Source organism: Rutidosis leptorrhynchoides, chromosome 3, assembly GCF_046630445.1.
Source record: "Rutidosis leptorrhynchoides isolate AG116_Rl617_1_P2 chromosome 3, CSIRO_AGI_Rlap_v1, whole genome shotgun sequence".
NCBI lineage: Eukaryota > Viridiplantae > Streptophyta > Magnoliopsida > Asterales > Asteraceae > Rutidosis > Rutidosis leptorrhynchoides.
Window position 1 is genome coordinate 45,977,491 of NC_092335.1, and position 72,089 is coordinate 46,049,579.

The 72,089-nt window shown below is 34.9% G+C and overlaps 5 protein-coding genes and 1 pseudogene across 5 annotated transcripts; 3 read left to right on the top strand and 3 right to left on the bottom strand.

Annotated features, from left to right (window-relative positions):
- The first annotated feature begins 15,990 nt into the window (after positions 1-15,990).
- Positions 15,991-23,235, top strand: LOC139896050 (anaphase-promoting complex subunit 4-like; annotated as a pseudogene).
- Positions 23,236-33,185: 9,950 nt separating this feature from the next.
- On the top strand, positions 33,186-37,391 carry LOC139896051 (UDP-glycosyltransferase 86A1). Its single transcript, XM_071878630.1, has 2 exons — positions 33,186-33,762; positions 36,412-37,391. The coding sequence occupies exons 1-2, from the start codon at positions 33,201-33,203 to the stop codon at positions 37,320-37,322; spliced, it is 1,473 nt and encodes a 490-aa protein (XP_071734731.1). The 5' UTR covers positions 33,186-33,200; the 3' UTR covers positions 37,323-37,391.
- A 5,193-nt stretch (positions 37,392-42,584) lies between these two features.
- Positions 42,585-44,584, top strand: LOC139896052 (uncharacterized). Its single transcript, XM_071878631.1, has one exon. The coding sequence runs from the start codon at positions 42,614-42,616 to the stop codon at positions 44,456-44,458; it is 1,845 nt and encodes a 614-aa protein (XP_071734732.1). The 5' UTR covers positions 42,585-42,613; the 3' UTR covers positions 44,459-44,584.
- An 889-nt stretch (positions 44,585-45,473) lies between these two features.
- On the bottom strand, positions 45,474-48,664 carry LOC139899941 (OVARIAN TUMOR DOMAIN-containing deubiquitinating enzyme 9-like). Its single transcript, XM_071882765.1, has 10 exons — positions 48,232-48,664; positions 47,878-48,038; positions 47,690-47,763; positions 47,357-47,411; positions 47,097-47,171; positions 46,928-47,001; positions 46,803-46,851; positions 46,616-46,700; positions 46,239-46,295; positions 45,474-45,757 (listed from the first exon to the last, which is right to left on the bottom strand). Exons 1-10 carry the CDS (start codon positions 48,662-48,664, stop codon positions 45,642-45,644), a joined length of 1,179 nt encoding a protein of 392 aa, XP_071738866.1. The 3' UTR covers positions 45,474-45,641.
- Positions 48,665-60,630: 11,966 nt separating this feature from the next.
- On the bottom strand, positions 60,631-63,496 carry LOC139896054 (serine/threonine-protein kinase PCRK1-like). Its single transcript, XM_071878632.1, has 5 exons — positions 63,363-63,496; positions 62,327-62,724; positions 61,947-62,207; positions 61,720-61,842; positions 60,631-61,477 (listed from the first exon to the last, which is right to left on the bottom strand). The coding sequence occupies exons 2-5, from the start codon at positions 62,702-62,704 to the stop codon at positions 60,965-60,967; spliced, it is 1,275 nt and encodes a 424-aa protein (XP_071734733.1). The 5' UTR covers positions 62,705-62,724; positions 63,363-63,496; the 3' UTR covers positions 60,631-60,964.
- Positions 63,497-66,145: 2,649 nt separating this feature from the next.
- Positions 66,146-69,889, bottom strand: LOC139899942 (uncharacterized). The gene is made up of 2 exons (XM_071882766.1): positions 68,932-69,889; positions 66,146-68,292 (listed from the first exon to the last, which is right to left on the bottom strand). The coding sequence occupies exons 1-2, from the start codon at positions 69,887-69,889 to the stop codon at positions 66,146-66,148; spliced, it is 3,105 nt and encodes a 1,034-aa protein (XP_071738867.1).
- Between the last annotated feature and the right edge of the window lie 2,200 nt (positions 69,890-72,089).

The window sequence follows — 72,089 nt, forward strand, 5'->3', positions numbered from 1 at the left end:
TTCCACTTTGAGTTTAACCATAATTTTTGGATATAGTTTCATGTTCATAATAAAAATAATTTTCTCAGAATAACAACTTTTAAATCAAAGTTTATCATACTTTTTAATTAACTAATCCAAAACAGCCCGCGGTGTTACTACGACGGCGTAAATCCGGTTTTACGGTGTTTTTCGTGTTTCCAGGTTTTAAATCATTAAGTTAGCATATCATATAGATATAGAACATGTGTTTAGTTGATTTTAAAAGTCAAGTTAGAAGGATTAACTTTTGTTTGCGAACAAGTTTAGAATTAACTAAACTATGTTCTAGTGATTACAAGTTTAAACTTTCGAATAAGATAGCTTTATATGTATGAATCGAATGATGTTATGAACATCATTACTACCTTAAGTTCCTTGGATAAACCTACTGGAAAAGAGAAAAATGGATCTAGCTTCAACGGATCCTTGGATGGCTCGAAGTTCTTGAAGCAGAATCATGACACGAAAACAAGTTCAAGTAAGATCATCACTTGAAATAAGATTGTTATAGTTATAGAAATTGAACCAAAGTTTGAATATGATTATTACCTTGTATTAGAATGATAACCTACTGTAAGAAACAAAGATTTCTTGAGGTTGGATGATCACCTTACAAGATTGGAAGTGAGCTAGCAAACTTGAAAGTATTCTTGATTTTATGTAACTAGAACTTGTAAAATATATGAAGAACACTTAGAACTTGAAGATAGAACTTGAGAGAGATCAATTAGATGAAGAAAATTGAAGAATGAAAGTGTTTGTAGGTGTTTTTGGTCGTTGGTGTATGGATTAGATATAAAGGATATGTAATTTTGTTTTCATGTAAATAAGTCATGAATGATTACTCATATTTTTGTAATTTTATGAGATATTTCATGCTAGTTGCCAAATGATGGTTCCCACATGTGTTAGGTGACTCACATGGGCTGCTAAGAGCTGATGATTGGAGTGTATATACCAATAGTACATACATCTAAAAGCTGTGTATTGTACGAGTACGAATACGGGTGCATACGAGTAGAATTGTTGATGAAACTGAACGAGGATGTAATTGTAAGCATTTTTGTTAAGTAGAAGTATTTTGATAAGTGTCTTGAAGTCTTTCAAAAGTGTATGAATACATATTAAAACACTACATGAATATACATTTTAACTGAGTCGTTAAGTCATCGTTAGTCGTTACATGTAAATGTTGTTTTGAAACCTTTAGGTTAACGATCTTGTTGAATGTTGTTAACCCGTTGTTTATTATAACAAATGAGATGTTAAATTATTATATTATCATGATATTATGATATATAATATATCTTAGTATGATGTATATACATTTAAATGTCGTTACAACGATAATCATTACATATATGTCTCGTTTCGAAATCATTAAGTTAGTAGTCTTATTTTTACATATGTATTTCATTGTTAATACACTTAATAATATATTTACTTATCATTTAACATAATTAACCAAGTGTATCAATATCTTAATATGATTCATATGTACCTAGTAAGACGTTGTTATAACGATAATCGTTATATATATCGTTTTCGAGTTTCTTAAATTAATAGTCTCATTTTTATGTATATAACTCATTGTTAAAATACCTAATGAGATACATACTTATAATAAAAACATGTTAACTATATATATAACCATATATATGTCATCGTATAGTTTTTACAAGTTTTAACGTTCGTGAATCACCGGTCAACTTGGGTGGTCAATTGTCTATATGAAACATATTTCAATTAATCAAGTCTTAACAAGTTTGATTGCTTAACATGTTGGAAACATTTAATCATGTAAATATCAATCTCAATTAATATATATAAACATGGAAAAGTTCGGGTCACTACAGTACCTACCCGTTAAATAAATTTCGTCCCGAAATTTTAAGCTGTTGAAGGTGTTGACGAATCTTCTGGAAATAGATGCGGGTATTTCTTCTTCTTCTGATCTTCACGCTCCCAGGTGAACTCGGGTCCTCTACGAGCATTCCATCGAACCTTAATAATTGGTATCTTGTTTTGCTTAAGTCTTTTAACCTCACGATCCATTATTTCGACGGGTTCTTCGATGAATTGAAGTTTTTCGTTGATTTGGATTTCATCTAACGGAATAGTGAGATCTTCTTTAGCAAAACATTTCTTCAAATTCGAGACGTGGAAAGTGTTATGTACAGCCGCGAGTTGTTGAGGTAAATTAAGTCGGTAAGCTACTGGTCCGACACGATCAATAATCTTGAATGGTCCAATATACCTTGGATTTAATTTCCCTCGTTTACCAAATCGAACAACGCCTTTACAAGGTGCAACTTTAAGCATGACCATCTCTCCAATTTCAAATTCTATATCTTTTCTTTTAATGTCAGCGTAGCTCTTTTGTCGACTTTGGGCGGTTTTCAACCGTTGTTGAATTTGGATGATCTTCTCGGTAGTTTCTTGTATAATCTCCGGACCCGTAATCTGTCTATCCCCCACTTCACTCCAACAAATCGGAGACCTGCACTTTCTACCATAAAGTGCTTCAAACGGCGCCATCTCAATGCTTGAATGGTAGCTGTTGTTGTAGAAAAATTCTGCTAACGGTAGATGTCGATCCCAACTATTTCCGAAATCAATAACACATGCTCGTAGCATGTCTTCAAGCGTTTGTATCGTCCTTTCGCTCTGGCCATCAGTTTGTGGATGATAGGCAGTACTCATGTCTAGACGAGTTCCTAATGCTTGCTGTAATGTCTGCCAGAATCTTGAAATAAATCTGCCATCCCTATCAGAGATAATAGAGATTGGTATTCCATGTCTGGAGACGACTTCCTTCAAATACAGTCGTGCTAACTTCTCCATCTTGTCATCTTCTCTTATTGGCAGGAAGTGTGCTGATTTGGTGAGACGATCAACTATTACCCAAATAGTATCAAAACCACTTGCAGTCCTTGGCAATTTAGTGATGAAATCCATGGTAATGTTTTCCCATTTCCATTCCGGGATTTCGGGTTGTTGAAGTAGACCTGATGGTTTCTGATGCTCAGCTTTGACCTTAGAACACGTCAAACATTCTCCTACGTATTTAGCAACATCGGCTTTCATACCCGGCCACCAAAAATGTTTCTTGAGATCCTTGTACATCTTCCCCGTTCCAGGATGTATTGAGTATCTGGTTTTATGAGCTTCTCTAAGTACCATTTCTCTCATATCTCCAAATTTTGGTACCCAAATCCTTTCAGCCCTATACCGGGTTCCGTCTTCCTGAATATTAAGATGCTTCTCCGATCCTTTGGGTATTTCATCCTTTAAATTTCCCTCTTTTAAAACTCCTTGTTGCGCCTCCTTTATTTGAGTAGTAAGGTTATTATGAATCATTATATTCATAGATTTTACTCGAATGGGTTCTCTGTCCTTCCTGCTCAAGGCATCGGCTACCACATTTGCCTTCCCAGGGTGGTAACGAATCTCAAAGTCGTAATCATTCAACAATTCAATCCACCTACGCTGCCTCATATTCAGTTGTTTCTGATTAAATATGTGTTGAAGACTTTTGTGGTCGGTATATATAATACTTTTGACCCCATATAAGTAGTGCCTCCAAGTCTTTAATGCAAAAACAACCGCTCCTAATTCCAAATCATGCGTCGTATAATTTTGTTCGTGAATCTTCAATTGTCTAGACGCATAAGCAATCACCTTCGTTCGTTGCATTAATACACAACCGAGACCTTGCTTTGATGCGTCACAATAAATCACAAAATCATCATTCCCTTCAGGCAATGACAATATAGGTGCCGTAGTTAGCTTTTTCTTCAATAACTGAAACGCTTTCTCTTGTTCATCATTCCATTCAAATTTCTTCCCTTTATGCGTTAATGCAGTCAAGGGTTTTGCTATTCTGGAAAAGTCTTGGATGAACCTTCTGTAGTAACCAGCTAGTCCTAAAAACTGGCGTATGTGTTTTGGAGTTTTCGGGGTTTCCCACTTTTCAACAGTTTCTATCTTTGTCGGATCCACCTTAATACCTTCTTTGTTCACTATGTGACCGAGGAATTGAACTTCTTCCAACCAAAATGCACACTTTGAAAACTTAGCGTACAATTCTTCCTTCCTCAATACTTCTAACACCTTTCTCAAATGTTCACCGTGTTCTTGGTCATTCTTTGAGTAAATAAGTATGTCATCAATGAAAACAATGACAAACTTGTCAAGGTATGGTCCACACACTCGGTTCATAAGGTCCATGAACACAGCTGGTGCATTAGTTAAACCAAACGGCATGACCATAAACTCGTAATGACCGTAACGTGTTCTGAAAGCAGTCTTTGGAATATCATCTTCTTTCACCCGCATTTGATGATACCCGGAACGTAAGTCAATCTTTGAATAAACAGACGAGCCTTGTAGTTGATCAAATAAGTCGTCAATTCTCGGTAGTGGGTAGCGGTTCTTGATGGTAAGTTTGTTCAACTCTCGGTAGTCGATACACAACCTGAATGTACCATCTTTCTTCTTGACAAACAAAACAGGAGCTCCCCACGATGATGTGCTTGGTCGAATGAAACCACGCTCTAAAAGTTCTTGTAATTGGCTTTGCAGTTCTTTCATCTCGCTGGGTGCGAGTCTGTAAAGAGCACGAGCTATTGGTGCAGCTCCTGGTACAAGATCTATTTGAAATTCAACAGATCGATGTGGGGGTAATCCCGGTAATTCTTTCGGAAATACATCGGGAAATTCTTTTGCAATGGGAACATCATTGATGCTCTTTTCTTCAGTTTGTACTTTCTCGACGTGTGCTAGAACAGCATAGCAACCTTTTCTTATTAGTTTTTGTGCCTTCAAATTACTAATAAGATGTAGCTTCGTGTTGCCCTTTTCTCCGTACACCATTAAGGGTTTTCCTTTTTCTCGTATAATGCGAATTGCATTTTTGTAACAGACGATCTCTGCTTTCACTTCTTTCAACCAGTCCATACCGATTATCACATCAAAACTCCCTAACTCTACTGGTATCAAATCAATCTTAAATGTTTCGCTAACCAGTTTAATTTCTCGATTCCGACATATATTATCTGCTGAAATTAATTTACCATTTGCTAATTCGAGTAAAAATTTACTATCCAAAGGCGTCAATGGACAACTTAATTTAGCACAAAAATCTCTACTCATATAGCTTCTATCCGCACCCGAATCAAATAAAACGTAAGCAGATTTATTGTCAATAAGAAACGTACCCGTAACAAGCTCCGGGTCTTCCTGTACCTCTGCCGCATTAATATTGAAAACTCTTCCGCGGCCTTGTCCATTCGTGTTCTCCTGGTTCGGGCAATTTCTAATAATATGGCCCGGTTTTCCACATTTATAACAAACTACATTGGCATAACTTGCTCCGACACTACTTGCTCCGCCATTACTCGTTCCGACACCATTTGTTCCTTTCGTTCTATTAACCCCTGGTCCGTAGACCTCACACTTCGCCGCGCTATGACCATTTCTTTTACACTTGTTGCAAAATTTGGTGCAGAACCCCGAGTGATACTTTTCACACCTTTGGCATAGCTGCTTCTGATTGTTGTTGTTGTTGCGGTTATTATTGTTGTTGGGATGATTGTTGTAGTTGCTGTTGTTGTTGTTGTTGTTGTTGTTGTTGTTGTTGTTGTTGTTGGGCCGTTTGTTGTAGTTGCGATTGATGTTGCGATTGTTGGGATAATTGTTGCGATTATTGTTGTAATTGCTGTTGTTGTTGTATTGGTGATTCTTATCACCGTTTTCCTCCCACTTTCTTTTGACCTGCTTCACATTGGCCTCTTCAGCAGTCTGTTCTTTAATTCTTTCTTCAATCTGATTCACTAGTTTGTGAGCCATTCTACATGCTTGTTGTATGGAGGCGGGCTCGTGTGAACTTATATCTTCTTGGATTCTTTCCGGTAATCCTTTCACAAACGCGTCGATCTTCTCTTCCTCATCTTCGAATGCTCCCGGACACAATAGGCACAATTCTGTGAATCGTCTTTCGTACGTGGTAATATCAAATCCTTGGGTTCGTAACCCTCTAAGTTCTGTCTTGAGCTTATTGACCTCGGTTCTGGGACGGTACTTCTCGTTCATCAAGTGCTTGAATGCTGACCACGGTAGTGCGTACGCATCGTCTTGTCCCACTTGCTCTAGATAGGTATTCCACCATGTTAACGCATAACCTGTGAAGGTATGCGTAGTGTACTTCACTTTGTCCTCTTCAGTACACTTACTTATGGCAAACACCGATTCGACCTTCTCGGTCCACCGTTTCAATCCGATCGGTCCTTCGGTTCCATCAAATTCCAAAGGTTTGCAGGCAGTGAATTCTTTATAGGTGCATCCTACACGATTTCCTGTACTGCTAGATCCAAGGTTATTGTTGGTATGTAGCGCAGCCTGTACTGCGGCTATGTTTGAAGCTAGAAAAGTACGGAATTCCTCTTCATTCATATTCACGGTGTGTCGAGTAGTCGGTGCCATTTCCTTCAAAATAGTCAAATGGAACAAGTTAATCATACAGAATATTAAGAGTAGTTAATAGTATTTCGTAGCATAATATGAACTCATTTATAAAAGCTTTTTCTTCATATTAGCGTTTTATAAGTTTAAATTCGGGTAGTACCTACCCGTTAAGTTCATACTTAGTAGCTAATATACAATTCAACTACTACAATTCTATATGAAAAACTGATTATAATAATATTTCGCGTTCAAACTTTTATACAATATTTTACAAACTTACAATACCGCTTATTTTACATAAAGCATGAAATATAGCACACAATAACTTTGATACAAGATAGTTGTGAAGATAATTCTAGCTAGTACACAAGTCGTTCAGCAAAGGCAATAAAGTGTAACAACCCAAACCAACCCGCGATTAAACCATGTAAAATTACAACAATAAAAAAAAAAATTGAACTGCCACCTGGCGCGGCGCGCCATATAGGCCGCGCGGCGCGCCAAACCTGACTGTCCGGAAAGTCTTTAAATGCGAAAATGTTTGACTAGTTCCCGACGTATTTAGACAAAACGCTTTTAACCGCATGTTCCATATATAAAAACTAGCACGTTCTATTAATAAAATTATGTTTATGAAGCGGGGCCCACATCGACCCAAATTACCCTTTAAGTATCAAAATACAATTTTCGACCATAAGACTTTTAATACAAACAAAGCCGAGCATGGCGATTGGGGATACGCTACCCAATCCTAATAAATCCAAAAGCAAGCCTTCTACGCAAACTATGCAAGTCCTCTAATCCTCGCGCTTACCCGAGCCACCATCCGCATGCAATCTATAAAAAGAGTCAACAACGAGAGGGTAAGCTAACGCTTAGTGAATGATAATATACTACATACATATATATGTATAAAATGGACACGCCACAAAATAACAATTACCGCATACCGAGGCATCCATATATAAAGCACTACACTAAGCATACCGTACGATCTCTAAGCAATGAGCTAAAGATACAACAACAATATAAGTTCACCAACGACGATGTGAACAACGCCAAATAGCTACACCCGGAGGGTTAGCTACAACACAACAATACATTAATATATAACAATATAAACGAACAAGGTTAACACCTTAACCCAATACCGAGAACCAAGTACCACAATGAAGATTGGCCGAACTACACGAGCCTTAGTAATCCGAAACCACACGAGATTACTATCTTCACAACATCGAGGTTGGCCGAACTACACGAGCCTTAGTAATCCGAAACCACACGAGATTACTACCTCAATAAGATGACCGAACTACACGAGTCACCATGAATCCGAACTACACGAGATTCATTTCCACAATACAATAAGATGACCGAAACCACACGCGTCATCGTGAATCCGAATACACACGCGATTCACTTCTCAATATTATACCCTTCGCCATTGGGGTTATATCAACCACATCACAACCACGTGTGATAATGTACACGCGAACGCGTACTTCGCCAAAGATGGTCAACCAAAACGCACAACCGTGCCATTTGGACTCATACAAAAGTCCATCAAATTCATCTATATGTGAAGTGAGCTCTATAGCCGAGAATCACTTCACCCGACCCGCACCCATCCTACACATACATATGCACATAGGATATTAACACTCACCTTGAAGTCTTGAAGAATGCTTCCAAGTAATCCGCAACTCGCCAATGGAAAGTACCTATTCCATTATCACAATTACAACAATACACTTAGAGTGGATTTACAAATCAACCCAATTCGTCACTTAGTGCAATTTCGACCCAAATGCACTTCCAAGCACAAACCGTGCCCAAAACTAACCAATAATCACTAACACAAGTGAGAATGGTCCTAATACGCCAATTAAACCCGAACTCAAGTGTTAAACACGTGTCATACCCATTTTGACACTTAAACCCTAATTTTGACCCATAAGGTCAAAATCTCACCATTTACAAGTTTTGACACCAAAACACATTTAACTTGGTTTTATACTTCAACTTAATCCATTTCAAGTTTATAAACCTCATTAAATCGCCAAATGGGTCATAATCACCACCAAACCCTAATTTGACCCAAAGTCACAATTAGTCAACTAAATAACCTTAAATGGGTTTCAATACTTCCATAATCACTAACTTAAGTGATTAAACTCAATTTCAAGTCCTAAACATGGCCAATTAGTTCACCAACCCAAAATCCACCAACAATTAACAATAAACCCAATTACTAGCATCACTAAACCCATTTCATCATCTAAAAGGGTTTTTCATCAAACTAACTCAAACCCTAACTTGAATATCAAATCAAATAGATGAAATTCGGAGTTTGAGCTTACCAATACTATCACCGCGTAGCCAAGAACGAGAGGAACAACTTTAGAACCCGAGCTTTTGATCCAAACGGCCTCCTTCTTCTCCAAAACCCCAAATCTCTCTCTAGAATCTCTCTCTCTCTCTCTAGATAGTTGGGAGTGATGGATGGATGTGAAAATGATCCAAAACTGATCCAAACCAGCTAATATGGCTCACAAATTCTGCCCCAAGTGAAATTACCCAAATACCCTTCATTAAAATCAATTAAAACAAAGGATTCTGTCAGCGCCAAATGGCGCGGCGTGCCCCAAACCCGCGCGGCGTGCGACCCTACTGAAACAGTTTCTTTTGCATTTTAACTTATATACAATAAAACCCACACCCTTGAACACCATAATACACAAGTATACAAGATAAATATTCGGGTCTTACATAAAGACACGTAATTCATACGTCCAGAAACAAGTCATGCATTCTGGTTTTACTAAGATTACTTCCCATCCTTGGTCTTGTGGAACATAACCGTTATGGCCGTTGATAAGACAGCGTGTTGTAACGTCGTCAAAGGGACGAGGGTTACGTAATGTCCAACAGTCCCGTAACAATCTAAAAACCTCATTTCTTACCCCAATTACCGACTCCGTCACTTGTGGAAACGTTTTGTTTAATAGTTGTAGCCCGATGTTCTTGTTCTCACTTTGGTGAGAAGCGAACATTACTAATCCGTAAGCATAACATGCTTCTTTATGTTGCATGTTAGCTGCTTTTTCTAAATCACGAAGTCCAATATTCGGATATATTGAGTCAAAATAATTTCTTAACCCGTTGCGTAAAATAGCATTTGGGTTCCCCGCAATATATGCGTCAAAGTAAACACATCGTAACTTATGGGTTTCCCAATGTGATATCCCCCATCTTTCAAACGAAAGTCTCTTATAAACCAAGACATTCTTGGAACGTTCTTCGAATGTCTTACAAACTGATCTCGCCTTAAATAGTTGTGCCGAGGAATTCTGACCGACTCTAGACAAGATTTCATCAATCATGTCTCCGGGTAGGTCTCTTAAAATATTGGGTTGTCTATCCATTTTGTGTTTTTATACTGTAAAATAGATAAGAGTTAGATTCATAAAAAAAAATACTTATTAATACAAGCAATTTTTACATATATCATAAAGCATAAGCACACTATATTACATATATTACACCACACGAATACAACTATCTTATTCCGACTCGCTCATTTCTTCTTGTTCGGTTTTGGTTCGTTTTGCCAAGTTTCTAGGGATATATGATGTTCCCCTAATACGAGCCGTCGTTGTCCACATTGGTTTAGAAAAACCTGGTGGTTTAGAGGTTCCCGGGTCATTGTTACAACTTAAGGACTTCGGGGGTTGACGATACATATAAATTTCATCGGGGTTGGAATTAGATTTCTCTATTTTTATGCCCTTCCCTTATTATTTTCTTTTGCCTTTTTAAATTCAGTTGGGGTAATTTCTATAACATCATCGGAATTCTCGTCGGAATCCGATTCATCGGAGAATTGGTAATCCTCCCAATATTTTGCTTCCTTGGCGGAAACACCATTGACCATAATTAACCTTGGTCGGTTGGTTGAGGATTCTCTTTTACTTAACCGTTTTATTATTTCCCCCACCGGTTCTATTTCTTCTTCCGGTTCCGATTCTTCTTCCGGTTCCGATTCTTCTTCCGGTTCCGACTCTTCTTCCGGTTCCTCTTCGGGAACTTGTGAATCAGTCCACGAATCATTACAATTTACATTTGACTCTTCATTATTATTAGGTGAGTCAATGGGACTTGTTCTAGAGGTAGACATCTATCACATAATATCAAACACGTTAAGAGATTAATATATCACATAATATTCATATGTTAAAAATATATAGTTTCCAACAAAAATGTTAAGCAATCATTTTTAAAGAAAACACGGTCGAAGTCCAGACTCACTAATGCATCCTAACAAACTCGATAAGACACACTAATGCAAATTTTCTGGTTCTCTAAGACCAACGCTCGGATGCCAACTGAAATGTCCCGTTCTTATTGATTAAAAACGTTCCATATTAATTGATTTCGTTGCGAGGTTTTGACCTCTATATGAGACGTTTTTCAAAGACTGCATTCATTTTAAAACAAACCATAACCTTTATTTACGTCTAGTTGGCAAGGCAAGTTGTTTATGTAATATGTGATACTGAAAGGGGCAAAAACTAAATGTATTATGAACATAGTATGTGTTGCATAATTTTGAAAAGATAACTGCGCGTGTTCTGAGTAAAAACAAGGATCAGGTTAGACACTATTATTATCTGCTTGTGAGACGTATGAACAAATTGCTGGGTCCAGAACTTTATCTTGATGCCAAAAATCATAAAGAGACGAATAAATCTCATGAGCTGTCCGAAATCGAGTCAACATTCAGTTTAAGTGCAGTAGACGTATATATGCTGCAATTGGAAGTCCTTTTGTTTTCCACTTAAGGCGTTTGACTTTTCTACATGTTTTGTGAATTACAGACTACTTCTATATGCTACAAGAAGTACTCATAGGTTGTATTATTTTTGAATGTATGGTTGGCTTGCGAATGCACCTCAAGAACCTCAATCAACTGGTGCTGTCCAAAGATTGAATATGAAATGTCCCGTTCTTATTGATTAAAAACGTTCCATATTAATTGATTTCGTTGCGAGGTTTTGACCTCTATATGAGACGTTTTTCAAAGACTGCATTCATTTTAAAACAAACCATAACCTTTATTTCATCAATAAAGGTTTAAAAAGCTTTACGTAGATTATCAAATAATGATAATCTAAAATATCCTGTTTACACACGACCATTACATAATGGTTTACAATACAAATATGTTACAACAAAATAAGTTTCTTGAATGCAGTTTTTACACAATATCATACAAACATGGACTCCAAATCTCGTCCTTATTTAAGTATGCGACAGCGGAAGCTCTTAATAATCACCTGAGAATAAACATGCTTAAAACGTCAACAAAAATGTTGGTGAGTTATTGGTTTAACCTATATATATCAAATCATGATAATAGACCACAAGATTTCATATTTCAATACACATCCCATACATAGAGATAAAAGTCATTCATATGGTGAACACCTGGTAACCGACATTAACAAGATGCATATATAAGAATATCCCCATCATTCCGGGACACCCTTCGGATATGATATAAATTTCGAAGTACTAAAGCATCCGGTACTTTGGATGGGGCTTGTTGGGCCCGATAGATCTATCTTTAGGATTCGCGTCAATTAGGGTGTCTGTTCCCTAATTCTTAGATTACCAGACTTAATAAAAAGGGGCATATTCGATTTCGATAATTCAACCATAGAATGTAGTTTCACGTACTTGTGTCTATTTTGTAAATCATTTATAAAACCTGCATGTATTCTCATCCCAAAAATATTAGATTTTAAAAGTGGGACTATAACTCACTTTCACAGATTTTTACTTCGTCGGGAAGTAAGACTTGGCCACTGGTTGATTCACGAACCTATAACAATATATACATATATATCAAAGTATGTTCAAAATATATTTATAACACTTTTAATATATTTTGATGTTTTAAGTTTATTAAGTCAGCTGTCCTCGTTAGTAACCTACAACTAGTTGTCCACAATTAGATGTACAGAAATAAATCGATAAATATTATCTTGAATCAGTCCACGACCCAGTGTATACGTATCTCAGTATTGATCACAACTCAAACTATATATATTTTGGAATCAACCTCAACCCTGTATAGCTAACTCCAACATTCACATATAGAGTGTCTATGGTTGTTCCGAAATATATATAGATGTGTCGACATGATAGGTCGAAACATTGTATACGTGTCTATGGTATCTCAAGATTACATAATATACAATACAAGTTGATTAAGTTATGGTTGGAATAGATTTGTTACCAATTTTCACGTAGCTAAAATGAGAAAAATTATCCAATCTTGTTTTACCCATAACTTCTTCATTTTAAATCCGTTTTGAGTGAATCAAATTGCTATGGTTTCATATTGAACTCTATTTTATGAATCTAAACAGAAAAAGTATAGGTTTATAGTCGGAAAAATAAGTTACAAGTCGTTTTTGTAAAGGTAGTCATTTCAGTCGAAAGAACGACGTCTTAATGACCATTTTAGAAAACATACTTCCACTTTGAGTTTAACCATAATTTTTGGATATAGTTTCATGTTCATAATAAAAATCATTTTCTCAGAATAACAACTTTTAAATCAAAGTTTATCATAGTTTTTAATTAACTAACCCAAAACAGCCCGCGGTGTTACTACGACGGCGTAAATCCGGTTTTACGGTGTTTTTCGTGTTTCCAGGTTTTAAATCATTAAGTTAGCATATCATATAGATATAGAACATGTGTTTAGTTGATTTTAAAAGTCAAGTTAGAAGGATTAACTTTTGTTTGCGAACAAGTTTAGAATTAACTAAACTATGTTCTAGTGATTACAAGTTTAAACCTTCGAATAAGATAGCTTTATATGTATGAATCGAATGATGTTATGAACATCATTACTACCTTAAGTTCCTTGGATAAACCTACTGGAAAAGAGAAAAATGGATCTAGCTACAACGGATCCTTGGATGGCTCGAAGTTCTTGAAGCAGAATCATGACACGAAAACAAGTTCAAGTAAGATCATCACTTGAAATAAGATTGTTATAGTTATAGAAATTGAACCAAAGTTTGAATATGATTATTACCTTGTATTAGAATGATAACCTACTGTAAGAAACAAAGATTTCTTGAGGTTGGATGATCACCTTACAAGATTGGAAGTGAGCTAGCAAACTTGAAAGTATTCTTGATTTTATGTAACTAGAACTTGTAAAATATATGAAGAACACTTAGAACTTGAAGATAGAACTTGAAGATAGAACTTGAGAGAGATCAATTAGATGAAGAAAATTGAAGAATGAAAGTGTTTGTAGGTGTTTTTGGTCGTTGGTGTATGGATTAGATATAAAGGATATGTAATTTTGTTTTCATGTAAATAAGTCATGAATGATTACTCATATTTTTGTAATTTTATGAGATATTTCATGCTAGTTGCCAAATGATGGTTCCCACATGAGTTAGGTGACTCACATGGGCTGCTAAGAGCTGATCATTGGAGTGTATATACCAATAGTACATACATCTAAAAGCTGTGTATTGTACGAGTACGAATACGGGTGCATACGAGTAGAATTGTTGATGAAACTGAACGAGGATGTAATTGTAAGCATTTTTGTTAAGTAGAAGTATTTTGATAAGTGTCTTGAAGTCTTTCAAAAGTGTATGAATACATATTAAAACACTACATGTATATACATTTTAACTGAGTCGTTAAGTCATCGTTAGTCGTTACATGTAAATGTTGTTTTGAAACCTTTAGGTTAACGATCTTGTTGAATGTTGTTAACCCATTGTTTATTATAACAAATGAGATGTTAAATTATTATATTATCATGATATTATGATATATAATATATCTTAGTATGATGTATATACAGTTAAATGTCGTTACAACGATAATCGTTACATATATGTCTCGTTTCGAAATCATTAAGTTAGTAGTCTTATTTTTACATATGTATTTCATTGTTAATACACTTAATAATATATTTACTTATCATTTAACATAATTAACCAAGTGTATCAATATCTTAATATGATTCATATGTACCTAGTAAGACGTTGTTATAACGATAATCGTTATATATATCGTTTTCGAGTTTCTTAAATTAATAGTCTCATTTTTATGTATATAACTCATTGTTAAAATACCTAATGAGATACATACTTATAATAAAAACATGTTAACTATATATATAACCATATATATGTCATCGTATAGTTTTTACAAGTTTTAACGTTCGTGAATTACCGGTCAACTTGGGTGGTCAATTGTCTATATGAAACATATTTCAATTAATCAAGTCTTAACAAGTTTGATTGCTTAACATGTTGGAAACATTTAATCATGTAAATATCAATCTCAATTAATATATATAAACATGGAAAAGTTCGGGTCACTACAGAATATGGATGGCGTGCAGGTTCGAGATTGCAACCTAACTAAAATATGATGTTCTAACACTCATATGTGAATAGCAGTAGTTAAGTTGGAGGTACCAATTATGGATAGTTTCACGGACATGCGTACAATTACTGAATAACCTTTTCGTGTTAATATAATTCCTAACACCCAAAATCTGACCTTAGCACACCTTTGTACCACTTTTAGAGTAGGCTCCTTTGTACCACCTTTGGATAAATTCAACTGTTGATTCTTTATCTTACGGTTCTGATTTGGTCACTTTAAACATAGTGGATTTTTGTTCGAGGGCGGCCTAATGCAATCAACACCAACGCGTTAAATTTAAAGGATTACTATAAATTCGAAAATCATATGAGGTCCTGCAGTTAAATTTAGTGGTGTCATATACAATTTAAAGAGTATTTTCTACATAAAAATTTTAAACAAGTGGTATCCCGTGAGTAGAGTCGCCACTGCATATATCACTTAGGTGGCAGAGCCAACCATATTTAATATAAATGTTAAGATTATCGTGCTGATAACGTGTTAAGATTTAGTAGTTAATAACTACCTTTAGTGGCTTATGCTCTAATTAAGAACTTGTAATATTATAAGAATGGAGAAATGAAATGCAAACTTGAGAAGTAAATTGAAGAATTGGTGTATCGTATGCTTTCATCTGAATCCGTATTTATACCACAAATTTTATGTACAAACTATGTTCATACGTATTACTCTAGTAGATGAAATAGTTATAGTTATAGACTTATATATAGCAATAAAATTAAGCAGACAATTCCTTAAAAGACTTTTATGTATCATAACAATTATTAAATTTTTTGAAAAAGAAATCAATCAATCAAATCAAACTTAATTTTAATGTAAGGTTAAAACTTACAATCCGAATCCAAATTTTTTGACAAAGAATACGGAGAAGTAAATAGTAATTTCGGTAGCGAGGGAATAAATTTTTTTTTTTCTTTTTTCGGTGTCACCAAATCCCGCCCTGTATATTTTCTTAAACCCTCACTCACTCGATCACTCAAAAAATTAAATTAATTATTTCTTTTCAAAATTAATTTAATCCATCCAGTAATATATAACCATTAATTATGGAAACAGATGAAGAAGAAGATGTTTCAAGAATTATTCTTCCTTTTCAGCTTCAATTTGACAAGCCAGTTGCCTCACAGGTCTCCAAATCTCTACCCTAATTTTGTTTACAATTATTAGTCTATCTATCTATATAAAACCATTATTGTTTGTGAATTGCGTGTGTGTATGTGTGTTTTTATATTCTGCAAATCCAAAAGGAAACTTCAAATCTTCATTGTTAATAAAAACAATATAAGGCTAGTTGTCATGATATACCATTTTTTTATGTTTTATTTTTCCTAATAAAAATAAAAATGTGGTTCAAATTTTCAACTTTAATTAGGTAGTTATTCGTGTGTTGCAGATTGAATGAAGATTATTTGAATTGTTATGTAGCTTATAGTATGATATGATAATTACAGTTGCTCAAAACCACAACATTATGCTTGGGAGTTGTGTGTGAATTTTATTGTGTGTGTTTTTTTTTTTATTTTTTTTTTTAAAGATGTTTGAATATATATAGGACACATCATCAAGAGAGAAAAGATTATAGTAGTAGTCATTGTTTGTTATACAATCTAAATCTAAATCTAAATAAATAAAGTTTAATTTTTGAAGATTAAAATAGCTGAATGGAACCCAGAGAAAGATTTGTTGGCTATGGTTACCGATGATGATTCAAAGATTTTGTTGCATCGGTTTAATTGGCAGAGGCTATGGACTATCTCTCCAGGTTATTTTTTTTTTAACCGCCAGCCATAATCTATCTATATGTTATGTTATTATTCTCATTCTTAGCATCATTAATTATCGAATCATTGTATGTGTTTGTGATAGTTTTGCAATTTGAGGTGTAGCTCGATCAAATTAGAATGTTATCCTACATTGATTTGTGTAGAAAGTCGGACCTAGCACGTAGAGTTTGAGGAATGCCATTGGCTATTATGATCATTTTGGATAGTTGACTACATATACAACATATTTTTATATTTTTATATTTCATTTGAAAAGAGATTCTTTTTATATATCTAACTAAAGAAAGTTGTTCAGTTGTTAACTTTATTCAGAGTTGATTTTATAGGAAGGTGCATAACATCTTTATGTTGGCGTCCGGATGGTAAAGCAATAGCTGTTGGGCTTCAAGATGGGACTATTTCATTACATGATGTTGAAGTGAGTTATATGTACCATAACCAAATTTGTTAACCCCAAAAACTTGACAGGATATAATAAATTTATAGGACTCTGTATCCGTTTAATGATATATTAGTTACTTCAACCATAAAATTAGTTATTTTAAATAAAATTATTTAGTTATCTTAAATCTCAACTCCAATTGTGACAAATGCAGAATGGGAAGCTACTACGAAGCATGAAAACACACGTGGTTGCTGTTGTATGCCTCAATTGGGAGGATGATGGAGGCCGAGATATTTCTGTACAGTTCCACAAACATTTGTATTTTTTCAATTGATTATATGTTTTTGTTTTTCCTTATTCTAATGCTAAATGGCTGAAGACATAAATAAATAATGTGTAGCATTTTTTTTTACTTGACCTGTTCAGGATGAAAACTTTCACATCTCAAAATATGAAGATCGAACGTCTCGTTTTTTTCCTCCAGCCCCAAGAGCACCTCGGGCACCTGGAGTTGTGCCTGGAGAGACTGGTTTCATGGATGAAAATGAAAATTTATCGCTAGAATTATCAAATTCTTCGTATCAGCGTTTTAATATCTTGTGTGGTGCTGATAAAGACGGAGTCATAAGCTTTAGTATATTTGGAATATTTCCAATTGGAAAAATTGTAAGCTTGTTTTCAAACCATATTTCTCCATTTTTCATTTCTAAGATGAAAATATATATATGATTATCCTGATTTTTTGTTCTTCTTATATGATATTTTTTGGTAAAATTGCAGGATATACATGACGTTATTGTTAAGTGTCCACTTGTAAACAAGGATGGTGATTGTAAACTGTTGAATGCTTCAATATGCAAGGTATGACTTTAACTAAAGATAGAACAATTGGTGGGTTGGGTAACGGGTCATAATAAATTTGGGTTAAGATGGGTAATTTAAGTTTCTAATTGGTTTGGTTAACGTTGACCCCAAAACTTTTTACTTTTTTTTTTTATTTTTTTTTATTTTTCAGATATAATCTCCTTTAGTAATAGATAGTTTGTCAAACGTTACTCTTCAATTAGAATAACAATGTAAATTTTTGAATAAAACGAGCAAGAAGGTTTTATGCTTTTGTGATTTGTGATACACACTTTGGGCAGCTAATAAACCCAAATGACCTGTTGGCTGTTTGATTTGTTTTACGTGTCTGAGCCCTTAGATATTAAAAATATAACTCGAATATAGCCACATATAACTATGTATGTAAATATGTAATGGGTTGAAAATGTATCTCTAACATTAATCTCACATATAACTTTCGTTTTGGTTTTACTCGGAGATAGTATCTATTCTAATTGAATTTTATATGAATTAAACTTAATCTATAAAGTGAAACTTAAGTTGTTATACGATCAGTATTAGTACAAACTAGTTTATTGAATTGTGTATAGGTGGCGTTGTCGAAAGATTTGTGTCATTTGACAGTATTATGTTGTGGCGAGCTTCAAGGTCCCGAGCATGAGTTGCATGGTTTCCATCTCTTAAGACTCGATACTTCGATATTCTATAAAAGGTAACTTTTAAGGTTACGATAGAAGTTAGCTGCTCCCTTTGTTCACTGAAAAGTGCAGAAATTTGCAATTTTAGGTTTCTTTATTAGCTCATTATCATCATTATATGTTAATATGTTATGTTGTATTTCATGTTTCTTAAGTTCTTTATATTATTTTGGGCATTAAAGATATATAATCAAATGTTCAGGAGAAATGAGCTTCACCAAATTGCTCAGCAAGCTTCAAACATCGAGGATTTGATCGAAGTCATCCGTTCGTCACTATCTGTAATGACTAAGCAATGGTCTGATGCAATGCACACATTTCATGACAAATTTGATTCTCTCACTAGTCTAATTCATGATCATGGTAGCCATTAAAAACTTGAAAGTTGAATCATTTTGTTATCTTCTTGTTATGATTGTTGTTGGCTTTATTCGTTCTTGTAAAAAAATTAGGATTGGACTCGACCCCACAAGAGGAATTTCTTAGTCTTTTAGGTGGTGCCCGCACGACTCCAGCTGTTCATCAATTTTTAGTGAATTCTCTTGGTGAAGTGGTATTTTAATCGTTAATTGTAACTTTGGGTGAAAGTTTTTTTTGATGAAGAAGGGTATTTATTACTTATTAATGAGTAATGAACAGGGTCTCAAACGGATAACAAAGTCGGTTTCTGGAGCTGGTAAAGAGGTTCAGGTTATCGTTCTTGAACATTTACAGGTAGAATACCATTGATCAAGTGTATAATCTGGAAATTGTGGAGGTTGAGGATGAGCGGGTTGGTCAATTTGGGTAACGGGTCAAAATAAGTTGCAAATTTTTTTGGTTAAATCTACTGTTTTTCGTAGTAAATTTACAAGCTTTTATAACTATAAATAAAAGTATTACTACGAGTCTACGATTCTTCTGGTCATTTTGTATTCCAATTGTTTAAGACTAAACAAAATTGCTCTGTTCATGAGCAAATGGGTTGAAATTGGCACCTCTAGAAAACCTGTTTAGTTATAAAGAAGAATTGTTTGGTGTTCAGCCTGCTGCAGAGATGATTGGATTCAGATTAGGTGAACTGAGAGGACTTTCAAAGTGGCGTTCACGTTATGCAGGTGTTGGTTTGGATGAAACTTTAATCGATAATGCCACTGAGAAGGCCAGTATGCTGCTCATTCAGGTTGAACGCTTTATGAGTGTTTTGTCATCTTCCATTCAACAGGTAATATTCCTTTTCATATAAGTGTACACCTTTTTTTTTCTTCTTTTTTTTATTGTAATCTCACAATATACTCGATGTAATTTTTTTACATATAGTTTACCACTATACTGCAAAACGACTGTGTGTGTGTGTGTGTGTTTACCTCAGAAGATTCTCTCTCTTTTTTTTTATATTTTATTTTATAATGAAGGACATGTTGGGCATCTTATGAAAAATTTGTAGGCTTTGCCTACAACATCATAATGGGTTATAGAACTTGTAGGTTGTAATAGTTTTTTTTTTTGTTTTTTTTCTTTTTTATTTGCAGTTTTCAAACTTCTTTATTTGGCTTCAAAAATGTGTGAGAATGCTAATGTCAGAACCAAATGATCAGAACCAGCTTCTTTCATTTAATAGGTTTGTTTTTGCTATCAACCATTCAACCCTCCTTTATATCATATCTAAAGTTTTTGAAATATTAGGACACGTAAATCGGGTTGTGTTTTGGCAGTGAATTGGTTATTTTATTCTTGAAGTATCTATATGATGAAGATCCTGTACGGCGGTTGCTCGAATCAACTGAAGTTGATAATAGTATTGAAGTTGACTTGTAAGTAACCAAATCTTACAATTTTTATAAATAGAACTTGCTTGAATTTTGTTGCTCAAGTTTATATTTTAGCTTAGAACATGTTTGAGTTCTTAAGGTTTGAATATATATGCTATAATATCTACATTATAACTAATGGAACAATCTTTTATGCTTCTTGAGGCACGCAATGGAAAGAGTACAAGAATTGGCTCAATTTGGGGGTTTCAGCGATGTTGATTTTCTACGAAGAACATTAATGAAAGAGTTCCAGCAAATGGAGTCTTGGTATGATTTCTATTCTATTCTCAACTTTAAAATGAGTTATAACGGTTGACCGACCAACGTTGACTTTTAAATATAAAATATATATTGAAAATAAGTATTTTAAATATAAATGGTTTACATAAAAGATGATTTTTTTTTTTTTTTTTTATAATGTTTTCAATATAATTATAGAGGTACAGGTTGTCCTTTAAAAGTCAAACAAACTCATTATTTTATTGCTAACTGTATCACAAAATCAATATTAAGATGACATAAAATTTCAAAATTTTATAATGAAATGCTAATAAAGGGTATGATGTAATTTCTACAGTTTCAAGGAGGCCTTCCAGATGCCTTTTACCGCAATATCTAAAAAGATACTCTGCCAAAACTTGTTTCCACTCAAATCTTTGCCAAAATCTGCATTGTCTACTGTTCCAACGTCCATATCATATTATTATATGGTATGTTTTTGCTTCTTCCAAGATATCAACGGACGATTATGTTTTTGAAAAGCATCCATACATACAAATAATATTAATATGCTATTTGATTTTATTCAGGAAGCGTCACAAGACAACTGTTCAGTGCACGTGAAACAAAATAGTTGTGTTAATTATGTATCGTTCAGATTACCGGATGAGCGTTCCTCGAACCTTGCAAATTGTGTAGTTGTTACGAGGTGTATAATGAATGCGTTAGAAGCTGTATTGTTGCGCGTTCCTGATGGCTATCATTGTGTTGATTTGTCTCTTTATAAGGTATTTATTTACATGCCTTTTATCTCAAAGTAGCTTAATATTCATACACGTTATTGACTTGTACAAAGTCACTGTTGTAAAAGTCGGCCAACGAACTGGTTTGGGGACTATCCCATTCTGACCCGCCCAAAAGCGCCTTAAAAGTCGGTCAAAACTAAAAAGTCGGGTCAAAGTTGGGCTGCGCCAATTCGGGCTGAGTTAGGTCGAGTCGGGTTTGAGCCGGTCAAAGTTTATAATTTTAAATGTTAGATTTTGTTCGGTATATACATGTTTGAAATAATTATTTTTAACATGTATATGTTTAATTTATTTATTACTAACACGTACCCGACTCAACCGACTCGTCCCTTTAAGGTTCCGACCCGGCTTGTCCTGATTTGCGACTTTTACAACCTTGCTTGTAGTCAAATGTCTAAATTACACCCTTTACATTTCAAAAACTTTTGTTCCCACCAAGATCCAATCTCACCTCTAATAATTGTCAAATAATAATTCACAAAGTGTGCTTTATATATACGTTTGCAAATCGATGTCCACATGTAGTTGAAACGTATATTAAAAAATATGAATATATCTATACGGTTGATTCACACAACGCGTCAAGCAACACCAAAAGAAAGAATGCTAGTTCTTTAAAGCTGAAACAATGTCAAGAGCTTTTAAGTTGTCGTTATTTTGGGAAATGGGATTAGTTTGTTTAACTCTTTGTTGATAATAGGAATGTCAACTTGTTCTATTATTAAATCGGCCGGCATCCACTTCCAAAAGATCGGAGAAGGATTGTATGATGATTGTGCAAGCTGATGATCTTCCATTTGTATGCATCCCTACTTCAAGTGTATTAAGCCCTTGGAAATTGCATGAACTTAAGGTATGTATCACTATTCTAAAACACTAGTATCCTTTTTTTGACATTTTGTTTGTGTGGGTCCCACTTAGAATAAACTAATCTCAGTTAGTTTGATGATGGTGATTTCTTGAATATTAATCTTGATATTGTTGTGTTGGTGCCAGGACTCTGTTTTGCATTTGGAAATGGATAGTTTTAAAGTACGAGGAATCCCTCATAACGTGATGGCGCCTCTAGCAGTTAGCGGTTAGTACTTCTTTAATTAATAAAATCATTACTACTAGATAATATTTATATTTATATATTTATATAATGAAAAATTACATTTAAATAAATATAAAGATGAATGAAAACTACTCCATAGAGAGTCCATACTTGCTTTGAGAATGTCTCATCTTGAACACAATGCTATATACCCAATATATTATATTATATTTCTCTGTCTGTTCTTTTAAATTTTATTTTATTTTTAATATTGTGTCTTAGAAACTCAAATTTAAATGTACAAACCACGCACACTATAGACAGATTGTCCCATGTGAGTGGGACCCACATCATCACATACAGTATCTGTTGTTGTCTCAAGTTGATTAGTATTATATTTCTATGGTATCATGATCTGAATTTCAGCGTCTAGAGGGGTTGCATGTGTGTTCGCAACTAGAAAGCGTGCTCTGGTCTACATTTTAGATGAAGATGAAGATGAAGAGGAAATGTCAGATGCAGATTAGCTACCTACCTAGCACCTATGTTGCTATTTTCTAGATAATTTTAATATTCATTGCACATTGGTGCATCATTTCTCTTTTTTAAAATTTTAATCAAGTTATAGTGGAACTAGTGGTTGGTACTTGGTATTAGTATAGACAACCTTTTGATATCGTATATTACCAAAGGATGATTCATACATCACTCAATTTATCTATAGATCACTAAATAAATACTCTCTCTATCCCAATTAAATAGTCCCAGAAGTGACTGTCGAATGTATTTTTTTTTTGTTTACTTTTTTGATTTACTTCTTACATTTTATTTATATTTTTATCTTACTTAAATAAAGTAAGGGTATTAATGTAACGTACTCTAACAATTTACTTATTGTTATGATGTTCAAAGTCAAAGAAAGTGTCCGACAATTTTATTTCACAATATTCCTTACCTATTTATATTTTGAATATAAGGATATTGTACAGTATATTATGTTCTATAAATAGGACCGAAGAATAAAAGCCAGACACACCATTTTTTTGATATACTAAATAAACAATTGTTACTCTCTTCTTCACTCTTCTTTATTATTAGTAATCTGTTGTCAAGAACCAGGCCACTAAAGGTAGTTATAAACACTAAAATTATAACACGTTATCAGCACGAAGTGCTCCGTATAATCAAGGTTTATCTAAGCAAGCACAAGTCACTAATCAAGGTAAGAAATTCTTTAACGATATCTTCTATTATTTATTAGTAAGGTAAATATTATCATCATCATAAGTAAAATTATATTTATGTAATCTAACTTTTATTAACTTCACTAACATTTATATTTATGTTATTTAAGTTATATATGGTCGGTTATACCGCCTGAATTATATTTCTGTATTCTAACTTTTATTAACTTCACTAACATTTATATTTATGTTATTTAAGTTATATATGGTCGGTTATACCGCCTGAATTATATTTATGTAATCTAACTTTTATTAACTTCACTAATATTTATATTTATGTTATTAACTTCACTAACATTTATATTTATGTTATTTAAGTTATATATGGTCGGTTATACCGCATGAATTATATTTCTATAATCTAACTCTTATTAACTTCATTAACATTTATATTTATGTTATCTAACATTTATGATTACTTATGCAATTAATCATTATTTATTTCATGCATACTAATGTTTATTCTTAAAATTTATTATTTATGCATAATATGTTTATTCTCTAAATCTTCGTATTTATACTAAACTAGTTTATAACCCGCGATTTCGCGGGTTTTTAAAATAAGAAATTATGAAAATTATTTTTAGAGATATCACATCATTTTGTTTAGTTGATACTTGCCTTTGATCTCTTTATTTGGTTAACTAAACTCAGATGACTAAAAGTATAGCAAAATAACTTATGACTGAAAGAGTGCTAAAACTATCAATAAGAACTTTCATAAAGGACCAAAATAATGTTTTTATATTAGTCACCAATATTTAGCACTCATAAAAAACCAGAGCTATATGGTGATAGTGAGTAGAAAGTAAACACAATAGTAATATGAAATAGTATATGTCAAATTATTATATCTACAAAATTTGCAATTGTGGACGACATACGCTTAGTGTTTAATGAGCTTCCAGAGGCATCCAAACCCGAGGTCTCAAGTTGATCGTGTATGTTCTCCTAGCCAGTGGCGGAAGATAAGGTATTACAAAGGGGGTGTCCGCCCCACCTGGATTTAATGGAAAATTTTTTTTTACCAAAAAATAAGTTTTTTTTTTTTTTTTTTAGTGTTTGACCCTACTGACAATGAAAAATTTATTAAATTTTTAGACTCGCCCCCTCCGTAGTCGGGTTCAAGTTCCGCCACTGCTCTAGCCAGATGCCCCTCTTGTGACACACTGAATGCAGCCAAACCTGGCCCTTACCAACAAATCACCTCATTAAGTGTAGCCCAAACCATTGAATAACTCTTGTCAAAAAGTAGTAACACCTTTCAAGTCATCAAGATACAAGTCAAATATTGAGGCAAATAGCTAACTTGTTCAATTATAGTATTTCTCAAGGTAAAAAAGAATGGTGATTTATTAGCATAGTTAAACACAGATTGTTATAAAAATGGATTGTTTGACTATAAAAGTAAAAAAAAACAAACCAATTTTGACTTTTGTCACTTTTGAATTATAACTCACGGATTCATGATACTATACTGAAACATACTAAATTGCATATAATATCTTAATTGAAGAAGCAAGAGCATATCTTGTGTTTGGTAATGATTACAGATAAAGAAACCTTAACACCTGTACAACATATGTAATACATGTAAGCATTCAATGGCAACTACAATCAAGCTCACAATAGGTTTGAACTAATATGTGTCATGTAGGTGGTTTAGATTTTCATACCTTATCCATTAAAACACAACAATTCATTCGTTGACTTGATCCGAAATTTATTATATCCAGCATAATCATAATGAGAACTACAATCACAATGCAATAAAATAAGCTTCGGTAAGAGATAGTTGAGACCACCTGAATACTTTATATATTCATTAAATTGATTTTATATTACCTCTTTGAGATACAAACAAAGATTAGCCAATATATTGAGTTGCAAAATAAAATCATACAAAAGAGTTAAAACTTACCGAATATTGAGGCAAAGATCTACATGGTTAATCAATGAGACAAATCCCTGAAATTTGTACCACGGTAATTGTTGAAAATAAGTTAATTGTATACAGTTCAAAAATTCCAACATGATATAATAGATGCATACTAAAAGAGAAGGTAATTTACTATGAAAATTACATAACTTGCACCAGAACTAACTAATATTGACAAAATCTTATGGCAATATCACGGTCTCTGTAACGTAACATGTTTATGTAATTAATGCAATGACCAAGGCCAAAAGCATAGAATCAAGTTGGTTATAATGTGTTCTACAATGTATTATTTGGTCAGGAATTACATAACATTAAGAATACAGGTTCAAAATGGGTCAAGATTCGAAATGGGTTATTTTTACTTCTTTCATGTAACGTAATCACACAAAAAGAGATTAACTTTATAGGTTACCGTACATAAATAAGCCTCCCCAAATCATAAAGGGTCGGAGAGCATACAGAGTTAAACGGTTGCAATGTCATTTGAGAACAGACCTCATCGGTATCTACACCTTCCTGATAAAAGAATTATTCACAACAGGAAGATGATGAATAGAAAGTAACTAAACATAAAAACGAACAGAGAATGTCATTATAGGTGGTTACATGCATATTGAGATTGTAGAAAACAAATGAATTGTGGAGGTAAGCTCGAGTAATTAAGAGTATAAGCATCATTTTATTTGTTTGTTGATGCCGCAACCTGTATTTGACAAAATTATTGAGTATAAAAGTGCATATGATAAAAGGCGCATATGATGAAAAGCTCAGCGCATATGATTAAAATCGCATATGATGAAAAATGCATATGATGAAAAGCGCAGCGCATATGATTAAAAGCGCATATGGTGAAAAGGATATATGATGAAAAGCGTATATGGTGATTAATGAAAAAGCACATATGGTGATTAATGAAAAGCACATATGGTGATTAATGAAAAGCACATATGGTGATTAATGAAAAGAATATTGAGAAAGAATCACCAATATTTCTTGAAAGAATTCAAGGTTATATATATGGACCAATTCATCCATCATGTGGACCATTTTGATATTTCATGGTTCTAATAGAAGCATCTAGCGGATGGTCTCATGTTTGTGTGTTATCAAGCCGTAATATGGCATTTGCAAAGTTTCTTGGTCAAATTATTAAATTGAGGGCACACTTCCCTGATTATACCATTAAAAGGGTGAGATTGAATAATGCTGGTAAGTTTACATCTCAAGCATTTAATGATTTTTGCATGTCTATTGGGATTGTTGTTGAACATCCTGTTACCCATGTGCATACACAAAATGGTTTAGCCGAATCACTAATCAAACGATTACAGTTAATAGCTAGACCATTGATAATGAGAACAAAACTCCCGGTATTTATATGAGGACATATAAATTTACATGATGCGACATTAATTTGCATTAAACCAAGAGTAAGTCATAAATATTCTCCATTACCAACTTAATTTTGGTCGAGAGCCAAATATTTTTCATCTTAGAACATTTGGTTGTGCATTGTATTTTTAATTGCACCACCACAACAAATGGTTCTTAAAAGAAGGATGGAAATATATGTTGGATATGAAACATCTTCAATCATAAGATATATTGAATCCATGGGGTGATGTTTTTACAGCACGTTCTGCTGATTGTATTTTTAATGAAAAATTGGTCCCTAGATTAGGGGGAGAAATGAAAAAATAAATAAAATGATGCTTCATGATGTGAACATCAATTAAGGTATATTGAACTCGCACAAAAGAATGTGAAATGAAAAGGTTCAAAAATAATGCATATGCAAGAACTTGCAAATCAATTACTTTATGCATTTAAAGATACAAAAAGAGTGACTAAATCATATATAATAGCATGAAATGTTTCAGCTAGAATTGAAATTCCAAAAGCTGGCAATAATATCACTCATTAGTCTTTGCCACGTCTGAAACGTGAAAGACCAACTGGTTCCAAAGATAAAAATCCTCGAAAAAAATCAGCTGATAATGAGGTAAAAGAAAGTGTTCAAGAAGAACCACAAATCAATATTCCTTCTGCAGAGGATATTGATAATAAATATAGAAATTGCAATAAGTTATGCAATATTTTGGAACCGAAACGGAATGACAAATATTGATGAGAATTTTTCATATAATGACATCATGAATAAAGATGATGAGCTGGAACCAAAATCTGTCATTGAATATCAAAATAGACATGATTGAGCTAAATGGAAAGGAGCAATACGAGTTGAGTTAGAATCGCTCAATAAAAGAAAAATTTTCGGATCAATCGTTATCACTTTTAAAGATATGAAACGTATGGGATACAAATGAATTTTTATCCGAAAAAGAAATATGCAAATGAAGTTACAAGGCAAAACTAGACTTGTAACTCAAGATTTCCCACAAAGACCATAAATGGATTATGAGGAAAACTTATCCTCCTGTAATGGATACAATTACTTATTAGATACTTAATCAACTTAGTAGTTACTTAAATGCAACTCATGGATGTTGTTACTACTTATCTATTTGGATCACTTGATAGTGATATATATGAATATACCTGAAGGGGGTTTAAGGTATCATAAGCATCTAATGCAAAACCTAAGGGAATATATTCCATTAAATCACAAAGATTTTTATATGGGTTTATACAAGTACTTGATAAGAAAAGGATATACAAATAATCTTATTTGAACGTGTGTTCTTATTAAGAAAACAATGTCCGGATATGTGATTGTAAGTTGTTTATATCAATTATCTTAAATAAAGAAATCTATGAAGCCATTCAACTTCTAAAGAAAGATTTTTGAAATGAAAAAATCAAGTATTACGTTGATTTACATATTGAGCATATGACTAATGACTTACTTATACATCAAACAACTTATACCGAAAAGATTTTTAAAACATTTTAAAATGGACAAGACAAAAACCATTAAGTACTCATATGGTTGTTAGATCTCAACATTGATACTGATCCATTTCATCCTCTAGAAGATCATGAAGATCTTCTTGGTTCAGAAGTTCCATATTTTTAGTGCAATTGAGGCTCTTATGTATCTTACAAATTATACAAGACCTGACATTTCTTTTGCAGTTAATTTGTTGACAAGGTTCAGCTCAGCCCCTACCAAAAGATATTGGAATGGGATCAAACACATATTTTGATATCTTCAAGGAACTACTGATTTAGGATTATTTTATTCTAACGAATCAAAACAAGATTTGGTTGGTTATGCAGATGCAGGTTATTTATCTGATCTACATAAAGCTAAATCTCAAAATGAATATGTATTCCTAAATGGAGGTACTGCAATATCATGACGATCTCAAAAACAAACACTAGTCGCAACATCATCAAATCATGCCGAAGTGATTGAATTACATGAAGCTACTCGAGAATGTTTTTGGTTGAGATCAATGACACAACTCATAACTGATTCTTGTGGACTAGAACGCGATAAAATTCCAACAACTATCTATGAAGACAATGCAGCTTGCATAGCACAGATGAAAGAAGGGTATATCAAAAGTGATCGAACAAAATATATACCTCCCAGATTTTTTTCATATACTCAAAATCTCATTAAGGACAACCAGATTGAAATGAGATATGTTCAATCTAGCAACAACTCTGCTGATCTTTTCACCAAAGCACTTCCAACTGCTATTTTCAGAAAACACGTTCACAATATTGGTATGAGGCATGCTCAAAAGATGTAACAGCTGTGGCGATGTCTACTTGAGGGGGAGTCAATTCTATGCTACACTCTTTTTCCCTTAACTAAAGTTTTTTTCCATTGGGTTTTCTTTAGTAAGGTTTTTAACGAGGTGGTAATAGTTGCTCTCAAATAAAATTGTCATTCAAGGGGGAGTGTTATGATGTTCAAAGTCAAAGAAAGTGTCCGACAATTTTATTTCACAATATTCCTTACCTATTTATATTTTGAATATAAGGATATTGTACAGTATATTATGTTCTATAAATAGGACCGAAGAATAAAAGCCAGACACACCATTTTTTTTTATATACTAAATAAACAATTGTTACTCTCTTCTTCACTCTTCTTTATTATTAGTAATCTGTTGTCAAGAACCAGGCCACTAAAGGTAGTTATAAACACTAAAATTATAACACTTATATCTATTATTTGTGGAGGTAAACTATCAATTTGAGATGAAAAAAAGAAGAAGGAAAGATGGACTTTTAATATAGGAGGGAGGATTATGTTTTATGATGTTGTGTAAAACTCTTATTAGTAGTGTATTTGTAGAATATAAAGCTCTAAAACTTATAATGATTTGAGAGATCAAAATATGGCGAGTATGGTTTCATTCTTTTTCCACTAAATGGAGAAACAAAGAATGACTGAACATGAACATATTAGTAAAGATAACGCATATCACTACTAGAAAAACAATTTTTCCGGACAACACTTTTCTGGACGACATATGTCGTCAGCGAAAAGCCACTAATCGACAAAAAATTCTGCTTTTCTGTCCACTTTTTTCTGAATTATTGACCGATTTTTCCGGACGACCCCATTTCGTCCGTAAAGATAATAATAAATTATGTTCGGACTTTCCTAGCAAAAATTGGCTCCAAAAAGTGTAAAGTTTCGCACGAATTTTTTATTCCTGGACGATATGTCGTCTGGAAAATTGACTCTTCAGGGACGATGTGTCGTCCGGGAAGACCTTCCGGGACGACGAGTCGTCCGGAAGAATTTCATTCTTTTTACACTAAATGGAGAAACAAAGAATGACTGAATACATGAATACAGTGCATGAACATATTAGTAAAGATAACGCACATCACTACTAGAAAAACAATTTCCGGACAACACTTTTCTGGACGACATATGTCGTCAGCGAAAAGCCACTAATCGACAAAAAATTCTGCTTTTCTGTCCACTTTTTTCTGAATTGTTGACCGATTTTTCCGGACGACCCCATGTCGTCCGTAAAGATAATAATAAATTATGTTCGGACTTTCCTGGCAAAAATTGGCTCCAAAAAGTGTAAAGTTTTGCACGTTTTTTATTCCTGGACGATATGTCGTCTAGAAAATTGACTCTTCAGGGACGATGTGTCGTCCGGGAAGACCTTCTGGGACGACGAGTCGTCCGGAAGAATCGTCCTGAAGAATCGTCCAGAAAAACAGATTTTTCAGTAGTGTATGAAAATCAAAGGCAACTATTATTAGCAATTGTATCTGTATCATATCATACAACAAAAAGTTGTCGCATCTTAACCAATACAACACAATAAAAACTACAAACGTGATATAACAACAAAATCAATAACAAACTATATTACTCAAATCCAATTCCCTTTTGTTACACGGCTTCTATTCCAGCTCAGCTTTTTCTGGGCTTCAGGGAGCGCATTTTCTGCCCCTTCAAACCAACTGAAAAACTGCCGTTTTGCCATTTGAAAACGGGTGCAAATAAAGTTATATCACATATAACTTCAAATCTTTCATATTTATATCACTAAGTATTAAGAAGTTGCCCTGTTTCAAGTTTGTACTACTATAACTATTATTCGATTCTCACTGATCGTTTATCGTTAATATGCATCCATAATAGTGAAGTGGATCAGATGCATATCTATAATTGTCATACCTATCCACTACTCATTGGGGTACGAAATGACCTAGGTACGTGTGATTCAAATTTGGGCTAAGTTACCAATAATACGGAGTACTTAAATTCTAAAGCTAGCCAGTAGCCTTATCTTAGTAAAAATTTTTGTTTTATACTTTATATATATATATATATATATATATATATATATATATATATATATATATATATATATATATATATATATATATATATATATATATATATACTCGTATAATACATACTCACGTAAAAGTAATTATTGAGTTAAATAGCTAGATAGTTACAGATACAATATGACTAATAATTAGTCATATAAATTTATACATATTTTGCACTCTATATTCGGTCAAAAATGGCTGAGATAAGAAATATAAGTACTCATTCTATAATCGTACCTCTACCTCTACAAGGTCACATAACCCCTTATGTTATTCTTTGCCATCGATTGAATCTCACATTTCACAACGCTTTAAAAAAATTATGATCTGTAAAATGACTTTTTAAAAAAGTTGTGACCAGCAAGTATTTGTCATGTGAGAGCCATTGACCTCATCACGATGACATGGTTATCACCTCATCAGATTTGATGGGGTGTTGTCTTAATTAGTGAATGATGATATAATTGCTACATGAAAAATATTCCTTCAATTTCAAGTTTTTATAAAAATGATCATATATCATATATATATATACATTCATTAAATAGAAATTGAATTTTTTTTATGAGCTATAGTAAAAGTGATACTCTTATTTATATTAGTACCTTTTTTTGAACTATTTGTCGACATTTTATATAAAACCAATTTATGAGTCCCTTTCATGTTTTCTGGCTCATGTGAACCAAGTTGTACATGGGGAAATTTCCGTCGATCACATCTCAAAGAAGTACAAGTTGGTCAAAATTTCATTTTCAACCGAACCTGCTTTGGTATTAAAATATTATTATCACTTGGATTTGCTCAAGAAATATGGACACTATAATCCTCTACTAGGTAAATATATTCCTTCCATTTCCCTCTTATATATCTTTATTATTACTTATTTATTTATTATTTTAATACTGAAGGATGTTTTAAAAAACTAAATACTTGTTGATACTTAGGCTGTTAAGTTAAACGGGTTGGGTTCTACTAAAAAAAAAGGTACTAGAAGGCTTTCTCTATTCACGCAGTCCAGCAAGATTACTCCATGGCCAGAGGCGATTCTACACTATGCTTTATGGGTCCTATGACCCCACAAAATTTGGAATTTTTCTATTTAATACCCTGAAAATCGTATAGGACACCATTAAATTTAGTTATGGGACCCAATATATTTGAGGATTTGATAGTTTTTTTTGAAGGTAAACAGCTACTAATTATAGAAGGTACTATGTAAAAAAATCAGGAACCCATTGAGTTTTTATCCTAGATTCGCCATTGTCCATGGCTGTTTCTAACTCATCCCTGACAACCACTAAATATTTGCTTTAGGCGGAATTCGAACATAAAACCTCTTATAAGGAACACAGAACCCTATTTCTATTAACTTGAAATGGACTAGAAAATAGTTAGGTTTGCCTCAGGGTTTTTGACCCTGAGCCCATTTATTATCCGACAACTTAAATGTTTTAATGTACTACATATGACCTATGAAATGATTTCATAAACAATAATTGTGATTGTATCATGTACTTGCCTCATACAAAGTGAAAAGAAGATAATATATTTTAAAAAGAACGGCCAATAGAGTAAAAGGATAACAAGCTAGCTAGTAATGATCAAATAATATAATAGAGATAATAAATTTTTTGTGCAATCTAACCGATCCTCTATAATAAGCCTCTACCGTAAAGAGATGCTTCTGCCAAACAACAATTTGTTTCACTACTCACCAAATTTCATGGCTGACCAAAGAACTGAAAATCCTCATGCAATATTCGTACCATTACCTCTACAAGGTCATCTAACTCCTTCAGTTCTTCTTGCCATCAAACTAGCATCAAAAGGGTTTACTGTCACCTTCGTAAACACCGAATCTATCCATCATAGCATTACCCAATCCTCGTCCACTACCGATGATGTTTTTGCAGATGCGCGTAAATCTGGTCTAGATATAAGGTATGTCATAGTCACTGACGGTCTTCCTATAGAGTTCGATAGATCCTTGTATCATGACCAATTTATGGAGTGTATTTTCCATGTATTTTCGGCTCATGTGGACAAACTTGTGGGGAATTTGGTGGAGAGTGAACCGTCGATTAGTTGCTTGATCACGGATAGCTTCCATGTGTGGCCGTTGATGATCTCAAAGAAATATAATTTGGTTAATATTTCATTTTGGACTGAACCAGCTTTGATATTGAATTTGTATTATCACATGGATTTGCTCAAGAAAAATGGACACTATGATCCTCTTGGTAAATATATTCCTTCCCTCGATTACCCTCTTATAACAAAATATATACGGATTTAAATCTAACTAATCATTCCGTAATTAATATCATTATTGCATAACGATTTAAAACTGGTAAAAAACAATGATTTAACTGAGTATGAAACGACGGTGGTTCATGGGCTCTTGATTGATAAAAGATATCAGTAAAAGTTATCAATGATTGTTCATGGGCCATTGATAGATGTGTGTGTGTGTGTCTGTATATAGTATACAACCTATGTTAAAGAGTTTGTTTTATCATGATGACAAAAAGGTTGATGATTGATAACCTAGACCGGTGTCTTCTAATCGGTTGTTAATTCCATAATATACGGCATACCTGACTCACTGGTTGTGGTTATGGAGTCTCATGGCTTGAACGCCTATCTGCTTTTTGGTGTGACAAGATGTTTTCACCTATTACCAACCGAATTACGTGTCATTCCCAAAGTTTGTTTTATTTATAGTAATTAGTTAATTTAAACGGGTCAACGTTTTTATTTGAAGTAACTAGTTGGTTTAAATGAGTTTTAAATTTAATTTAAATATTTGATTTGAATATATATGAAACCTAAGTTTTATATGTATAATCTACTATAATCTACTAGATTTTATTACTCCACGTCCCAAAATAATCGTCTCTTATAACTTTAAGAATTTTTTATTTTTCAACTCTTGAATTTTTTTTTTATTTATTTTTTATTTTTTATTTTTACTTTTTGTGTTATAAAATATGGTGTTATATAATATGGAGTAAACTTTGATTGATTAAAGTTATATCGATGAAATTGCATTTAAAACTCAATTTACTTTATATATATATATATATATATATATATATATATATATATATATATATATATATATATATATATATATATATATATATATATATATATATATATATATATATATATATATATATATATATATCGAAGTTGTGATGTGATCCAGCGGTTGGTGACATGCCTCCTTTAGGGGAGGTCAGAGGTTCGATCCCCGTTGGCTACATATTAAAACACAATTTCATCCCTGCCATGAAGTATCCACTCATGGCACCTTTCACATATCGTTTGGGGGGTAAAGGAGAGGGGGGTTTTACTTGACCGTGCCCTTGGATCGGTTTCAAGGTTTCCTCCCGGGCAGCAATAGGGGCGGGGTTATTATCGCTGCATCGGCATAGTCGAAAAGGGAGATGATCGCAACGGGTAGTTTAGTCCCCCTAGGGTGATTCCAATCGTGTGTGTGTGTGTGTGTGTGTGTGTGTGTATATATATATATATATATATATATATATATATATATATATATATATATATATATATATTCTATACCATCAAAGCCTTAGCTTAAGTGGTATGGGGCGAGATCCAACTTTGGTACTGTCAATCCAGATTCGATTCTCACTTCAAGCCGAGAGTTTTCAACTTTTGATTGTACTGCGGCTGGAAATGGGTCAAATAGGTCGAGCATAACAAGTTTCATTTACCAAATATTTATGAAAGCATTCATGGTTATGTTATTAATTATTTATATTAATATTTCTTTTATATAATAATAATAATAATAATAATAATAATAATAATAATAGTAATAACTAAAATAATATAATAAATGTATAAAAGTAATGTAAAAGTATATGACCCGTTTGGACACATTTGACGTATTTGACCTGTGACCCGTTTCGACATGTTATCCAAACGACTCAATCTGACCCATTTGGACCCGTTTTAAAAAATTTCCCCGTTTGACCAATGACCCATCTCAACCTATAACCATTTTGACCCGTTACCCAAACCAACCCAACCTGACCCGTTTGTCAGGTATAGTACTCACAATATCAATGCGATTTAAGAAGATCTCGGAGCAGTTTTCCCAACCTTCGATGGTACTGCCAACATCATCGTGAATTGGATTTTCTCCTAACGTGTGTGTGAGTGTCATATAATCGCGAAAGTAGTTAAGTCTCCTCTAGGTTATGACGATATCGTCAATCGAAAAAAAAAAGAGACAACTTCATATTTTCCCCTCCTAAACTTGTAAATTACATATATCCCCCAAATATGCATTAAAATTCTTATACTTTATGCATTGAAAAGTTTTATGTTGAGTATTATATATGACAACAAAAAATAGTTAAAGTTCAAAAATAAAGATTTCTAAAAGTTAAAAGTGAACAATTATTATTATTATTATTTTTTTGAAAGGCAAACTAATAATCTACACACGAAATTACGAATATTTACATTTCACTGTCTCAAGTGAGACTTGAACACACAATCTTTCGGTTGAAGGGTTACTCTCGTACTGACAAACAAGGGCATTTTGGTAGCGAACGATTATTTTGAGAGTTTCCGTGTCTATCACTGCACATATATTTGATCAAATTTGAATATATACTTTATTATTAAATATTATATTATCTTCGCATCCGTCATCCAGATACAATGTAACCTGCAGGACCTCTGAGTGGACCTATGCGTCCCCTTTGTTATCACGCCTTTTACGAAAAAAACAAACTAGTGTTAGTTCTGTTTTCTTGTTTGCTAGCTGTTGTTAACAATTTATGTTGCTATCAATTGAAACTCATTTTCGACTAATTAATCATATAATCTTTTTTCATGATCATCAGAAAAGTCGGATGAAGTCATAGATTACGTGCCAGGGGTCAAATCGATCAAACCAAAAAACTTGATGTCATATCTTCAAGCCAAAAATACAAACACTGTTACTCATCGTATTATACACAAAGCATTGTTTACAGCGACAAAAGACGCTGATTTTGTATTATGTAACACAATTCAAGAGCTTGAACCTTATACACTTTCATCACTTAACCAAAAGCAACCATTCTACGCGATCGGTCCTATCTTCTCTAACAACTTTACTCAACAACTTGTCTCCACGAGCTTATGGTCCGAGTCAGATTGTACTAGTTGGCTTGATAAGCGACCTCCTAAGTCGGTCTTGTATATCTCGTTTGGTAGCTATGCTCACACTAGCAAACATGATCTTGAAGAGATAGCTTATGGGTTGTTACAAAGTGGGGTTAGTTTTATTTGGGCACTTCGTCCTGATATAATAAGTTCGAATGATACTAATCCTTTACCGCTCGGATTTCAAGACCAAGTCAAAGATCGAGGTTTGATCGTGTCTTGGTGTAATCAGAAGAATGTGATTTCACACTCGTCGATAGGAGGATTTTTTACGCATTGTGGATGGAACTCGATTTTGGAAAGTATATGGTGTGAGGTACCCATGATTTGTTTTCCTCTTTTGACTGATCAGTTCACTAATAGGAAATTAGTAGTTGATGATTGGAAAATTGGGTTGAATTTATGTGAGGGGAGTTTAGTTTTAAGAGATGAAGTGGCAAGGAAAGTCAAAGATTTGGTGATGGATGAAAAGTCAAATGAAATGAGGATTGAGATTATGAAAGTTAAAAGGACACTAGAAGATGCAGTGGCAGTTGGTGGATCATCTCAAAGGAATTTTGATCAATTTGTTAGTGAAGTTAAACTAAAGATTGATCAAATGAAATGATCATTCACTTAATTTGATCCATAGTTGTCCTCATATATGTAATAATATGTGTTTATGTTTATATAGTTCCTGTATAATGCTACTTTTCATTAGCTCGTTATAATGAATAAGGTTGGAATAAATCGTGTGTGCACTTATCGTTTTAGTACTTTTTTCACTATCAATCTACCAATACAGTTACTAAACACTAGATTTTTTTTCCGGACAACTGTTAGGATCACCCAGGGGGAATTAACCACACACGCGTTCATTTCCTACACAGTTATACCCGCCCCCAACTGCGTGCCTAGGAGGAAACCCGCACCAATCCCATACGGGGCATGGACGGTAAAACCCCCCTCCCCTTTACCCCCAACTCGATGTGGGAAAGGTGTCATGGGTGGAACTTCATGGCGGGGATGAAATTGTGGTCCGAACTTAATTTTGCATTTAAGTTATATAAATTCTTATAAGAGGGGTCCGAACCATGACAAACATCCTCACTGGAACAAACCTAGAGCTAAACACTCTTAACCATGACATACTTCATCAAATAGATTGAGATCTACTATATTATTTAATTAGAAAAGTTACAAACATCAAACTAATAGTACAAGTAATTATCAACATACACTCCATCCTTAAATGTGTGGAAAAATGGCAGATTGTGGGGCGAGGATTAACCCAGAACTAGCCCAGAGCTAATTGGTGACATCGGCATCCTCATGATGGCTAGTCAGGGCTTGAGCATGGCGTAAGCCGTTGGGACCAACTTTAAGTAATTATAAGGAATATGGATTGTTCACAAGCAAGTTCATCTATATATGGAGTACAGAATACCGACTTAATTCAGATTTTCAAATTATAAAATCATCACAAAACCCTTGCCATCAAAATTCCCAATTGTTCGTTCTTTCCTTAGTCTAATCGATTTCGTTCACAATAATTTAGTAACTCTAGTGATCAACCCGAATCATCATAACCGTAAGTAACAAACAGTTACCTCTTTAGTTTATCTCCAAAAAATCTTTTTTGTTCTCCTATGAGCCATCAACGATCGGAAGTCCGCTTTATTCTTACATCCAGACAACAGGGAAAAGCTTAAACTTTTTAGAGGCGATACTATCCTAATTAAGGCTTATTTATAATTTGAGTTTATATATCTCGTTATTATCGTTTTCTTTTTCAACATAGGGTTTGTTTATTCAATTTTATAAGGCGCGCACATAATTCGTATGAGCTGTGTCTGCCCAAATGTACAAGGTTTCTATTTTTGTTTCACAAGGTTCTTTCGATATTGAAATATTTAAGGGGGAAACTTCATGTAGCCAAAAAAAATGAAGGTTATTGTATGTATTGTTCATGTTGATGAAACCTGTGAATAACCTAAGATCGTGATGACTAAGTCTGTCAGGTCAAACATTAGGATTAGTTTTGGTAATGTGGTTCCATTGCATCAAAGTAGAACTGTAAGATCCCGTCTTACCACAACCACAATATTGTCCGCTTGGCCCGTAAGCACACGGCTTTTTTTCGGTGATCACACGAGGTTCTTATTTAGAGATCACCCATCCTAGTACTACTCCCGCTCGAACACGTTTAACAGCAGAGTTCTCATGGGATCTGCTGTGTTTGTAGCTCCAAAACGCGTTGTGTCTGGTAAGGATGAAAGTTACCTTATAAGGTACTCAAACTTACAAATTCTATCCGATGTGAGATGGGTTATTACAAACTCCCCTCACTTAGAATCCTGACGTCCTCGTCAGGCCGAAACAAATTGATAACCAAGATCTATACCTCAGAAGATGCACAAGCCGAGTGTCCGTCACACCCCGAGAGGCTAGTGCTCTGATACCATCTGTAACATCCCGTCTTACCACGACCACAATATTGTCCGCTTTTCTCGTAGGCGCGCAACTTTTTTCTTGGTGACCACACGAGGGACTTCCCAGGAGGTCACCCATCTTAGTACTACGCCCGCTCGAACACGCTTAATTGCAGAGTTCTCATGGGATCTGTTGTGCTTGTAGTCCCAAAACGCGTTTTGTCTAGTAAGGATGAAAGTTACCTTATTAGGGACTCAAACTTACAAATTCTATCTGATGTGGGACGGGTTATTGCAGAGTTCTGATGGATCTGCTTTGCTTGTAGCCTCAAAACGCGTTGTCTTTGGTAATGATGAAAGTTACCTTATAAATGACTCAAACTTACAAATAATATCCGACGTGGGACGGGTTATTACAGGAACCCTGTTTGACGTCTATTTAAAACGCAAGTTTGTCTATAATAGAGATCAAAGTTTTGTATCTTAATTGCATTTTGTACTTTATTTTATCTCGAACAAGATTATGAGGTTCGATTAAATGAGATTGGATACGATGATATTGGCGATGTTCGTAAACAGATGGCTCAAATCCTCGAGTAAGGCAACTTTGGGAAAGCATTCGATATTAGACAATGAATTCCCCGTAATGATTTTATTATCAGATTACGGCAGGGGCGGAACTAGTTAAGGAAGAGTTGTGAAAAATGAAGTCGGAGCCGTGATTTTTAATGAAGATTCATGGTGTTTTAATGGTGATTCAAAGAGAGAAATTGATTTTTGCAGGTGAGATTGGTTGGGAAAGATGACTGAATTAGTAGGTAAAAAGATAGTGGAGTACTAACATATATGCATATTGTACAAATGTGAGTCCTTTTTATTAAGTCCATTTTTATTTTTATCAATTTATTCTTTCTAAAATTGCATGCCTTTTCAATTTGAATTTAAGCATTTTTTTACAAGTATAACTTTTCTTCAAAATTCATTGCACTTGTTAGAAGGTGATTGTTTATTACTCCATATCTTTGATTAAATCCAGGGATGGCAATGACCCTCGATTCAATGAATATCCATCCGATTCACTCGATACATAATGGATATGGAGAATATAAATGGATATGGATACGAATATGGATGAACCTAAATGGATACATATATGGATATAGATTAAAAACTTTCATCCATGAATATATTTATATACACCCAAAAACATTTATAAATACATAAATATGGATATATGCAAACACATTTACTATTATTTACAATTACAAATATATATTTCTTGAAATTATATAATGAATTAACCCTAAAATATTGCAATAAAACATGTATATATAATTAAATATACATAAAAATTACACATTTAAATTGTCATGGTCTATGTTTTATAGTAAGTTTAACAATTGTGTTGTATCTTCGACAAATATTACACGTTCTTATGGATAGATTTTAATTATGTCATATTATATAAAGTTTTGTTATATTACTTTTATTTTATATCATACAATTAGTATTATGAAATACTATAACATTATTTGAATATCCAATGGATATCAATTAATCCGTTTTCATTGAATATGGATATGGATGGATGAACTGAAATTAAACGGATATAAATACAGATTAAAAAAATTAAATGAATATGAATACAACATCACCCGACTCATATCCGATCAAATGTCATCCATAATTAAAGCCGGTGGGTCTATTTATTTGCTTAAACACTTGATCAAATTCCTTAGAAAATGTAACTATAATTATTGGTAACTCCTTTTAAGTCTTATAAATGTCTTAATCGGAGTAATTTTCCCTTAAACACTATTTCTTGATATTTTACATCTATTACTAAGCCTAATGATAAATTTGTCATTTTGAATTATAAACTAATGGTTATCAAGTTTAGATAAACATTTTCATTTAGAATTACAAAGACGGTTATCAAGTTTCTTAAACTTGTTTAAAACCGCTTTATACATCCAATTTTCGTGGAAATTTTTGCCCCAGTGATTTAATTTCCTGATTCCGCCACTGGAATGCGGTATTTATGAAGTACATAATCCCTAAACCTAAATAAGCTTTAAAGGACCCTAAGTCCAGATACGAACTTGAGCCTTATTATCGTCTAACACTTCCCCACAGTCCGAGCGGCGAAATGGAGAAGGGTCGGATAGGAAGAAAACAATAAATAAATAAAAGATAACTATTTTTCCCCTCGTATTCGTTGTATCGAATTGACTGATAATCGTTGATTGGTTGCATTGCTTGACTCCGTTTCCTTTTCCGTAACGTTCTTTTTTACGTCCTGACCCGCTTTCCTTATCCTAACGATTGAGCATGACTTGGGCTTAGAACTTTAATCGCCGATACAATCTTCTTCAACGTTGCAAAAGATGAGAGTTTTTTTTCTTGGTTCTTTTTATTTCATCGTTAGATCAATAAAACCCCGTAGCTATAATTTTATTATAGCCCGATATTTATAACGATACAAGAACACATATAAACCCTAAAAAACCTAATGGACCTAATTCCGAAATCGAGTTGGGCTACTAACCTATCATCTAACATTCAAGGAAGCAGGGAAAAATGCACAATTCATCATCTTCATCGAGGAAGACACATGGTGAAGTTGATCGGAGAATTTATTTATTTTTTTTTTTATATTTTTTTTTTTTTGAAAAGCAAGAGTTGATCGGAGAATTAAAGCCTAGAACTTTGAAGTATCCTGAACTTTGTGAGGAGAGTTAGTAATGCTGACATCTGTAAATACCCGGCGTTTGCTTGAACACTGCATTAGTCTTGGGGGGATGTTTCTGAGTTTAGGTTCTGACTTCTGAGATGCTGCTGCTAGTGACCTTTTTGCTGGCCCGTCTGGTGCAACGGACGAAGATGACCTTTTATAATCAGGTTGTAGTTAATTTACTCATTACTCGTAGTCGTACTTGTCTGCTTTAAATGTTTGGTTAATAATGTTCTAAGTTATGTAATGCATGTATACTAATTGGTTCTGTCTTGCTTTAGAGATGTGAGTTTGTCACGAATCTAGGTCAGTATGACCTTTTAGATTTTTTAGGCCTTCAAGTTTATTTATAATCCGCTAATATGTAAATTTTGGTGGTCAGTATGACCTTTTAGATTTTTTAGGCCTTCAAGTTTATTTATAATCCGCTAATATGTAAATTTTGGTAAGACTTGATCATTATAATTGTTATTTGCCACGTTAATAGGGTGATGATATTTCCACATTTTAAATTGATAAATTCACAATCATTTGTAGCTTACTTAAGAGATATCATCAATAAACTCAAACTAAAAATTTATGTAAGTCAATATTTAAGGGTAATATAGGTAATTTGTGTGAATCTATAAAAAAAATAGTGTTATAAAAAATAGTTTTGGAAATATCAAGTTAAATTCTCTGGGTTACTAGTGGATGAAACAATTATCTCAAACAAAATCATCTTTATTGTTTGTTTTCTTAAACCCTAGAAACATGTCAACAAGTAAAACGCTGCTATCAGCGTTTAAGAAAACCATCCCCAAAATCACAGTTCCACCAAACCCAGATCAAAAACTCGCTAATCAAATTTCAAAATCGCTGATAAATTCCCAAACTTTCGATCACACTCTGTTTCCCCCGAAATCTTTAAACCCTAAAATCATAAACCTTGTTCTCTCAAACACAAATATTCCACCTCAATCTTGTTTCTATTTCTTCAATTCCCTTCAATCACTCAACAAATTTGACATAATCGAACCTTACATTTCACTTTCTTGCCGCCTTTACAAATCGAAAGATTTCGCCTTAGCTAAAGATATTTTGAATCAGTTAGCAGTCAATAAAGATATTCAAAATCCAGTTGAAAAGATCTCGTCTTTTGTTGATGAGAAAAATGGGTTCCTTAGTAAGGTTGTTGTAGGGAAGTTGTTTGATACTTTGTTTCGTGTTTATGCTGATAATGATAGGTTTAATGAGAGTTTAGAGGTTTTTGATTACATGAAAAGTAATGGTTTTAGTAAGATTGATGATCGGTCCTGTATGGTTTTTTTGCTTGCAGCCAAAAGTTCCCAAAAGTATGAATTGTTATCGTATTTCTTTCGAAAAATGGTTGATTCGGGCGTTCAGATCACGGTTTATTCGATGACAATGGCGGTCTCGGCTTTGTGTAAGCTGGGGGAGAACTTTAAAGCGAGAGAACTGATGAATGAAATGATTATAAAAGGGGTTAAACCGAATGTGAACACTTATAATGCGTTGATGGATTCACATTTAAAGAATTCGGAGTTTAGGGAATTCGAATTGACTTTGGATTTGATGAAGAAGGAAGGAGTTTCGTACTCTGTGGCAACTTATACGCTTTTAATCGAGTTTTATTCTGCTTTGGGGTTCATTGAAAACGCAGAGAAGGTGTTCGATGAAATGCTTGAGAGAGGTATCACACCTGATGTTTATGCGTACACTTCAATGATTAGTTGTACTTGTAAGCTAGGGAAATTGAAAAGAGCGTTTGAGTTGTTCGATGAACTGACCGAAAGGGGTCTTGTCCCGAACATTCATACTTACGGGGTCTTGCTCAATGGCGTATGTAAATCAGGTGAGATGAAAGCTGCTGAAGTTCTATTGATTGAAATGCAAAGTAAAGGTATTGACGTGAATGATTATATAATTAATACGTTAATGGATGGGTATTGTAAAAAAGAAAAGGTTGATGATGCAATTAAGTTGATGAATTTAATGGAGAAGAAAGGGTTCGAGCCTAGTGTCATTTCGTATAATATTATTGCTGCTGGTTTGTGTCATGCAAACCGACACGAAGAGGCAAAGACGTTATTGTTTACAATGGCGGAAAAAGGCGTGGATCCGAACACGCAATCTTACACGACGTTGATTGGGATATTTTGTAAGCAAGGGGATTTTTCGGAAGCTAAACGTACGTTAAGAGAGATGGAAAGTAAAGGAGAGAAACCGAATGTTGTGACGTATAATGCTTTTATTAATGGTTATTGTAAGAAAGGGTTAATGAAGGAAGCATATAAAGTAAGGAATGAAATGGAAGAGAAGGGGGTGATGCCGGATGTTTATACGTACACTTGTTTAGTACACGGGGAATGTATGGCTGGTAGAGTGGATGATGCACATAAACTGTTTGATGAAATGCCTAAGAGAGGTTTATCTCGAAATGTTGTAAGTTATACGGCTATGATTTCTGGTTTGTCGAAGGAAGGAAGAGTAGAAGAAGCTTTTAAGTTGTTTGATGAGATGAAAAGTGCGGGTATTTCACCGGATGACAACTTGTACTCTTCTCTTGTAGAGAGCATTCATAGTGTTAAAGGTTAAATTAGTCTAAAAATGGATGTATAATAAGATCATTTGTAAATCTAAAAGTGTATTGTAGATTTGATCTGTTTGAGAAAAAGATACATTCATATTTGTATTGAAAACAAAAATTATCTATCAGCAATGTGAGCCTGATTTAAGAATGTAGTTGGTCAAACCTTGCTACAGTTATGTGCCCATGAGCTCATAAGATCATAAGCAACTGTAAATTGCAATGCATAAGCCCGTAATGCAGCATCTGTATACTTGGTTTGTTGACCCGACCCAGACCCAGACCCATTTGACATGGTTTTAAGACAACACTTTCTTTGCGATGTCATGATCATCATTCATCATATAATCACGCTCATCCAAAATAGTATCTTGTGTTTAAGTCTATTATGAGAACTCTTCAATGCTAATGAAATTTTCATCACCTTTACATATGTGATTTCACTCTTCTCCGAGCTTCAAAATCTTCTGTTTGATGTAGTCATCGAATGCGCGTATAAAGTGACTAAAGGGTTAAATGTGGAAATACGGGGGCCTACAGTGATTAAGGAAGCTAATGAAAGGGGGCGTCAGAGCAAATCAAGAACGATTGCAGAGCTTGTCAGATTCTGAAAGAAGTCAAAAAGGTCAAATTTACTTGCCAAATAGATAGAGATACAAATCATGTTATATGGAACCTAGCTCAGAGTATGCAACTTGCAGATGCAGTTTGGACTGAGAAGGTAACTTGAATGAGCATGCTATAATTTAAAAAAAAGGCGAGTCCTGCCATCTTTTAACCTACTATATATATTATAATATATTAATATTAAACCATATAATCCAGATGATATATTAGGATGCTGAATTGAGCAGGGGACAATCTGATAGCTGATTAAATTCTTCCTTTTTATGTTATTAACTCTTATTTTCAGGTCGAACATTTGTGATCAGAAAACATCAAAAGTAAAAACTTAATGACAAAAGATCCTTTAATAGAGTAAAGAATTAAGATTTTAGCATAACAAAATGCAGAGGTCTTTCTAGTAAACTTTCTTGAAAACAATGAAAATGTCATAAAAATGCAATCTGGAATCTAAACAACATCACTGTGGTAGATACATGTAATGAAGAAAAACATAGGTTTATCAGCTTTGCATCAAATAACCGAAAGCCTTACGACAAAGAAATTAAACAACATTCATCATAATAATCAAGGTGCTGGGGTGATGCACTTCAAGTTCCACCACTTCGTATTGTTAGAGTTTTTCTTCTTCTTCTTCTTCTTCGTCTTTTTCTTCTTATCCTCATCTTGAGATGCAGGCTGCTCTGTTAAAATCAAAATTTAAAAGTACCATTAGTTAGATCTATGTGGTATGTAATACAGTATTGAACTGTAAATTTACTAACTCTAAAATCAGACCAAATGGGATGAACAAATAATCTTTGATGTTCAAGATAAACGTTTGTTAGTGAGTTAGGGCTGCCTTTAAGGTTTTTGTGACTCTTGCACGCCCCTAAAGACGGCTCGGGCGTGACTAAATTAATTCTTTTAAAGTTAAATTTCTGGCACATTTTTGGTAGTTTTCCTCTCATTTTGCTGTAAATTTGTTTCGAAATTGGCATATCATCACTAAACAGAAAAATCATTAGCATGCAATAAATATCTCCATTTTGATCAGTTTAAAGTGCCACTTTTTACAAAACAGTTAAATTATAATACATCTTTTTTACGTCACGAAGCCGAAAGGGAATTTTTTTTTCTTCTTTTTCTGAGACACAGAAACTGGAATTGTAACTAAATGTTTACCTCCTACAGGATACAAAGAGTTGTAGTGCACTTCAGCCCAATAACTCAAGCATATAACTGCACAAAATTTAAAGAAAATGTCAGTTCTGTAGTTACATTTGATTATAGTAAAGAAAGAAAGTGATTAAAAACAATGAGAAAATTATAGGAAATATTAGTAAGAAACATACAGGGAAAATATGCTTATACATATACTGTCTCACAAGTCACAAGTTAATGCGAAAAACAGATATTAATAAATAGACGTATAACATCTTTATTTCTATTAAAGCTACACATATTGAAACCATAAATTTGCTACAAGAAGTAATGGACATTATCAACTGTTGAATTGCTGTCACGAGTTAAATTCTGATAATCTGATTAAACGAAGTTACCTTTATTCGACTTGAGGACCTTGGGATAAATTTCAATGAAAGCGGTATCTTTGAACGATGTTAGCACTAAGATTTTGATACCATACTGCATTAAAACATAAAAGCTTAATGTACGTTTTTTAGCTAATGAATCCATGTCTATATTTTTATTGTTCGTATTTTAAGGAAACAAAGAAAAAAAAGATACCGAATCTGCTGCTGCCTGTAAGGTGACATGATCTCCCCACTCTCCTCTCCTGTTTAAAATATTGGAATTATAAATAATTTTCGATAAAAAAAAATGAAGTTAAGAATGAAAATTATTCGACTTACTGAGAAATCTGCCTTAAGTAGTCGGTGTACAACGTTGGTACATATTCCTCATAGAAATTTGAATGTGTGGTAAGCTGAATCATGTATGTATAAACATATAACACATTGTTAATGAAAAACAGTGCAAAAATCAGCAATTAAATTTACATGTATGTGCTAAGTTGTTTACCTGATTAACCACCCTCCTTCTCACTGCTTTGTGATACTCTGGTGAACGATATAACTGTTCTGCTAAAGCACGAAACTGGAAAAAAGATTGCGATAAAACACGAGTCAATCATGGCTATTCATAACTGGTATTTTAAATCTCAGAAACCTAGGATGGTGTAGTATGATATTTGAAATCCATATATGAAATTTATTATCAGAAACTTAATTTGGATATATATGGAATATCTAAAAATTATTAAAGTTAATAGAAATACAGACCTGGCAGTTACCATCTCCTACAACTTTCGACTCAACGAACCCATACAATTTCAACCTGAGAATACCACAATTTAAGCATATGTCACAATTGCTATCAATACAAAAGTTAATATGAAGAAGACAATTTTATATTCTTGTATCAAGTTCTGGTGAAACTAATTCATACCATACATACATAAAATAAAATTATTTCTATGAATATAAAGTGCTAATGTTAAAATAGCATTACTGGTCATAAACTCATAATATATATTCTTTACAAAAGTTTTATCCAGTCATATATGCTATGGAAAAAGGTTTGTTGATAATAAAGAAAGATGAACTTTTAAATACCTATCATTCAGCCTTTGATGATCAGAAGAAACTTCATCATTTGAAGGTATATATCGATTAACTTTGGGGGTAATCTGCAACACAATATAACAACACATAAGTTAGTTAACCGCGAACTTATTAATTTATACATCATTTTGTTCAAATATCTATAACATCATAATAGTGTGTATATAGACAGTACTTACAGTGACGGGTACGATTCTATCCAGTCTCTTGTATACCTCTCCATCAAACACATGATCATCTATAATCTCTAAATACTTATCTTCCCATTCGCCCACTTGATTTACGGTGCTACTGATTGAACTTGATTTATCAATCTTCTTGCTGTCCACCTCTTCAATACCTGCTAATTGCCAATACACATATGAACACGTGTATCATATCCAGCATTCGTACAAAAAAGAATTTAACGCAAGTGAATCTAATCATTGATTGCAACACGGCGACTTGTTAAACTGTTTCGAAAAGGGAAAAAAATTTAGAAGCATTTTTTTAAAACTTGGGGTGACCTAGAGAAAAAAAGAAAAGAAGCTGACCGTTATAGTGATTGATCAATGACGATGAACCATGACGCATATCTTGATTAATAGGAAATGACTGTAATAGCCCCACAGGATCTAATGCTTGCACTTGCTCTGGTGCAACTGCATTTGGTGATACCTGCTGCTGTTGGGCGGGATACGATACTTGTTGCTGTGGCTCCTGTACTGCATGGGACGGATATATTCCATGATCTGCAATTGAGAGATCTGATACCGCATGTTCGAGAGAGATTAACATCTCATTATTCACATCAGGATACTGGTTTTGTTGATAGTAACTTCCGTTATACGGTTGTAGGTGATCATTGTTGTTGTTGTTGTTGGTATGATACTGATAACCGTAGTCACCATAGTAACCGTAACTGAAAAATTCTTCAATATCTTGACAATTTGGACCCCATTGTTCATCACAATTTGGTTGCCACATTTCGACAGTGACGAAAAATGGTAATCGAGCGTAATTCCGTCCAAATAAAAGTTATACTTCAAAGGTGGAGAAAGCTAGTGTCCCACCTGAAATTTGAAACAAGTTCATTCACAATCCTCTTATATAAAGAAGACAATGAAAAAAGTATTGGATATTCACTTCTCTATAAAAAATTTGAAATAAAACTTTTTTTACAGATTTGTAAGTTGACATTTGTAACATCCCGCCTTTTCCATTTACTTTTCCGTTTAACTATTTAAGTTCCGTTATATGTTCATAACACATCTCGTTAATACGCGTTTGAATTATCTCGTTTAGGTAATTCCCGTACCCGGTTCCTAAGTTGAGGGACTAAAGTTGCCAAATGGAGAAAGAGATGACTAGGTCAACTAGTCAACTCTTTCCTCTCCATTCATTCTATCACCTCCCCCAAAATAATACTTCACCTTTTCCTCTCAAACCCTCAAACCTTCAATCATCATCTAAATTCGTTCAAGGAGGATTCGATCAAAACAAATTGCATATTTGAACTCCTCGTGATCTCCTCTTCGTTTCCATACCGATTTCATCAATTTTGGGTAACTTTCTAAAATCACTAATTCTTGTGTTCTTGAGATTTTTAAGTTATAAGGTTGTTAATTAGTGTCTATGGCTCGAGTCTAGTTTGGTTATATGATTTGTATGCTCGTTTTTGATATTTTGATGTAACTAGTTCATATTGAAAGAATGCTTGCTTAATCTTGAGTTTTTAGGTGTTCATATGTTGTTGAATGATGAAAGTTCATGTTTTAATTGTGTTCCTAACATCACTAGCTTCAAATTGGTATGTAGGTTGACATGGATTAGTTTCATATGCAAGATTGTTGAATTTGTGATTTTGGATTAGGGTTTGATGAGCTTTACATGAACTTTTGATGCGTCAAATGCTATGAGATATTGTTGTTAAGTGTTTTGTTGCAATGTGTGTTTGATTACCTTCGAAACGGCATAACATACATGTAAATTGGTTGCCCGAATCATAAAATGCGTTTTTGGAACTTAAACTTTGATTATGAATGTTTAATTACGGTTTTTGGTTGTTGTAAGTGGAAGTTTGATTGATGAAATGTACTTAGTTGTATTCCTCGTCAAAATACCTTTCCAACGATATATAATAGGCATTATAAGTGTTTGCGGGTCAAGAGTTGGGTTGGAAAAGGTTTTGGCTCGTGCATACTTTGGAAAAACAGAATCAGACCTGCACAGAGGGTGGCGCGGCGCGCCCCTACCCCGCGCGGCGCGCCGAGTGGCCTGGACAGATTCTGTCCAACTTGGTCAATTTTTGAATAATGTTTGGCATGCTACGCACCTCCGATTAACATGTAACTTGGCCAACATGCTCATATATGATTTCTAAGATTAGAAAAATAGTTCGGAACCCGACCCGAACGTGTTGACTTTCGTTGACTTTGACCGACCAAAGTTTGACTTTTTGTCAAACTTAACCAAATGATTATGCAACCTTCCTAACTTATTTATATACTTGTATCTTGCATGAAACTTGGCAATTTGATTTCACATGCTAAATAATCGAGTCGTAACGAGCCATAGGACAAATTGAACATCTTTGACCTATCGTGTTTACCGTTATTGATACAACCTATTGTTTAGGTCAAGACTAGCATTGTTCTTTGCACACGTTTACTTGTTGAAGTACTTTACTACTCGTGCACTCAAGGTGAGATCATAGTCCCACTTTTACTCTTTTTGAACTTATATTTGGGATGAGAAAACATAAACGATTCTTTTGAACTAAGTGAACACAAGTACAGGAAAACAAACATTCTACATACGAGTTTAGAACAAAATCCTCAATTCGATTATCATTAGTTACACTTGCCGGGTGTAAGCGAGAACTTATGTTGTATGGATCCATATGGGTTTGACAAACCCTCATTCAAACGGTTCGCTACCGTTTACGAATGAAATATATTTTCGAGAAACAGTGTATGTTCTAGCACTAAGTGATGGGGTTCAATGGAAGGAAACGTTAAGCATTGATAATTGGGTGCTCGTGAAACAAACTTTTGGAATGTATTACTATTATTTCATTGATGCAAATCTTGTGGTTCACTTGTACTTACTTACTTAAACCTATGATTTCACCAACGTTTTCGTTGACAGATTTCTATGTTTTTCTCAGGTCCTTGAACGATACATGATACATGCTTCCGCTCATTATTTTGATACTTGCATTGGATGTCGAGTATACATGCATACATGGAGCGTCTTTTGGATACTTTTAAATTGTGTCGCATAAGTTTCATTTGTACTTAAACTTGGTATCGTAACTTGTGGTGGAACTATTCTTGTAAAACTTGAACAACCTTTACATTTGAAATGAATGCGACATATCTTTTGGTCAACGTTGTTTTAAAGACTTATGACCACGTAACGGGACCTAAGTAGACGGCGCCGTCAATGACGATTTGGTCGGGTCGCTACAGATGGTATCAGAGCGTTGGTTGTAGGGATTTAGAGTTCATTAGTGTCAACCCCGAGTCATAGGGTACATTGGTGAGTCTAGACTACAACCGGCATATAGACTTGAAGTAGGAATTACTTGACTACTTGTGCATTTATACTCGAACGTTTCTACTCATATCTACTCTTAGTTCATCTTAATCTCACGTTGTTTAATTTGATTGACACGCCACCTTGACTATATGAAATGATGTCGAATGCACATATGAATCAGGGTAATATAATTTCCGGGATTATATTACGGTGACTCGTATGAACGTTCCGACATTATGACATAAAGAATTTAAGGCGAGTCGAAAAAAAAAAAAAAAAAAAAAAAAAAAAAAAAAAAAAACTTCTCTTTATCTTTATTCTATATCACGGTTAGTATTATTGAGAATACTAATCAATGATATTCTTGTGTCTTGAAGGAACAATGGCTCCTCGTCGTGTACGCCGCAATGAAACTCCCGAACAAGCTCTCGAACGGATGATAGCTACCGCCGTAGATGCGGCCATGGCCGGTCACTCATCCAACAACAATAATAATAACAACCACAACAACAACAACAACAACAACAACAATGGAGCCGGAAACTCAAACGAGGGATGCTCCTATAAAGCTTTCATGGGGTGCAAACCTCACACTTTTGATGGAACCGGGGGACCGGTCGTGCTCACCCGATGGTTTGAGCAAACGGAAGCCGTCTTTAGCATAAGCGGTTGTCGGGACCAAGACAAGGTCAAATACTCCACTCACACTTTCTCCGGAATTGCTCTAACATGGTGGAACACCTATGTTCAATCGGTGGGTACCGATGAAGCTCATGCCCTCTCTTGGGCCGATCTAAAGGAAAAGATGATTGTTGAATATTTTCCGCGCGAAGAAACCCGAAAGCTTGAGGAAGAACTAAGAGCTTTGAAAGCGGTCGGAAACGATCTTAAAGCTTATAATCAACGCTTCGCCGAACTATCCTTGATGTGTCCTAATCTTGTTAACCCCGAATCTCAAAGGATTGAGCTCTACATGCTCGGTCTTCCAAAAAGCATCAAACAAGGGGTGATGTCATCCAAACCCACTACTCATCAAGCCGCTATGAACATGGCTCGCCAACTAATTGAAACGGTTGACGAAATCGTAGTTCCGGCACCTAAGGCCGAGGATAAATCGGGCGGCAACAAAAGAAAGTGGGAACCCTCCCAATCAAGCAACAACAACTTTGCTAAGAAGCCTTACACCTCCGACGGCAAGAAAGGTTATGCCGGGAACCTGCCTCTTTGCAACAAATGCAACAAACATCACTTTGGCGAATGTAGTAAGATAATTTGCCACCGGTGCCAAGGAGTTGGTCATAAGGCCAACGATTGTAAAAGTGCCACTCCCGTCGCTCGAAAGTGGCCCAATGCACCAAAGACGGGCACTTGTTATGAATGTGGCCAAACGGGCCATTATAGAAATGCATGCCCGAAGAGGAAAGATAACCCCAATACGCGCGGCCGAGCTTTCAACATAAACACCGAGGAAGCCCGGAATGACACTGAACTAGTCACGGGTACGTTTCTTCTCAACAATTCTTATGTCTCTTGCTTATTCGATTCGGGTGCCGATAAATGCTTTGTATCCAAGACTTTGACTCATTCTTTTAGCACTCCACCTCTTCCATTAGATACCACTTATACCATTGAAGTGGCTAACGGAAAACTATTAAGTGCCGACACATATTACCGGGGGTGTACGTTAAACATTTTGGGTAGGGAATATGAAATTGACTTGATACCCATGGAATTAGGAAGCTTTGATGTAATAATCGGTATGAATTGGTTAGTCAAAACGAAATCTCACATTCTTTGTGATCTTAACGCAATCCGAATTCCTATCGAGAATGGTGAACCTTTGATTGTTTATGGCGATAAGAGTTGCACCAGACTCAACCTCGTTTCGTGCCTTAAAGTTAGAAAACTACTCCGTAAGGGTTGTTTTGCGATCCTTGCCCACGTTAAGAAAGTCGAGTCCGATGAGAAGCACATCGATGATGTGCCAATTGTTAGTGACTATTCCGATGTATTTCCCGACGAATTGCCGGGTCTTCCGCCTCATCGACCGGTTGAATTCCAAATCGATCTTATTCCAGGAGCCGCACCCGTAGCGCGTGCACCATATAGACTCGCTCCATCTGAAATGCAAGAATTGCAAAGTCAAATCCAAGAACTACTTGATCGTGGTTTTATCCAACCTAGCCATTCACCTTGGGGCGCTCCGATTTTGTTTGTTAAAAAGAAAGACGGATCCCTACGAATGTGCATTGATTATCGTGAACTAAATAAATTGACGGTTAAGAACCGATATCCTCTTCCTCGCATCGATGACCTCTTTGATCAACTACAAGGGTCTTGTGTATATTCGAAAATCGATCTCCGCTCGGGTTATCATCAATTAAGGGTTAAGGGGGAAGATGTCTCCAAAACCGCTTTCCGGACTCGTTACGGTAGTTATGAATTCCTTGTCATGCCATTTGGTCTCACTAACGCACCGGCGGTGTTCATGGATCTTATGAACCGCGTGTGCAAACCGTATCTCGATAAATTCGTTATTGTGTTCATCGATGACATATTGATCTATTCTAAAAATGAAGAAGAGCACGAACAACATCTCCGACTTGTGCTTGAACTTTTAAGACAAGAACAACTCTATGCCAAATTCTCCAAGTGTGAATTTTGGTTAAAGGAAGTTCAATTTCTTGGTCATGTTGTGAGTGACCAAGGTATTAAAGTCGATCCAACGAAAATCGAAGCCATTAGCAAATGGGAGACTCCTACTACTCCTACTCACATCCGTCAATTTTTGGGTCTCGCCGGGTACTATCGTAGATTCATCGAAAATTTCTCTTTGGTTGCACGTCCTCTAACCGCCTTGACTCACAAGGGAAAGAAATTCATTTGGGCGACCGAACATGAATCCGCATTCCAAATCTTGAAAACGAAGCTAACCACCGCTCCTATCTTGTCACTTCCCGAAGGCAATGATGACTTTGTTGTATATTGCGATGCCTCAAAACATGGTTTTGGGTGTGTATTGATGCAACGAACGAAAGTCATTGCTTATGCTTCTCGACAACTCAAAATCCATGAACGAAACTACACGACGCATGATCTCGAACTCGGAGCCGTCGTCTTTGCACTTAAAATGTGGAGACACTATCTTTATGGAACCAAGAGTACTATCTTCACCGATCACAAAAGCCTTCAACACATTTTCGATCAAAAACAACTAAACATGAGACAACGAAGGTGGATTGAAACCTTAAACGATTACGATTGCGAGCTTCGTTACCATCCCGGGAAGGCAAATGTAGTAGCCGATGCCTTAAGTCGAAAAGAAAGAGTGGTGCCTCTTCGTGTCCGAGCCTTAAACATCACCATCCACACAAACCTTAATAGCCAAATTCGGGTAGCCCAAGATGAGGCTCTTAAGGATGAAAACATCTCTCTCGAACACTTGAACGTCCTCACCTCTCGATTCGAAGTTAAAGAAACCGGACTCCGATATTTCGCCGGAAGAATTTGGGTGCCTAGTTATGGGGACCTACGAAGCCTTATATTAGATGAAGCCCATAAGTCACGATACTCGATTCACCCCGGTGCCAATAAGATGTACCACGACCTTAAACAGCTATATTGGTGGCCGAATATCAAAAGGGAAGTAGCTACTTATGTTTCCAAGTGTTTGACATGTTCCAAAGTCAAAGCCGAACACCAAAGACCGTCCGGACTACTTCGACAACCCGAGATCCCGCAATGGAAGTGGGAAGGGATAACGATGGATTTTATCACCAAACTACCAAAAACGACGGGCGGTTATGATACCATTTGGGTTATTGTTGACCGTCTCACCAAATCCGCACACTTCCTTGCCATGAAAGAAACGGACAAAATGGAGAAACTTGCACAACTTTACATTAAGGAGATCGTAGCCCGACACGGTGTACCTTTATCGATTATCTCCGACCGAGATGGCCGTTTCGTTTCTAGATTTTGGCGTACATTGCAAGAAGCGTTGGGAACGCGTTTAGACATGAGCACCGCATATCATCCTCAAACCGATGGACAAAGCGAACGTACAATTCAAACCTTAGAGGACATGTTACGAGCTTGCGTGGTTGATTTCGGAAAAGCTTGGGACAAGCACTTACCACTCGCCGAGTTCTCTTACAACAATAGTTATCACGCGAGTATTAAAGCCGCACCTTTTGAAGCGCTATATGGCCGCAAATGTCGTTCACCTCTTTGTTGGGCCGAGGTAGGCGACGTGCAAATCACCGGACCCGAACTCATTCACGAAACCACCGAGAAAATCGTTCAAATCCGAGATAGGCTTAGGACGGCCCGAAGTCGTCAAAAGAGCTATACCGATAAACGACGCAACGATCTTGAATTTCAAGTCGGTGACCGAGTAATGTTAAAAGTCGCACCTTGGAAGGGTGTAATCCGTTTTGGGAAACGCGGGAAGCTAAATCCGCGGTATATTGGTCCTTTCGAAATCTTGGAGCGTATTGGAACCGTTGCTTATCGTTTGGATCTTCCGCCTCAATTGAGCTCCGTTCATCCTACTTTCCATGTATCTAACTTGAAAAAGTGTCTTGCCGAACCCGATATCGTCATTCCTCTCGAGGAGCTTACCATTGATGACAAACTTCATTTTGTGGAGGAACCGGTTGAAATTGTGGACACCTCCGTCAAGACATTGAAACAAAGCCGAATCCCGATTGTTAAAGTCCGTTGGAACGCCAAAAGAGGACCCGAGTTTACTTGGGAAAGACAAGATCAAATGCAAAGGAAGTATCCTCATCTATTCGTGAATTCGGAAACGCAAGATCTCGAGGAAGAAACAACGACTACTACGCCTACTTAAATTTCGGGACGAAATTTCTTTTAAGGTGTAGGTAATGTAACATCCCGCCTTTTCCATTTACTTTTCCGTTTAACTATTTAAGTTCCGTTATATGTTCATAACACATCTCGTTAATACGCGTTTGAATTATCTCGTTTAGGTAATTCCCGTACCCGGTTCCTAAGTTGAGGGACTAAAGTTGCCAAATGGAGAAAGAGATGACTAGGTCAACTAGTCAACTCTTTCCTCTCCATTCATTCTATCACCTCCCCCAAAATAATACTTCACCTTTTCCTCTCAAACCCTCAAACCTTCAATCATCATCTAAATTCGTTCAAGGAGGATTCGATCAAAACAAATTGCATATTTGAACTCCTCGTGATCTCCTCTTCGTTTCCATACCGATTTCATCAATTTTGGGTAACTTTCTAAAATCACTAATTCTTGTGTTCTTGAGATTTTTAAGTTATAAGGTTGTTAATTAGTGTCTATGGCTCGAGTCTAGTTTGGTTATATGATTTGTATGCTCGTTTTTGATATTTTGATGTAACTAGTTCATATTGAAAGAATGCTTGCTTAATCTTGAGTTTTTAGGTGTTCATATGTTGTTGAATGATGAAAGTTCATGTTTTAATTGTGTTCCTAACATCACTAGCTTCAAATTGGTATGTAGGTTGACATGGATTAGTTTCATATGCAAGATTGTTGAATTTGTGATTTTGGATTAGGGTTTGATGAGCTTTACATGAACTTTTGATGCGTCAAATGCTATGAGATATTGTTGTTAAGTGTTTTGTTGCAATGTGTGTTTGATTACCTTCGAAACGGCATAACATACATGTAAATTGGTTGCCCGAATCATAAAATGCGTTTTTGGAACTTAAACTTTGATTATGAATGTTTAATTACGGTTTTTGGTTGTTGTAAGTGGAAGTTTGATTGATGAAATGTACTTAGTTGTATTCCTCGTCAAAATACCTTTCCAACGATATATAATAGGCATTATAAGTGTTTGCGGGTCAAGAGTTGGGTTGGAAAAGGTTTTGGCTCGTGCATACTTTGGAAAAACAGAATCAGACCTGCACAGAGGGTGGCGCGGCGCGCCCCTACCCCGCGCGGCGCGCCGAATGGCCTGGACAGATTCTGTCCAACTTGGTCAATTTTTGAATAATGTTTGGCATGCTACGCACCTCCGATTAACATGTAACTTGGCCAACATGCTCATATATGATTTCTAAGATTAGAAAAATAGTTCGGAACCCGACCCGAACGTGTTGACTTTCGTTGACTTTGACCGACCAAAGTTTGACTTTTTGTCAAACTTAACCAAATGATTATGCAACCTTCCTAACTTATTTATATACTTGTATCTTGCATGAAACTTGGCAATTTGATTTCACATGCTAAATAATCGAGTCGTAACGAGCCATAGGACAAATTGAACATCTTTGACCTATCGTGTTTACCGTTATTGATACAACCTATTGTTTAGGTCAAGACTAGCATTGTTCTTTGCACACGTTTACTTGTTGAAGTACTTTACTACTCGTGCACTCAAGGTGAGATCATAGTCCCACTTTTACTCTTTTTGAACTTATATTTGGGATGAGAAAACATAAACGATTCTTTTGAACTAAGTGAACACAAGTACAGGAAAACAAACATTCTACATACGAGTTTAGAACAAAATCCTCAATTCGATTATCATTAGTTACACTTGCCGGGTGTAAGCGAGAACTTATGTTGTATGGATCCATATGGGTTTGACAAACCCTCATTCAAACGGTTCGCTACCGTTTACGAATGAAATATATTTTCGAGAAACAGTGTATGTTCTAGCACTAAGTGATGGGGTTCAATGGAAGGAAACGTTAAGCATTGATAATTGGGTGCTCGTGAAACAAACTTTTGGAATGTATTACTATTATTTCATTGATGCAAATCTTGTGGTTCACTTGTACTTACTTACTTAAACCTATGATTTCACCAACGTTTTCGTTGACAGATTTCTATGTTTTTCTCAGGTCCTTGAACGATACATGATACATGCTTCCGCTCATTATTTTGATACTTGCATTGGATGTCGAGTATACATGCATACATGGAGCGTCTTTTGGATACTTTTAAATTGTGTCGCATAAGTTTCATTTGTACTTAAACTTGGTATCGTAACTTGTGGTGGAACTATTCTTGTAAAACTTGAACAACCTTTACATTTGAAATGAATGCGACATATCTTTTGGTCAACGTTGTTTTAAAGACTTATGACCACGTAACGGGACCTAAGTAGACGGCGCCGTCAATGACGATTTGGTCGGGTCGCTACAACATTCACCAAGTAAAACAATTTAAGAATAAAAAATTACAAAAATAAAAGTCACTAGCATATGATACAACCTTAAACAACTAAAATTTATACGCCTATTATCACAAGAAAGTTAGCCACACAATTGGAGTGAAAAAAAATGAGTTGGTCGAAGTGGAAAATCTCAGAATCAAAATTTAAATACATACAAACACTCAACATATATATACTACTAGTTATCAACACCAACGGATCTTCGGTCCAGCGGTACCGCGGTTACACTTGTGTACTCGCAGGGCTAGAGGTCTCGGATTCGAACCTCGTCACCCGCTCTAGGAATTGAAATATATTCCTTGAAGGTGGCCCAAAGGGAAGGTTTTACCGACCCGCTCCGGGACTAAAAGGTCCGGCCCGCCTGCCCCTCGGGATGGTTTAAGGGTCGGATCCTCAAAGTGTGGTTCGGGTTTCCTGCCCGAAAGCGCGTGTGTGTGTGCAAATGATGACTAGGCTTCGGTCCGGACTGATGCAAGCTTGCCTTTCAAAAAAAAAAAACTACTAGTTATCAACACATACAAAGCTAGACTTATTATTTTTAATTTTTAAATCCATCAATTCTATATAACCAAAACAGATTCAAATACAAAGATGTGTTAATTAACTAACCCAAAAGAAAAAGACCCCACCACCTCACGGCCATATATTAAGCTGTAGCAAAAATATTTGACACTAAACTCACCATAAGAAAAAGAACAAGAAAAAAAACATAACTCAATCCATTAATACTATATTATCTGGATCTAAACTACAAAAAAAATAGCAAAGGATTTCACCCACCATTGCGGATTAAACTTCAGAAAATGAATCTGAAAATAGACATATAAATGAATATGTATATTTAAAGATCAGTGGTTATACATATGTGTGTGAGACCATAAACAGATTATAAACAGAAAAATGTGTGTGTGTGTGTCTGTGAAATGTGATGCGAGCATGTAAGACAAGAGGGAAACGAAGGAGAGGGTAGAAAACGTGAAGAAGATAATAATTACACAAAGTATTTCTTTAAAAAAATATGTATATAACATGTTTATTATTACACATACAATGGAGCTCAAAGCTTGTTATCTCACGCCTTACAATTAACAAAGTTGATGGCTTTTTAACTGAATTCATGCATCTGATATATAGGCAAAACTTATGCTCCTTATTTTCACACTTAAACCTCAATATAATATATTTTCATAATATTATTTATGAGGCCACATTGGCACATTCTAGGAGAGATTCATAAAATCCCTTTTTTCCAACTCAGGAAGATATAATCCTATGTGGCATGGACTGGTTTTTTAGATAAACATTTACTATTTGAATTTGATTTTAATATTAGTTATTTTTAGCTGTTGAACATTTATAAGGAGTAAATAAATTATCAAATTGGTCATGTGACATATAATTATATATATTTTTTTCTGAAACATTATCTAATTTTCTTGTTTTAAAATGATACTAACTTAATTATGTTTATTTAATGGACACAAGATATTTATTCATTAGCATTTATAACAGTGAGTGTATAAAATTCAGTGGACGTATTTGTAAATCTTATAATGAGTCCAAGCTCAAAAAAAAAAAATAAATAAATAAATAAATAAAAATAAATAAATACTAAATAAAATTAATAAAAAACTAAAATTAAATACAATTTATATGTGACAAATAACACTTATAACGTATATACTCTTTATTAGGAAAAATTATTAAAAATACTAACAATTACAAAATAAGATCAACCTATATATTTAACTAATTAATATAAATATTACCAATCTATTAATGCATATTAACAAGCAAAATGTTATTTTATGCCTAAATTTGAATATTCATATACATGTCCCTTGTTTTGGTTTGGAGAATATCTCAAAAGTGGCCCAAAACATAAGGTCACATGTCTCACATGCCAAACCCATTTGTGTCTCATTCATATCATGATTTTTTAGCCCACCCATTTAGCACCTCTCTTTCATCAGAAAATATGAGAAGTTTTCAAGTAACAAAACATGTGTGAATGTGATGATTATAGCAATCCCTTTTAAAAGTTAATTCTAAACACAATAATAGTATAATACTAATATTAGTAGTAGGCTGTTTGAATATATTGCTTATTACACAGTGAGGAACATGTGAACTATTTCACCATATCAGTCACCCAAAATAGATAACAAATATATACCCATAGTTGTTACCTTGAACACAAACAATTAATTGCTTGTCATTATATTATCATATACATGGAACACATGTGAATATACAATAAGCATTGCATTAAGTCACCAACTTACAACTGGCAATACAATCAAGGAAAGCTTGTTGACAGTTAAAGCTACAACCATGATGCCAACAGGCAACATATCAAGGTTTTGTCATTGCTATTAACAAGCGCCATTCGTTCATTCGAAACAAATTTTCCCACAAAGCTCGAATCCATGAAATGACTAACATACCCTTCTAACTCTCACAATACCAAACTTGAAACCACTGTTCATGATTAATTAAACAGGACAAAAACGTAATGTGTAACCATTCTATGTACTTTTAAGGCTTCCTATCAACAAGTTAACGAGGGCTTCCAAAACCAAGTTCCAGAAAACCAAGCAGAATCTTCAAGTGTCGGATCAATCATAGTTTTACCTTCGTTTCGTATGCTCTCAAAAGCCGTTTTGTTTTCACCTTCAGCTTGAAGAGGTGATTTTGGAGTCGTTGTTTCTGATTGAGCGGCTACAAGTTTGCTAACCATTTCCAAGACCTCACTCATCGTTGGTCGTGATTTAGGGTCTCGAGATAAGCACTTATTCGCAATTAATGACAATCTTAAAGCAGATCTCAACGAGTATTTACCTTCAAGTCTATTATCAACTATGCTTGGAAAATTTTTGTCGTCAAGGTACGGTCTCACCCATTCTAGAAGATCATGTTCACCTTTAGGCCTATTTCTGTCCAGTGGGCGCCTACCCGTTATAAGTTCGTAAAGAAAGACTCCGTAACTCCATACGTCGTTCTTGGATGTGAGACGACCCGTTTGAATGTATTCTGGAGCCGCATATCCCATTGTTCCTACTACCTGATCACATTATTAAATTTCCTAGAATTTAGAAACTACAATTATGGAAAATGAACTTATAATAATTTTTAGGATTTTTGCTAACCAACACTTAAAACATGTGCATATAAAAGTTGGTTATTAACCTTATGGTGGCGGTTACCTAAAAATATAAGTGTTTTAAGTGTGTTAACGACAACCCTAAAGGCTGTCGTTAGCAAAATCCTAATTTTTAATTCATATTCCTAGATTTGTTTGCTTACTGCTGTTGTGACATGAGAATATCCTTCTTTAGGGCCTAACCGGGCCAATCCAAAATCCGAAAGCTTAGCATTCCATTGATCGTCTAGAAGAATATTTGATGATTTGAAATCTCTAAAGATAATCTAAAGAAACATATAAAGTTAGCTATAATTAATGTACATGATTTACATTTTATATATGTACGTAGTTTATCGATTGCGAAATTAACAGAAAAATAATTATAAACCTGAAAGCCCATTCCTTCATGTAAGTATGCCAAACCACGTGCAGTGTCTTGAGCGATTTTCAATCTCGTTGACCACGAGAGTACTGTCCCGGATCTACTAGATAAATGATATTCCACACATCTATTAGCCATATATTCGTATACTAATAGCCGTTGGATCCCATTTTCGTGATCTTCTGCACAGTAGCCAATTAATGTAACAAGATTTGGATGCTGTGAGATCCCAAGAACGTTCACCTCTGCCACCCACTCCTTATGCCCCTATTCAATCACACAACTAAAGATCATGAGCAACAAATTCATACCCATAAATGGGTTTACAAAAAGATTCAAACTTTGTATAAAAAAAAACTTATAAGAGAGTGTTTTTATTTTCTTGCCTGAAAACCTCTTTTGCCAAGCTGTTTGACAGCCACACTGAAATCTTTATTTGAGTATCGCGGGTTTTTTATTGTTCCGATGTAGACAGAACCGAACCCACCCTCTCCAAGCTTTGAAGTGAGGCTAAAGTTCTTGGTTGCAGCCTTAAGCTCAGAGAATTTAAACTCTCTGAGATGACTAGGCATTTTTGAAAAGCTTGGATGCTTGGACTTTTTAAATTTTGTAGTTGGATCAGGGACAGAGTGGTCATTTGACTCTGATCCAGATGCATTAAAATCTGTAGATCCAGAATTTAAAGAATGGATTGTGCTAACTTGTGTTGGACTTATTGGTTCTTCACCCTTGTCATCAAAACAAGAGAACTGAAAGCACATCATTGTGTATCAGGATCGATTTCCTGTTTCGGCAGTGAAAATCAGTATCAAACTCAAGTTAGAAATAGTTAATCTATTGTTATCTTGATTAGATTACTAAAAGAAGATAATAACTGTAATGAAAGCCATATCTATGTACATTTTGATCTTTGCTTTTATTAATGGCATCGTGTATGGAACCTCATAGTGTTAACAAACCAAGATACATCATATGCAAAAGATGGGGATAACATAATGTGAATGTTTGAGATTCAGATAGTTTGGTAATAATGTTTAGATAACACCAAGAAATATGATTAGACTTGCATTATTGGTTTATTATATAATATAGTTTCTTTTCCTAACCAAATTGACGAACATAATAGGTCAAAGCTAAGGTCATACATGGCTGCTATACAGCAAATAAACCAAGATGATATACTTTCCAGTATGATAAGCTAACTGGAACAGACAGCTTTGCTACATCCATCCATAGTTCATAGATATTTTATAACAAGTAGCATATAATCAATCAGGAGTTCAGGACTATATTATAGTATATATGATCCTTCGTATATATTCGAAGTTGAACATTAAAATTGATTAAATAAGATTTAATTACATCATGATGTTGTGAATCCCAAGTGAAAAACTAAGAAAGAAATTGAAGAGAGGTACTTACTTTGATTGGCTGCAGACTGCAAAGTTCTAAATCTTTATTGGTTAAGAAAACAAGAATGAGATTCAAGGATGAAGAAGAAGGCAAATGAAACGAAGTCTTGAACCGACAACCAAATGAATGAAAATAAATCTTTTTAATATTTCGTTATTATAATAAGATAATGAGGACATCCGGATTAAAGACAAATTCATTTGATAATTTTTTAGTATTGTACGGAGTAGTTGGATACAGGTATCAAACCAAACCAGTTAGATTGGGTCGGTTTGAGTAACGGGTTAAAACAGTTTTGAATTGAAATGAGTCACAGGTCAAACGAGTAAAAATTTTAAACGGAATTAAATGGGTCAGGTTGAGTCAGTTTGGGTAATAGCTCAGAACGGATAATGGGTCAAATAAATCAAACAGACAGGTCATATACTTTTACATTTGATGTTTTACATTTATTATATTGTTTTAGTTATTATATTATTTATTATTAAATTATTAATATTTATTATATATATAAGAAAATATTAATATACGATATAACCATTATAAATAATTGAAGGATGTAATTTGTTATGCTCGACTCAGTTGACCCATTATACATGTTTCTATTTATTGAACTTTAGAATTTGATACCTATTCGACCCGATCTTTCATATTTTATATAAGACCTAACAGGATGTAGAAAAACTCATTGGACTTTTTTTTAAGTTTTGATTTACATTTAGGTCTAATTTTTTTAAAGACCCAATTGACCCGAAAGGTTAACCCATTTGACCTAAATTTGAGAGTATGGGTCTCAATTGTCAGGTATAATATTTTTTTTTGAAAAGCAAGAAATGTTATTGATAATAATGGTATGTATAGTTACATGGACCTATGTAATCTATACATTGGATAATCGAAGTAACATGGAAACTAATAAAAGGAGGCTAGCCAAATAGAAATATTCGTTTCAAATGATAAGATCCGAACTTGAAATGTAGCCTCAATTACTCTTTCTTCAATTACCAACTAATTCAAGATTTCGGTAACCCAGTTCACACTTCCTCATAATATTAACCACCATTTAAACAGATTGAGAAGTGTTACCTACATAACCCTCAAGATGATCACTTTTATTATCAGAATCCATCTTCTTAAATTGAGAAGTGCCGTTCTTTTCTGATATAACTTCATCTTCATCATCAATATCCATATATCCTTCGATTCCATATTCACGACATTTTTCGTAATAGAATTTAACTTGAAATGGGCTCCGATCACTAAAAATCAATTTAGAAGGAAGCTGCCCTTTATGAATGAAATCCATAATCAGCTTCTTCTCACTTTCATATAAGTTAGATTTTTCATCCCATTTATCACTTATTATATCATCAGTATCTTTAGGATCACTATCTAAAGCAGAAAATGCATTTCTAAGGTTAAGTTTTTCAACAGATATTCTTTTGTCGCTTTTACCTTCACAAAATATATTATTACCAGGTACTTTTGGGATATCAGTTTGGGTTTGCTTCGACCCATTAGAAACGTTTTCGTTCTTACTATCTTCATTTTCAATATTTTGATTTTGCTTATGATACCCCTTTTGAGCCCATGTCCCAGTTTGTTTTTTCAAATATTGCCCATCACCATTACTCTTGCTTCGAACTTGTTGATCTCCTCCATTTCATCCACCACCATTACTTTTCCCATTATTCCTCCTATTCCTCCTACTTACAGTAACATAACCTTCATCATTGGCATTCCCATGTTCATTATTCCCTGGATTTTTATTATCCACCTTAACAGTTTGTTTTGGTGGAAGCTAATGCTGAAAAAGAATTACCAGTTGAGATTGAAATTGAATATCCTGCTACTGAATTGAGCCCGGGAAGAGTTATAAAACTTGAAGTCGGTTTAAATGGAAACCTCCTCTTAGCAAAACCCGCCCTTCCAGTTTTATTTATACACCTTTCTCTAGTAACTTTATCCATAAATAACGGTTTTCCAATAACACTCATAATCTTACCAATTCCCCCACCATACCACAGTTGAATTTGTTAAACTTCTTTTTAGTAACAAGTAATCCTACTATGAATGAACACATTAGCCCCATAGTAGATAAACCCAGGACATCATAAGCTCAAGCGTCACCCTGATGTCACCTGATGCCAAGTAAAGTACTTTATACTGTAAACCCTAGTTAGGCTCAAGAAGATATTGTCAATGATTAAATCCGAGACCTACTGCTTCACTAGGAGTCCTGATAGGCACTTGATCAATGTTCGAGTGGTTAATTTGTTAAACTTTGTAATTATTCAATTGTCTTATTTGTTCCTAATATACTTTAAAACAATCAAATGTCTTCTGGTGTCACACTAGGTGAGTAAATTGTAAGTTCATATAGTAAATAACTTAATACGAGTATTCACCTCATATACATTTTATTACTTCATATACCATTACACTTATGTGAAAATCAATTGTCCAGTTTTTTTTTTTTTTGAAAAGCAAAAATATTATTATTATTATATGGAATATTACAATACAAGTCCCTATATGCTTTTATACAATGCTATAAACGAAACGGATCAGCTGAGAAAATATGGAATAATTATCTGAACTTATGATCGGGGGAGACGTAGACTAGATAACACTACGAGGGACGAACTTGCGTAAAAGAACAACAAGCGGGGAAGGAGGGGACAACCGTGCCGATCAAGCGACTACAAAGTTGACACACAACCAACCCATTTAATCTAACCCACATAGGCTATATAGAATAACGAAACCATCCCGATTTGAATTAAGTTATGTTAACCGACGCCTATGCGGTTTGAAGGAGGTGACACGTAAAATGACGGGTTGAGTAGCCATTGATGCCAATCGATAGGTGTTTTCTTCCGTGAACGATTTGAGATCCAGCTAAAGCTTTGAGATTGGATCTCGGAGATTATCACAGCGGGGTTCCATATTTTTCCGGAAAAAATCTTTAAGTTCCTATGTTTCCAAATAATGTAGCACGCAATCCATTTAGCAGCTTGCCATATTGCAGAACCAATGGAATTATGTGATATGCCTTGATCCGAGATGATGGCATCATTGATGTTAGAGATTCTTATGTTGTTTTGATTCCACCAATCGAGAAATTGTATCCATATTGAAGATACTTTTTGACAATTTAACAACGCGTGATCAATGGTTTCAATTTGGTGCTCACATAAGGGACATAAGATGGTGTGAAGGTCAATTCCTTTTTTATCGAGTTCGCTTCTAACCGGGATTTTTTGTTGAACGGCCCTCCATGAGAAAATGAATATCTTTTGTGGAACGAATTTGTTTTGAGGTAGTGAAAGGTTTCTAGAGTTTGTGCCGTATTTAAGCTTATTGATCAGATTTGACAGTGCTGCTGAAGTGTAGATGCCGGATGTGTCAAGGGAACATTTCCATGAGTCGGGGAGATCTGAAATAATAACAGATGTTATTAGGTTGTTGAGTTCCGTGAGATAATCCTTTGCACGACCACTAGGAGGGCGGGACCAATCCCAATTTCCGATCGAGGTAGAGTTAACGTTCATTATTCTATCAGCAACAGTTGCTTCTTTGCGGGATTCCAACATGAATAGTCTATGAAATGTATCTTTTAAGCACTCAGATCCGATCCATATATCATGCCAGAAGCTTATTGATGTGCCATTTCCTATGCGCTTTGAAATCGAGGATGTGAAGGTTGTGCCTATATTGTCAGCAACTTTTCCAGCTTTAATAATCTCTTTCCAAATGGTGCGACCTGAAATGTTCCTGCATAAAAAGTTAGTATCCAACCCTCCCCCCGGCCCATAAATGCTTTTGATTATTTTTACCCATAATGCATTATCTTCGTTTTTAAAACGCCACCACCATTTACAAAGTAATGATATGTTTTTAGCAAAGAGGGACCCCACGTTTAAACCCCCACAATCGTATGGCAAAATTATTTGGTCCCATTTGATCCAATTAATTTTATTATCGTTTGAAGATCCTCCCCAGAAGAATTTCCGTCTTTTAGATTCAAGTATCTTAAGGATAGCGGATGGTGCATGAAATAAGGAGAAGTAGTATAATGGGATACTACTAAGAATTGATTTGATGGTCGTAAGTCGACCTCCGAAAGAAATAGATTTAGCAGCCCAATCTGAAAGCCTTTTGTCGAATTTCTCAACGATCGGCTGCCACGAGGAGGCGTGAGATGTGGGTACACCAATAGGAAGTCCAAGATAGGAGAACGGGGTATGACCCGCAGAGCAGTTCATGTAGCAAGCCATTTGTTCGGTTTCGGTCGTAGATGTACCTATACCGTAAAGTTTGCTTTTACGGAAGTTAACTTTGAGGCCTGAAATATTTTCAAAACATTTTAGTAGTTTGGAGATATATTTGGCGTTTCTTTTATTCCATTCTCCGAAGAAGATTGTATCATCAGCATATTGGAGGTGTGTAATATTGAGATTGTCATGTCCGATCTTTAATCCTTGCAAATGACCATTGGCTAATGCTCTTTTGACAAGTATGTTAAGACCTTCAGCAACAATGATGAACAGGAATGGCGAAATGGGGTCACCTTGTCGAATTCCCCTTTCAGGGGAAAATTCTTTGGTGGGAGAGCCATTGATTAGTACAGAAATAGATGATGACCAAAGGCATGCCCGAATGAAACCAATCCATTTTGGACCAAAACCCATGAAGTGCATGGTTTTAAATAGAAAGTCCCACTCAATGCAGTCAAATGCCTTTTCGAAGTCAACTTTAAAGATTAAACCTTTTTGTTTTTTACGTTTTAATTCATCAATTATTTCGTTTGCAATTAGGACACTATCTAGGATATTTCGACCTTTGAGGAAAGCTGTTTGTTCACTACCAATGATTTTATGAATGACCATGGCAAGGCGATTGGAGAGTATTTTGGTGAGAATTTTATAGTAGCTACCTATTAGACAGATTGGGCGATATTCATTTAATCCGATTGGGTTGGGTTTTTTCGGGACTAATGTGAAGAAAGATGCATTACATCCTTTGGAGATTTCTGAGTTTTCCCAGAACCAATCTAGAGATTTAATGAGGTCGGTTTTAATCAGTTCCCAATGTTTTTTAAAGAATCTCATGTTGAAACCGTCCGGCCCAGGAGCTTTAGAGCTATCGCAATTACATATGGCTTCCCATATTTCTTTTTCGTTAAATTTAGCTTCTAGGAGTTGATTGTCCAAGGAAGAAATGTATTCAAGATGTGAAACATGATCGAAAGGGCATTCGTCACGTAAGTGTTTGGATCGGAAGATGTTGTTAAAATAGGAATATGCTTCTTGTTTTATTAGATTAGGATCTTCAGTCCATGTACCATTAATTGAGAGCCCGTGGATGTTGTTTTTACTTGTTCTTCTTTTGATATAGTTATGAAAGTATTTCGAATTTTCGTCACCCTCAAGCGCCCATTTGATTCTGGATTTTTGTTTAAGCATGTTTGTTTTCTTTTTTTCTTTGACGATGTGATGCATTTTTTCATCGATCCATTTTTGTTTTTCAGTTTCGGATAAAGGTCTAGTTTCGGCGGTTTGTTCCCAATTATTACATTCAGTAAGATGATCACGTATTTGGGAGTCTAAGTTATCAAGTTGATTACTATGTTTTTTAAGTTCTAATTTAACGTTTTTTAGTTTGTTACGGAAAATGCAGTCAGGCCTATTCCCACTAATTGGGATCAACCAAGCCTTTTCTATGATGGTGTCGGCATCTTTTAAATCTAGCCATGTGTCAAAGACACGTATTGGCTTAGGGCCAGAATCGAGGAGGTTATTTCTTAGGATAATGGGACAGTGGTCAGAAAGGTCCCGATCAAGAGTTTTGGAGGATGTGTTGGGCCAGATAGTGAAGATGCCATCGGAAATGAGGAATCGGTCAAGTTTACTAAACTTCATTGTTTTTTCACAAATCCTTGTGAACCTTTTACCGCCTAAAGGAAGATCAATTAATCCAGAGTTATTTATAAAGTTATTAAAATTATCTGCCCAATTTAGATTATACTCTGTGTTCATGCGTTCTGTTTTGTTTCTTACTTCGTTGAAGTCACCAAAAACAATGTGTGGGATATTAAGGGAGTTAGTAAGGGATGAGAGTTCGCTCCAAAGTCTAAGTTTTTTTGAATGGGAATGGGGGCCATAAACATTAATGAAGGCAATTTCAGAGTCATGACCCGCCCACGTGCCACAAATTGCAAGAAAGAATTCACCCTCAATAGCATAGTTGAACGAAAAGATATTAGTATCCCAAATAGTTAGGATACCTCCGGAAGCACCATCCGAATCCTTTTGGACGAATTTAAAATCAGAATTACCCCAGAAAGATTCAATGGTGTTGTCACGTGTTTGGCCGCATTTGGTTTCCTGGAGGCCTAGAATTGATGGTTTTTCTTTATAGCAAATACGTTTAAGCCAGCTTATTTTACCCGTTTGTCCAATACCCCGAATATTAAGAGAAATCGTACACATGAGAAAAAACTTACAGAATCGATGTGACGGAGGTGGATTCATGGGTTGTTGCGACGAATCCCGATGCTTTTCCCGAATTCGAACGTATCCAAGCTTTTGCTAGAGGTAGAACCTGTCTTTTTAGTCTTTTTGTTATGTACCATGTCCATATGAGATCCCTTCGAGAAGTAGGATGTGCTACCACCACCGTTAGACGAGGACTTACAACGTTTAGCCAGTTGAGAGATTCTAAGCTTTTGGCCACTTCTAGCTAGATGTTTGATGTAAAGCATATTGGATCTAGGTCTTTTAAAATCTGGGTTTTGAGAGGTGTTTTTTGACTTAATGATAGGTTTGGCGATGGTGCTAGAAATTTTTCTCTTTTTAGAAATTTCTTTACCCGTATAAAGTAAAGGTTCGAGGTTGAAAGGATCGGAATTTGTTTGTTGTGTAGCGTTAGGGGCAGGCATAAAATTTAATGGAGAGTTGGATTGAGGGTTTAAAGGGGTAGTACAGGGGGTGTCGTTTGTGGTATGGTGAGGGAGGGTTTCGGGAACAGAATCTGCATGTTCTTGTGTCACTATTGGTGAGCATAAATCATTTGTTAGAATGTGTTGAGGTGAGCTGTCCATATTAGATTTACCCGAGATGTGGCTAGGTGTAACAGGGGTATCATTTACTTGATTCGATGGGCCGTTAATAACAGTGTTGGGCTGCGGGATTGCAAGGGTATCCTCTCTTGGTGGGCTTGGGGGGGTATTGGTGGTAATGGGCTGCGTGATTACAGTGGACTCCAAAGGGATGGATTTTGGTTTTGGTTGATATGAGGTGGTATTATATGGCCTTGCTGTATTAAAATCAGGAATAGGAGGTGGTTCAATTGGATCAGTTTCATTCGATGGGCTAGTTTCTTTTGTAGAGCTAGTATTATTTAAAACAGTTTCGGGATTGGAAGGATTATGGGTGTGAGGGTTTGTGGTGTCAAAGTGGTTGATGGGTTTCGATATGCTAGGAGATTGGAGAGATTGGTTATCGGCATTATTATTAAAGGGACGAGTATCCATTCGTTTAGAGGAATTAGAGGAGGTTTGGTGAGGAGGCGTGGGATCGTGGTTGTTGTTACGGGTGGTCTTTTCAGCGTTTCCTTCAACTCGATTTTCACAATCCAAGTGGGACTCTTCGTCAGAAATGTGATCGTCCGAAAGAATTTCATCATCCCAATTCGACGAATTATCGATATCACCATAAGTGTTAAACATAGAAAAGTTTTGGACTTCAATGATGTAAGCCTTAGATTGATTGACGTCACCGGGGTTGATAATAACTTGGCCGTTTATCGGTGAGAAATTGTTTGTTTTGATAATTACCGAGCCATGCGATAAATCTTGGTTGTTCTCATTGGTTATAGAGCAATTAAACGTTTCAATTACCTCGCCCCAATTTTTTGCTATGTCAATGAATGTGGATTCTAACCAACAAGTAATAGGTACCCCGAATATGTTAACATAAACAAGTCTACCAGAGGTTTTGTAAATTTCGGGATCCCATGGGTTTATATCTTCAAGCCATTTCCATAATGGGTGTTCCGAATTGTTAATCAAGTCTAGGGCCGGGTTGGGTTCCTCAAATATAAGCATTAGATCATGCCCGCCCAGGTATTTGATAGTAAACCCACCAAGGTTTTCACTTTCACATATTTCATTAAAATATTCAAGGAATTCAAGATCTTTAACTTTGGCAATAACCGCTTGACCAAGTATTTGGATAAGATCATCATTAGAATTTACCTTAATCGAGGGGATGCCGTAGTTTGTAGCCTGCTTGTTTAGGACCACTTCTTTGAAATTCCTTTCGTCTACAGGTGAGTTAAATGCAACCTTAACATTGTTCCTAGAACCCGATTTTGCATTGTTAGGCTGTGGAGCTTGTTTCTTTCCTTCGGGATCACGGGCCTTGTATACTTTGAGTAAATTGTCACCCGCAACAATGAGACTTAGTCTCCTCGCAAGAGAATCTTTGTGGTAATCTGGAACGTCTAAGAATCTAACAAAACCAAACTTCCTTCCGTTTTTTAAGGTCTTCCTGGGGATGTAAACCTCGTGGATATTGCCATATTTTTTGAAAACATCCCATAAGTCCGTTGAACACCAGTGTTCGGGAAAGTTGTGGAAGAGGTATGAAGTAATTCTAGACTTGTCGATCGGTTTTGGCAATTGATTTGTTTTAGAATTATTCGCATCTGGAAAAGGCTTGCCATAACGAT

Coding starts and splice junctions, on each gene's coding strand:
- LOC139896051 (XM_071878630.1), top strand. CDS start 33,201: ATGCTTCTGCCAAACAACAATTTGTTTCACTACTCACCAAATTTCATG. Junction 33,763..36,411: donor TGGACACTATGATCCTCTTG/GTAAATATATTC, acceptor CATGATCATCAG/AAAAGTCGGATGAAGTCATA.
- LOC139896052 (XM_071878631.1), top strand. CDS start 42,614: ATGTCAACAAGTAAAACGCTGCTATCAGCGTTTAAGAAAACCATCCCC.
- LOC139899941 (XM_071882765.1), bottom strand. CDS start 48,664: ATGTGGCAACCAAATTGTGATGAACAATGGGGTCCAAATTGTCAAGAT. Junction 47,764..47,877: donor ATAGAATCGTACCCGTCACT/GTAAGTACTGTC, acceptor ATTGTGTTGCAG/ATTACCCCCAAAGTTAATCG. Junction 47,172..47,356: donor TAGGAGATGGTAACTGCCAG/GTCTGTATTTCT, acceptor TCTTTTTTCCAG/TTTCGTGCTTTAGCAGAACA.
- LOC139896054 (XM_071878632.1), bottom strand. CDS start 62,704: ATGATGTGCTTTCAGTTCTCTTGTTTTGATGACAAGGGTGAAGAACCA. Junction 62,208..62,326: donor TTGGCAAAAGAGGTTTTCAG/GCAAGAAAATAA, acceptor GTGATTGAATAG/GGGCATAAGGAGTGGGTGGC. Junction 61,478..61,719: donor ATTCTCATGTCACAACAGCA/GTAAGCAAACAA, acceptor TAATGTGATCAG/GTAGTAGGAACAATGGGATA.
- LOC139899942 (XM_071882766.1), bottom strand. CDS start 69,889: ATGAATCCACCTCCGTCACATCGATTCTGTAAGTTTTTTCTCATGTGT. Junction 68,293..68,931: donor ACGTGATCATCTTACTGAAT/GTAATAATTGGG, acceptor TCTGTCTAATAG/GTAGCTACTATAAAATTCTC.